Genomic DNA, 72,089 nt, shown 5'->3' with positions numbered 1-72,089 from the left:
TCAACATACACCAGGAGGCCAAGGAATACTTAGAGAAGGCCAGATCGCAGACCAAGAGATATGCGGATTCCAAATGAAGACCAGGCCCCTCTTATGCAGTCGGTGACCAAGTATGGTTGTCATGAAAATTACTACCCCGACATCTAAGACCAAACAAATTGGCCCCCCGGTACTATGGTCCATTTCCCATCAAGGAAATTATTAACCCCGTCTCATACCGGATCAAACTACCAGACTCCTGGAAGAAAATTCATCCAGTTTTTCATACCTCTTTATTGAAACCCTACATTCCATCCTCCCGGAAATCCTGTAGACCTCCTCCTCTGCTGGTCGACAACCAACTGGAATATGAGGTATCCCGGATTTGCGATTCCAGGTATAAACGGGGCCAGCTTCAATACCTGGTTGAATGGAAAGGAGACCCTCCTAGTGAAAGAACCTGGGAACCTATTTCTAATATCAAGGCCCCTCGGTTGCTCAGAAGATTTCACCTCATACACTCTGGCAAACCTGGAGGAAAGGGTATTCGGAGGAGACATGCTGTCATGAACTACAGAACACGTCCCTTTTGGACTTCCTGGTCCTTGTCACAACGGGGCTTGCACTCCATAATACTCCCAACATGGTCATCCAGCGTGAAACCCCTTTCTCGCTCCACGCGCTGGACGTAACGTTTTCTATTAATATACCACGCCTTCTGCGGCTCCGCGCGTCTCGATGCTATTGCAAAGTAGCGATCCGACGTGTGTCCCGTAGTTCGCGGTATTGTTTCCTTGTACCTGTCTATCTACCCATTCCTTGCCCCTTCCTTTCCTCCTATTTCCTGGACTTGTGTGCTAGTTGCACCTTTCCTAGTTTCCCGGATTCCTGGACTCGCGTCCCGGAAACTGAACGCACTCTGGAGTCGGAAGAGACTCGGGCAGCCTTGTCCAAAACCAGGTCCGTCCGCAAGAAGGCAGCGAACAAGGACTCCAGCAAAGAATGGACCCAGGTGAGAAGGGGGGAACTCCTTGACAAATGTAGTCTTTAAAGATATAAAAATGTATACAAAATGTAATAAAGTGATAAATATTGAAGATATATGAAAAGATATTATGGAGGGAAAATAACATAAAAAGCTATATAAATTAACTTTGTGGATAATAATAAGAAAAATAGAAGAAACAGGAGTTCAATTACATTTGTTTTAAAAAAATCTACATGGAGATTCTGTAATAAAGACAAAGGGCCTCATTAAGAGTCTGGTGGTAGCCTGATGGTAAATCTAGCAGGATACCACCAGACGGTAATACCATTAGCGGCACCTGATCTTCCGGAATTACCAGCTGACTACAGGTGCCAGTAAGAGTATCTTAATCCCCATTTCACGGAGTGCGATAGGACTCCATGGGGGATTGCGGTATTACCAACACCAGTAATTCCAGTGCCGGTAATACCGGCTGTTTTGCTAGTGGGGTGCCTGACTTACTTCCAGCTGTTAGCTGGAGGTAATCTAGGCCACCCCACTGGCAAACTTGTAGTTTCCGGAAATGTGCCGGTAAATGAAATTACCGGCACGTTAGTTCAAGACCGGGAAACTTATAATGAGGCCCAAAGAGCTATGCAATAATAATATCCATAGTAGAAGACAGAGATATTTTCTGTCTAAGGATTCAAATTCAATTATATAAACTTAGATATTTGAGTGTGTATGTAAAGTGAGCACAGGGAAGGACAAATCATACATTCTGTTGGTAACTTTTTTTCAGGGGTGTCATATACTGTCAGCACTTCTCCTAACATGGTTATGTGTAACCTTTGCAGTGGGTGCCGGTTTGATGACATAAAATTATGCACAAGAACGCTGGCCCACCCACGACTATTGTGAGAGCAGAGCCAAAGTGAGAACTGTCTATGATAAGGGAGGGAACCATGATAAAGTGAGAGGAAAAGGTGCACGCCACAGTGAACAGTGGATTGGGTATTTATATGGTGCATTTAGCGAATGTAACCACATCTGGGCGCAGTTGTTCATTACGCATAAATCACTTAATGATTTCGGACAGGAACCTGCAGATTAATTGATATCTCTACCGTACTTAATTGAAAAGATAGGTCTCAAGAGCCTTCTGAAATTGTGCAAGGGATTATTTTTTCTTGATTTCCCCAAGGTAGGCTGTTCCATAGCTTAGGCCGATACAAAGCAAATCTTCTATGTCCTCTGGAAATGCAAGACGATGGTGGGGTGTACCAGAAGAAGTTTATCTCCTGAGTGCAGTTCCTGGAAAGGAGTGTACCTAATCACTTTCGGTGCTAGAAAGGAAAGTGCCAAGTTATTTAAGCACTTATAGATAAGTCACAGAATTTTAAAATTAATTATTTCTCCTATGGCAGTGCTGAAATTGGGTGAGATTTCCTAACTCAGAAAATCAGCCTTGCTGCTGAGTTTTGAACTCTCTGGAGACACTGTAGGTATTTCTGTGTGATACCTGCTAATAGACTATTACAATAGTCCATTTGGGAATTAACCATGGCACCCACCACTACACCATGGTCTTCAGCAGGGACAAAATGAAGAGCATGTCTCAATAAGTGTATTGAGTACAAGACACACTGCACTTTTTTCCCTACCTGTTTTTCACAGATCAGATTATCCTGCCAGATGTGACTGAGAATTGCTTTCTCCGAGGCAAATTTCAGATTGGAGCCCAAAAAACTAGGGGGATAAAGGCCTCGATCCGGACCTAGAAGATCTTTTGTTTTGAAGAGGGTGACTTCTGTTTTAGTTGGGTTTAGTTGTAACCAGTTTGAGGACATGCATTTGCTGACCTCATCGAGGCACTGCCTTATCCTGTGATAAGACTCCTTCAAGTCACTAGGTTTAATAAACACCTCTGTGTCATCCACATATGATTGGAAGCTGACCTTGTGTCTGCTAAAAATATCCATTAGAGGTCTCAAATATATATAAAAAAACAAAGGCGAAAAGGAAGATCCTTGAGGTACTCCGCAGTCTTGCGGTAAAAGATTGAGGGTGAACTCTCCCAGTCTCACCTTTTTGCGGGCGAATTGATGAAAAAGACTTGAACCATTTGGTGACATGTTCTGAAACATTGCTCTCCTCCATAAACCACTGCAGCAAGACACAGTGATCTACCGTGTCAAATGCAGTGAAGAGATCCGGCATTACAGGAAGTGACAGCTCCTCTGAACGGGAACCCAGAGTAGCTCATCACAAACTGCTAATAAATCTGCCTCAGTACCGAAACCCTGCCGGAATCCAGATTGACATGAGTCCAATAATACCTCCTTCTCCACATATTCCTGTAACTGGACAGGGTTATAGGTCAAATTCTCGAATGCATTTGATCGAATGACAATATGCTCGAGTCAATTTGACCCAAAAAAAGGGTTGAAATCTTTTTTTATTGTTTTTTGGGGGGTCACCCCCTCCCTCTCCCCCCCCAAACTCCCGTTTTTGGTGTTAAAACACCTTTTTTTTACCTATACTAGAGAAAAAAAAATATACACTTTAAAAAAAAAAATGCGACCTTTTTGTTTTCGGTCAAATTGACTCGAGCATTTTGTCATTCGATCAAATGCATTCGAACATTTGACCGGACACCACTGGACAGTAACTACTTTCTCTAGGATTTAACCCAGCCATGGTAGACCGACCACCAGATGGTAATTTTGTAGATCAGTTTCCAAATAGGTGTTATTATTGATTTTATAAGCTCAAAGTGACCACACCGTGTACAAGAGAGCTGTTTACAAATTGTGTCATAAAAGGTGAGAGTTCCACAGCAGGTCATTGAGCTGCGCAAGCCCGTATAGAAAAAGCAACTTGTTGATAGTAACATACATATGTTGATTGCAGGGAGTGGGTCTTCAAAGGGGAGTTTGGAGACATTGGTTCTGGGGCTGCCATGTGACCAAGGGACTCTAGATGCAAGGCCCTTTTGCGTTGTAGATTATGTTCGCCAATTGGTACATTCCCAACCACCCACCCTCATTGTGAGAACAGGGCCAAAGTGAGAACTGCCTTTGACAAGGGAGGGAGATCAGGATGAAGTGAGTGGAAAAGGTCCATGCAAGTTCAAACAGTGACATACATATTTTGATTTCCTGGACATGGTCTTCAAAGGAGAGTATGGAGACACCAGGTCTGGGTTGGCCATGTGGCCGAAGGGCACAAGATGCAAGACCCCTATTAGTTGTGCAATGGGTTCCGAACATCTTATATGCAGGACAGTGGGTCCACGCACCCCCATTGTGAAAGCTGGACCAACATGAGAACCTTCTATGATAAGACAATGGGGGATCAGGATGAAGTGAGTGGAAAAGGTCAACTCCTGCATGAACAGTGACATACATATCTTTATTGCCTGGACAGGGTCTTCAATGGAAAGTATTGATACACCGGATCTGGGGTGGCCATGTAGCCAAGGAGCACTAGATGCAAGATCTCTTTGAGTGGTACATTGTGTTGAGCACCTGGGATGTGCAGGACAGTGGGACCACTCTCCCACCCACATTGTGAGCGCAGGTCCATTGGATGAAGTAATAGGAAAATGGGGAATGTTGCCAATGCAGTACCAGTGTCATGTCTTGATTTGGCATATAGTGCATTGAATTTTTTATTTTTACGCTCTTATTTATTGATGGCTATGATCTTGGTGACTTTGACAAGAACTATTGCTCGTGTTTCATTTAATTAGATAATTACTTTAATTTGAAACAATATAAAAAGTGACACAATTGGTCACATTTACTTACCCTACCAAACCTTTACGTATTCATAAATGTAACACCCAAAAATATACAGTACTTGAAGCAAAGAAAAAACATGATAGGCAAGTATATGAATAAGAAATGGGAGCTCTTACTGAAATAATTTGGTTTATGTTTGTCGTGTCACATGTAGGTTTGTGCTTTGGTAAAAAACAAGGAGGGTCCTGGGAGTCCCTCTGCCGGACATTAGTCCCGGTTATGTGAGACTTATCCAGTGTCTTTAGCTCATTATCTTTCACAGAGGAGGAGAAATATCTAAAACATATCAGTCTTTGTCCTGCCCTATGGCAGTCCAGCCCCGCAATTCTCCTCTGAACAACAGTACCAACAGCAACCCAAGACACTTGTTTCAGTCTGGTTGGACCTCATCAGTAGGGTAGAACAGTGCCACTCTATGAATAGTGAGCAAGGGGTCCACGTCTGGATTCCCCTAGTAACTTAGGGTCAGAACCAAAGTTACTTAAAAATGCAAAAAACAAGTGGGGTCCTGGGAGTCCCTCTGATGGACATTAGTCCTGATTAGGAGAGACTTATCCAGAGTCTTTAGCTCACTATCTTTTACAGAGGAGAAATATCTAAAACATATTAGTCTTTGTCGTGCCCTAGGGCAGTCCAGCACCAAAATGCTAAGCAATTAACCTCTGAACAAGAGTACCAACAGCAACCCCAGACACATGTTTCGGTCTGGTTGGACCTCATCAGTAGGGTGGAGCTGTGCCTCTCTAAGAATAGTGAGCAAGGGGTTCACATCTGGATTCCCCTAGTAACTTAGGGTAAGACCAAAAGTTACTTAAATATGCAAAAAACAAGGGGGGTCCTGGGAGTCCATCTGCTGGACATTAGTCCCAGTTACTGAGAGACTTACCCAGAGTCTTTAGCTCACTATTTTTCACAGAGGAGAAATATCTAACACATGTCAGTCTTAGTCCTGCCCTAGGGCAGTCCAGCACCGAAATGCTAAGCAATTCTCCTCTGAACAAGAGTACCAACAGCAACCCCAGACACCTTGTTTCGATCTGGTTGGACCCCATCAGTAGCTGTGCCTTCTTAAGACTAGTGAGCAAGGGGTCCGCGTCTGGATTCCCCTAGTAACTTAGGGTCAGACCCAAAGTTACTTAAATATGCAAAAAACAAGGGGACTCTTGGGAGTCCCTCTGCCGGACATTTGGCGTAAATGTATTTATGTGGGTTCATAGTAAATAGCAATAATTTTGCAATAATTCAGAAATAAAAGCACAAATGTCAATGATTGAGAAACACCACAATTTAAAGTTATTGTAAGTAAAAACAATTTATAAAACCTTTAATGTTTTTTAGAAGCTTAATTTTAAGGAAATAATAGAATGATAATATATTTCCAGGAAATTAAATAGCTTTATAGGAAGTCTTTTTGTGGTAAGCTATACTTGGGACAAAGAAAGTTGAAGACTAAGAAAAAACAAGACTGATTTGTTGAGCATAAGTAGAATACATTTGTCAATATAAATATATTGAAATCATGAGATCCCATTAGCATTGTAAAATTATTTATAATTCAATAGTGCAAGGTTTGTTCAGATACAAGGGATAGATACAGTAGTTACTCATTGCTGGTAACACAAGGGTGAATGGTTCCACAAAGCTTGTGCAAAAGCACCATCCTAATTCTCTTCACAGATTGTGTAAGGCAGGCTGCCCTGAAATCTCGTTGTTCCATCACGCGGAGGTTCATTTTTGGATACACAGGCTCAGCAGGCAGGGTTTCCATGGCAATATGTGTTTTCTAGCAACGTTGGCATCAATTGACATCATGGGCATCTACACCAAGTGGAAATGTCTTCCATTCTACTCAGTTCTGGATCTTGTGAATCATAGACACCTGTTTCAGTCATTTCAGCAACAAATAATCCAGGCTTTCCCTCTCAAGCATTTCTTCATCCATGTGTTCCGGTTCGTACATTAAACCCTGCATACCAGCCATAATGTTCGAGGATTGTAATACGTTAACAAAAACTGTGGGGAAAAAATATGACTTCAAATTAAAATAATATATAGATAGGTCATTTCTAAATAGTATTTATAAAAAAGGGCGAAAAGACAACCGACTCTATTGAGAAAATCAATGTGCAGTCAATTGTGCATTAAAAACAAATACATTACTTAGAGTAAATAATATTCGCCATAGTGCTAACACAACTGCAATAGGCACAAAGATGCGAAGGAATCACTTTAACATGAAACAACTTTATGAAACGTTTATGAAAAGTTTTTATATCTGGTTTAGCAAACACATTGGTCAATTACGGAATTATGGAAATGCAAAGAACATGTACTGAAAAGGCATTTGATGTAGTGGAAGTACTTTTTCATGTTGTATGTATTGTAGTTGATAGCTGAACAGAGCAAACAGTCTTGAAGGCCAGAAATAAAAGTGATAAAAACGAAGGCTGGAGAAATTATAATGTTGTCATGGAGAAAGGGTTTGTTGCTATTTATTGAGCGCATGGGTCGGATTTCCATGGAGACACTTCAATACGTTGCATACAGAGGATGTGTGTCTAAATCGTGCACTGATGTTGTGACAGGGGCCACGTGACGGGGGGCATAGCATAGCTGTCTGCTGCCGGGCATTTGGACTCAGGACAATTCATCAAAATGATTACATTCTCATAAAATGGCAGTTTCTGAACCATGAGCTTCACAGATAGAAATGTAAGGTACAATGCATTGAAAGAAAACGTGTCATCAATCGATATATGCTGAAGAAAAATAGATGTCTTGTCAATTGGTCGAATAAAACTCCTGAGAGAGCCTCTCCTTTAAGAGGGGATTACTGGCTGGGTTAATGCCTAAGGTGCTCATAGCAAGTTTGGCCAGGGATTCACTTAGTTAGCGTAGGATGGGCTTGAGCAGGGCTCTACCGCAGGTCCTTGCCACAGAGCAGGGAAGGTACTTAGCGGGCGCCCTGTGATCGGGAGACACTTTCTTTCTCTTCTGGTCTTTGGACAATGCAATAGGCAAGGTTCAGCGAAACGCAGAAGTAGTGGCAGTTTTATGGGATCTTCTCCCTCCCTCCTCTCTCGTACTTTTTATTTTGAAGATGGAACAGCTCTCGCACAATCTGAGGAGGGTGGCGACTCAGCATGGCACCCAGCTACCTCAGCTGAATTACCACAACAGCAATCAAGTCTACATGCAGGATAGGGCAAACCACCCAGCAACAAGTTCTCAGGGTGATGTCTAACTCAAAGCTCAACTGGATCCAGGAACAGGCTCCCTTACAGACAGCCTGGAAAGCACAGAGTGATGCAGCAACAGCCTTTAATGGAAGGGGTAAGATAGACATGCCAAACCAGGGCATAGCTCACCTTCGTCAGGGTTTGGCAACATGCCAAGGAGAGGTGCAGGGCGGTGGGTAGCAGTTAGGAATGATGTACCAAGTACCAAACCCTCAGTGAGGCGGCAATAACTGTATATTTTCATCACAAAGAAAGAATATGACATGAAAGCTGGGGAAAAAATACTGAAACTGGAATTAAAATCATGTAAATCTGAACATGTTTGATTAGAAAATATGTTGATTGAGGTTTTGCAAGGCGGAAAAACCATTTGAGAACATGCGTATTCGCTCCCAACAGACTTTTGTTCAGTGTATTTTCATATGGTCTGTGAGAAGGCTGGGCGACACGTATACATTGTGTGCTACAGTTACATGGTGAAATACATATAATACATGCCTGAGCAGGCCACATGAGCCATATAGTTATAGTTATAAAATAGAACTCTATTGCATTTTTCTTAGTAGAGGTTTTGGATTGCTGATTTTAAACATTACCAATCTCTGCAAAGACGCTGTATGTTTTTCAAGTTGGATTTGAAGTGAGGACCTGCTAGTCACCCCTATGTAGGCCTTATTCAGGTCTGGTTTGGGACTTGTTTGTTGTTAAGTTTAGGAGAGAAGAGGAAAGAGAAAGAAGTTATGAGGAAGAGGGGGAGAGAGTGGTGGAGAGTGTGAGAAACCTGAACGTGTCTCACCCGCTAGTCCCCGGAGATCTATCATTCAGATGGCCAGGATACGGCCATCGGTATTGGAACCAGTTCTTGGGGGTGGAGCAGTGGGGGAGGATCACCTGGATGGGGGTCTTTGGGGAGTATAAGTGGGACACCGAAGGGTGAGATGTGGTACCCCCTCCCTTATTGCACCTTTTCCCCATCCTACCCCATAGGATATTTAGAAGCTCTACCCCTCCCCTTTTCCGACACAAACACTTACTTGCACCGTGAAAGACAACGGACTAACACCAGAACCATTTTCCTGACATGTCTGAACACAAGGGTCAGGCAGAGTCAGGCAATTGACAATAACTACACACACCTGACGGCCCTTTCCCTTCCCCACAGGGACAAAAGGCAGAGAACGAGAGCACACTTTGACCAAGGCCATAAGTACGAGGAGGCAGCTAGTCCAGGACAGCAGTTCAAATAGGTGAACAAAAGCGGCGAGACCTGAAAGGACGACAAGAAGGGAAGTACCCTTGCCCTTTTCAACGCAGACTCGCGAAGCCTGAGTGAAAGGAATCATACGACCGGGAACTACAGCTGGCGTGTGGTGTATCAGATGTCAACAGTGCCCGGAGCCCTCACGCACTTATAGCCAAGGCGAGGAGACCCGCTTGCTACCGTGGTACCGTCCATGACTCCAGAGGCAAGAAACGCCAATAGGTTCAGCACAGCTGGTGAGTCGGAGAGAGCTTATAGTAAACCAGACTGTGTTCAGCCCAAGGTTGCAAACAGCAACATTATATGAACTTGTGAACAAAGAACTTGTGTGCGTTTTTGAGCTTGAAAGAAAGTCCAGTGAAGGAACAGCTGCATTTGATATTTTGAACGAAAAGGCCGTAGTGCACCCGACTGAGGGAGGCCATTGTTGAAAGAAGGATCAGAGCCTGGCTGAGGGAGGATCCCAGGGGCAAAGAGGAATCGCCCAACATAAAAGATTACCAAAGGAACAATTGTTTGTGTGTTGTTTATGGTTGTTTATGGTCCATCAGGCCCTCTAAGGCAAGAGACTTTTTGCATAAAAGAGACTTGGCCCCAGAAGATCCTGATATCATTTACTGGAACTGTGACCTCATGCTGAAGAGGCCCAGGAGTGTACCGTGCTCAGGAGTCCTACCTTGCCCCGTGCTGAAAATGTGGGGAAGGGAGACCCCCAGCTATGCCATCCTGACTTATCATTCTGAGAACACTTCTTTCTTTTCTTGTGAACATTATCCCACACTATTTTGTAGCATAGTGGTAAGGATTGTCAATAGGTTTTTAGTATAGGCCCTTTTTATTTGGCTAGACTCCACTTGGACTGTATTATTATTATTATTTGATGGTCGTAGCTTGCTCCCATCTTAGATTTAGATTAGGCATTTATATCACCTATTATACAGTTTAATAAATGCCCTTGAACTGTGATCACTGTCTTCACTTCGATACCATGCCTTCCTTACAAGAGCAACTGAGGTTTCAAGGACTGGAGCTTTGGAGCGTGTCCTGTAAGTAATTTTGTAAGTATAGGTTTGGTATTTCTGGTCCATCTAGTTTTATCTTGTGAACTGAATCCTTGGCTGAACTCGCCTTATGTTTTGAGGGTTTGTGTACTCATTCTAGGTAACACATCTTCTTATTGTTAGCTGTGGTTAGGCTGGTGAATATGGAGTTACAAGAGTCCAAATGGTTGAGTATCTTCTGTAAGAAGGTTTTCTGTCTTATGTCTATTTTGACAGTGAGGGTGGGGGGGGGCAATCATGAGTGTGGAGGATGTCATTTTACAGGGTCTTCAGGACATCCATATTTTGATATTTGCTTGGCACACTAGGTTGTTTGTGATTTAGGCCGTTTTCTAATGGGCTCCATATTTGTATAAAGTTCGCAAGTGAACATGGGTACTGGCAGAGAGTTTTTTCTAGCCTTTGGGACTGGCCTATGGAGTTCCACCATAGTCTATGGGATGGGGCTTCTTGATTTGTCCAGTGGAGGTGATGCATTGCATGGGAGACGCTAATGATGTGTCTGGAAGCTGTGTGTTCTTACAGTTTAGCGGATTGTCTATATTCAGGGGACTGATACACAATTATTTTTATGTGTTTCCAGGGTTCAGCTGTAGAATGCATCAGACTGTGCTACTTCCTTCCAAAAACTGGATTATCATGGGCAAAGAAACAGCATGTGCTTAAGTGTGCCCACTTGTTGGGGCACTTTACACATCCAGCATGTTGTCCTGTCCATGATTTTGGCCTTGTGCATTCTGTCTGGTGACCATAAAGTGCTGTGTAGCACAAAGAGTAGGGTTTGGTATTTGCTGGCAGCTCGCAATTATATACTAATTATTGTATAAATCTGTTCCCCTTGGGTGATACCGAGATCAATGCCTGCACTTTGTTCCCATTTCTTAAAGGAGGTAGAGATGATTATTGTTGCTGCATTAATGGAGATTCTATTTTTATTATAATAATAATAATAATAATAATAATAATAATAATAATAATAATAATAATAATTTAGCATTTATATAGCGCTACGAACCCTGAGGGATCTGAACGCTGCTTATTATTACCCACAGTGTGTGGTGCTCATTTATCGACTTGGGAAGGATGAAAGACTGTGTTTGGCCCTGCCGGGATGTGAACCTCCCTCCACGCTCTGCAAGGATGTCAAAGCGAGCGCTCTACTCACTGTGCTATCTGACCGGCTTATAGAATATGCGTGCCTTGTATACTTTGCTCATGCGTCGAAAGCCCTCCGCTGCATTGTCATTTAGTGGTTCTTTGTTTGCGCTACTTTGATTAGTTTTAGATAATTCCCGAATTCTTGGTTTGGAAGACTGTATTTGCATTGAAGTTCTGCAAATGTGGATGTTTTATTTTCATCTGAAAGTTGGTACATTTAGAATATTTTCCTTAATTGTTAGCTTGGGGTTATGCCATAATGAGAGTTTATTCCGTTTGTTTTTGATTGTGCCAGGCGTTTTAGAGAACTGTTTAAAAATGTTGGAAGAGGTGGCTTGTATTGCATGGTCTTTGGGCTCATTATGAGACTGCAGTCCGGTGGGAATGGATGAGATAAGGCTTCTTGCAGTTCAGCCCATCTTGGGCTTGCTCCCCTATCCATTAGGGGGTGATATGTGATCTGGTTGATTTGGCTGGGACAAAGTATTTATGGTAGTAGAGGAAGTTGGGGAAAATGTAACCCCTCCCTGGTTTTTTCTCGCGTGTAGGTTTTTCAAATGGAGATTCTCAGGAGTTTACCTTTCCAAAGGAATTTTATGAGGAGGGACTTCCCTAAAGAATTCATTGTTGAAGGGCATGGGGATCATTGCAATAGGGTAAAGTATTATCTGAGTGATCATCATTTTAATTGTGTCCCATCTACCAACATGAAAGAAACAATGGGGGCCATTTCTCAAGTTTGTCCTTAATGTTTGGAATTGTGGTGGTTTGCACTCTGGAAATGGGTGTTTCCAGGTTTGGTGTGAAATAATTTCCAAGGTATTTAATGTTGTATTTTTCCCAACAGAGTTCCAAGTTATCTAGGTCATCCTTTGTGCATGTAATTGATAACGGTATTAGTTCTGTTTTTTCTTTGATTAGCTTGTAACCCGGGACTCTCACGCAGTCCTTTGTGTGTAGCATAGCACATTGCATGGAAGAGTCAGAATAATAGAGAGAGAAAAAAATAACCTCATCTGCATATGCAGCTAATTTGAATTGATGGTTTTGGATTTGGATTCCAGTAATACTCTAACCATTTCTAATCGATTCCAGCAGAGAGTTGAGTGCCAGGAGAAGTGGTGAAAGCAGGCAGCCTTGTCTGGTGCCTCTTCCTCGGGGGAACATGGAGGAGAGTGGACCGCTGCCACCTCAGTGCCTGGAATAGAAAATTAACATGTTTAATAGAGTCACGCAGTGATTTATGATACAATGAAGTGAATGAATTAAAAGAGACACACATGCCAGGTGCACCTCACAGGCAGTATCAGGTCAGAGGAGGGGATACCCTCTTCCTCCTCCTCCAGGTGACCAAACATTGTCTCCCTCCTCCTCCAGGTGACCTAAAAGACAGAAAAACAACTCAATGTAAAGTAGAGGATGACAGCAGGGAGCAGGACCAATGGTTTGGAGAATGTGAGTTCCATTAGAGCTGACCCTCAAGAAAACACAGGGCAATGCCAGCTCAAAGGAGAGGACAGAGGAGACTTGGTGGCTCCAAGGGAAATGAATTCTGAGCTGAGGAAAGGTCTACCTCTTCTGAGTAATTGTCCATTGAAACACATTGCTGTCCATTCAAAGAAATGGCTGCCCATATAGTTCTGAATAGGTCCAAGGACAATATGATCAAAAAACACTCCTACTTCTTGATACCCTCTGCATGTATAAAGAAAGGAAACACTTTTCCATACTCTGTTTGTGAGACAAATCTCATTATTTATATATCAAAGGTTGTGTAAATCAACATAAAATGGACATTTGAAGGAATATGACATCAAACGGTGTTAAATCGAAAATACAGACAAAAACAATATTTACAAACACACAGGACTAAACATTTTTTGGGCACAACAGCCAATTTGTGTGTGTAGGACAAACTCAAACTCTGATGTGGTTTGCCACAGAATTCACATAGTATAGTATACTCATAGAAATCAACTTTGTAACATCACATATACATGTTAAAGACAAAAAATTATATTCTTTGTGTTTAGCAGCGTCAATGTACTGCAGTTGGGCATAGTGAGTCTACACCAAGGTGTTTCAGCCGTTTCTAGGTGGGCTTGATGTGCCTCATCTTGTACACGGCCTTCATCAGGACGGGAATCTGTACAGTATGATGTCTGTGCTGCAGGGGAAGGGAGACTAATGTAAAGGAGGTATTTGAGCATATGTTATTTTAAAATGACTGAATCACATGCTGTGTTGTTTTAAGTAAAGTTCAAGAAAAACACAGAGCTTACCTATGGGTAAATTAATTCCACAGGCACTGTTTTTAGGAACACCTGCTGCCTCAAGGGCTGATCTCTGTATAGTCATGTTATGAAAAACAGAAAGGTATAAGGGGTTGCTACTAAATATTGGTGTCCCCCTAAAAGTGCTTGCAATAACCCAAACATACGTGAGTGATGCATGAGTGAAAAAAGATCTTACCTCTCACTGAAGGTGAAAATCTCTATAGATTCAGCCAGCACAAAAAGTTTCTTATTTTCTTTTTGGCCCCGCAGGAGAAACCTAAAATGAACGTGGGCATCTAATTAATGCTGACATGGTTCGCAAAAACCCCAAATCAATTCAGAGTCTGAGCGGGCTGTGAAGCCTTACCTGTGCAGCTGCAGGATTCGCAGACCGTCTGCCGCTAGAGCGTGCAGAATCTGACTGCTGAGTCATGGTGTGGTCGGCGGGGGCCTGGCTGGAAAGTGCTGATATGTGCTCAATCCTGAAATTGAAATAGAAATAAATCTATTTAAGTTATAGTCCATGGCTATATGGATCCAAAATATTTTGTCTTGTTTCCTTTTTAAAAAACAATCCGATCGTGAACTAGGCTTCAACATGACTGGTTGCCATAGCAACTATAGAGGGTTTACAAAAACAAGGTTGGACCAATGGATAGAGATGACACGGAAGTTGTTTTAAAAACATAGTATCACAAATTTTAATCAATAAAGACATTGTTAAATGTTACATGCAATGTTTTAAAATCATAAATCACAATTCATCATCATATATTTCATCTATACTTCTCTCATTCCAAGCTCACTCATTCGTACAAAATTCTCCCTAAAAAAACAAATTTGGCTCTTTCCACATAATGTATTGTTCACTTAATACATATAATTCTGAAGACATAAATCAAGGTATTATCTGCCCAGTTTTTGCTTTCAGGTGTCGTATTTGTCTGGTCAACCAGTCAACCAGCATATCTTGTATAGTCGTCGACACGTGTTTCGGTCCACATTTAACAGAAATTTCTGTTTTTCATTCTTAAGACCTTCTTCAGGACGTAAGGCGCAGGCAATTGTGTCTGCCCTTGTGTTTTGGAACAATTTACGCCAATTGTCAAATCTAAAAAACAATATACATACAATGCCATCAGTGTCCGTTGTCATCCCATATTTCTTTAATTAGAGTGACTATTATTGTCAAGTGTATAGCATCTCAACACCACTACCTTCTCACCCCTATGTGTCAATTCACAGGTAGGCGACTAAGTATGCGGAATCAATCCTTCACGGTATCAATGATATAATCAAGACCCTGCGAAACAAACAGAGAAACACCTTAGTTCTCTCCTTAGTTCTCTGTATCAGTAAAACAATTTTTTCATAGTACATGATGATATAGTCAAAAGATATCTGACTTACAGTTCTTCGCTGATAAGCATCCCGTCGGATAACTCAAATTTCTCAAAAATCAAGAATTTTAAGATTTTGGCTCCACAGACCTGTAAAAGCCAGAGCATTCTATTATATAATGTATCTTGTATATCATATAGTGTTCTCTCATCATGGTCTGGGAGAAAGGTAGCAAGAAATTATGCAAAAAACTCTGTGCACTCACCATTAAGGGTCTACGGGCTGTGTAATAGTTGTAAAACTTTCCGCCTATTCTCCAGCAACCGTCTTCGTAATTTGGATGCACGAAGCTGCTGGAAATAGTACATAATTAAAATGGATGTACATTAGTTGCATCACCGCCATGTGGCAGTGAGTCAAAATAGGTTAAAAAATGTGTAACGACTAACTCAACACCCAGTGCTCCACCGTAATTAGTGCAGGTTGCAGGCTGCAGGAACAACCATGCATAGACAACCAACTGCCAATATCTATAGAAGTCTAATGATGTATTTCAACTACTACTGGCATTTTTACGACAGATTGTGTTGTGTCCTCATAAGCGTGGACAACCTTCTTATGTAGAAGTACTTGTATATATTACCAGCCAGAAAAAGGTTGGTAAAGGTGGGGGGGATGCAATGAAGGTGGCAGAGCCAGAAGTACTCTAAAGCTTCTCGCATACCAAACGAACAAACACATTTATTTAAAAGTGTTTATTTAAAAGTGCAGGCGTGGCCACCGCAACCCACGTGGATGGCACGCCGCACACACAGACAAGCAGCCCGCGAGTACTAGCACAGAGTTTCTTCTGTGTCAATAATTCATACATTTTGCTAAACAAAGCAGGCGCAGTCGCTGTGACCGACGCGGATTACACGCCACACAAACGACGGCCCACATATGTTAATGCAGGGTGAACAGAGCGAATGTCCAACGCCCATATACCGTCAGCCCACGTGCGAATGGAATAATGCAAGTAAACTGACATACGTACTCGGATTAATTTAACCCAGAGTGCGTAAATGACACAATTGGTGTACCCATATATTAAGACAGCTCGGCTTACCTCAAAGTGTGTTCATCACTTCCACAATGAGAACGAATGAAACCGTAGCCCAGCGAAAATCAGCAACAGTAACAAAGGACTATTGCCCATTTATTCGGAATAGTGGTTATGATTTTGGGACTCCATCCCAAAATCATAACAGTCACAGAAAAAGGACTCATACTCAATCGGAATCAGTGTTAGTTAAGATACTGTCAAAGTAGTGTATGCAAATAGAGCAAAAGAAAATGGGACAAATGCAATCAATATAAGATCCTCTATATTAACGGGCTACTTGAAGAAGTTATATAAAGTCACAGATAGTCACAGGAAATCAGAGGCTATCTATATTAGATGGTGGACAAAAGTACCTAATTTTTTGTTATAAGGGCGTTCCACTCAACTGATAGATTTAGATCGTTACGTACAGTGTCAAGGGTATAAATACATGGCTGTTCAATACGGTGTAGTATTGTGCCCATATCGCCGCCTCTCATATTTGGTTTAACATGTTGGAGTACAAACCATCTCATATCTGTGTCCTTATGTTTCAGTTTAGAGAAGTGTTCTACAAGGGGTTTATCTGCCACTTTATTTCAAATGCAGCTCCTGTGTTCTGATATACGCTGTCTCACTTCACGTGTAGTTTTGCCAATATAAAGAAGTTGACCGGGGCAAGTTATCACATAAATCACGTTTTTGGTAAGGCAGTTGGTATGGCAATTTATTTTCCATATCCGACCATTATAGTGAAATTCTCGTTTGGTCTCGGTCAAAGGGCAGGCAACACATTTGCCGCATTTGTATTGTCCCAGAATCTGCGGGAGTCCCCATTGCGTAGCAATAGATTGTTCTTTAGGGGGGTCCAGGTAAGTATGTACCAGTCTTTGTCTCAGATTCTGGTTTTTCCTAAACGCAAACATGGGTTTCTGAGAAAGGGTCCCAGGTTGTTTGATTAAATCCCAGTGCCTATTAATGATCCTCTTCACATTGCTGCTAATAGGATTAAATGTGGTTACACATACTAGGCGCTTGGTCTGTTGTTTTTCACGGGTGGTTAAGCATATCTCTCGATCAGTATGTTCTGCTCTTTTAAAATGTTCTTTCACCAACCGCCTCGGATAACCTCTCATTTTGAGTCTATTTTTTAAGGATTCCACATAGATTCTGAAATCGTCCTTTTCTGTGCAATTCCTTCTTATTCGTAAGAATTGGCCATACGGAAGATTTTGGCGTAGGCTTGAAGGATGAAAACTATTGAAATGGAGGAGTGAATTCTTATCAGTTGGCTTTTAAAAAGGGAGGTGGTGAGACAATTGCCTGTTTTTTTGATGATAAGATCGAGAAAACTCACTTGACAGTGATTATATTCCAAAGTGAATTTAATGTTCGTGTCACATTGGTTCAACCACTCGTGAAATTCAGTAAGAGAAGAAACTGACCCTTTCCACACAAGAAAGACATTGTCAATATAGCGATGCCATGTGCCCAGGCATAAACTCAATGTTGGGTGAACGCTAAGGGCATTCCCCATACCGAGAATGAATTTATTTTCATAATCTGCCATATACAGGTTAGCAACATCGGGGGCAAAAGTGCCCCCATGCTAACACCTTTTCCTTGTTTATAGAGCTGTCTTTTAAAAAGAAAAAGGTTTTCTGTCATTGCCAGCCTCGCACATTCCTGAATAAATTCAGCAGGGGTTTGGTGCGGTAGAGGTCTCGTATTTAAAAACTGGCCCAATACACTTAGACATTTTGTCTGTGGAATTGCTGTATAAAGGGGCTCAACATCCATCGTCACGAGTATGTCGTTGTCCCCTATTTGAACATCTCGGACAATCTTGATCATATGTGTTGAGTCTTTTATGTAGGAGGGCATTTTTAATACAAAAGGTTTAAGAAAAAATTCCGAATATATAGACAAGGGTTCTAGCAAAGAGTCAATGGCGGAGACAATTGGTCTCCCTGGTGGTTTTGTGGTACTTTTATGAATCTTAGGCAAAATATAGAATGCTGCCTTTTTAGGAGCATTCTTATTCAGAAAAATGCCTTCCTCTGTACTTATCCATTCCTCACATACATGGTTGGTGAGACTTTTAATTTCTTCCTGTAGTCTCATTGTGGGGTCTCTGTCTAACTTTTTGTATGATGTAGAATCTTGTAAGAGACGCATGCATTCATTTTCGTATTTAATGGTGTCCAGAATCACAATGCCACCACCCTTGTCCGCGGGTTTTATAGTGATAAACTCAATCCCACATAGTTGAGTCAGACTTTTTCTCTCCTCTTTGGTCAAGTTATCTGGTTTATAATTTTTCTTTTTAATGGTGTCTAAGACTTCTCGTGTGACAATATTCTCAAAAGCCAGGATTTCTGGTGTGCACTCATGGGAAGGAGGAACAAAAGTGGACTTAACCTTAAGACCACTCACATTGGGTATCACATCAGAACTAGTGCTCTGTTCTCTTTGTTGCGCTGGAAGGTAGACCTCAAATAAATGTTTGAGTCGTATATTCCTAAAGAATTTTTGTAATTCAAGCTCTGTCTTAAAGGCATCAGCTTTAGTAGTAGGAACATAAGAGAGACCTTTTGAAAGAAGTGTCAAGTCAAATTGATCAAGAGGGTAGAGGGATAGATTGAAAATTGGCAGTTGGTTGTCTTCACTCACTGGTTTGAGTACCACTGTCTGGTTCTCATCCCGTGGTTCTTACCATATTGTGGCTGTCGCTGTCTGCCTCTTGGACCCCCTCTGAAAAAAACCCGTTGTGGGGTTTGTCCTCTCCCTGTTGCTCTCACGTTCAGACCGGCTTGATTGAGGGATGGGTCTGAACCACTAGACGAACCTGAGGTATTCGAAAAGGTAGCAAACCTGTTGTTTCGCTGGTAATTATTACCCCCGATCGGTGGATCGTTAAAAAAACCTTTTTGCAGATAGGGATAGGTTCTCTCTTCATTATAGCTGGCGATGTCTTTTTGTAGTTTATTAATTTTATGGTCTAGGTTAAGTTGTTTAAACTTCTTAATTTCTTCTTCCAGTCCTTCTAGTTGTTTTTTGGCATCCTTCACTGTTGTACTTTCTACAAAGGCTTTCTCTAGAGCTTCCAAATCCTCACCCTGCTTCTTTGTTTCCTCCTGTGCTGTGTCAATAATCAGGACAATCCCGCAAACATTTGTTGCCAACCCTTTTGGAATTTGGGGTTGTCAACAAATATCCTCGGGATGTTTTTTACCTGTAGGCCCTCCGGGATAATTCCCGATTTTAAATACTGTAACATAAACTGGCCATGTAGGTCAGTCCGAGTCAATTTTTTCATTTTTTGTAGAATTGTTTCGACATCATTTGTTGCAGCCACCTTTTCACCAATCACGGTTTCTCCGAATGGTGTTGTTGGGGCTTCTAAGAGTTTCTTATAATAATCATCAGAAAAGGATAAGATATTTACATTTTCCATCCTTCCTTTCTGAAGAATATGGCTAAATTGCCGCACAATTTCTGTGTGCCCCTGCAGCCACGGGCTGTACTTAAACAGATTCAAAAATAAAGGGAGTATACTTGCTTTAAATCCCTGGTCCCACAGGCAAAACATAGAGGGTTTACAAAAACAAGGTTGGACCAATGGATAGAGATGACACGGACGTTTTTTTAAAAACATAGTATCACACATGTTATCACATATTTTAATCAATAAACACATAGTTAATGCATAAACAACAGGTCCTAAATTATATTTTTGGGTCCATATAGCCATGGACTATAACTTAAATAGATTTATTTCTATTTCAATTTCAGCGCTCACACGATGACTCGAGATCTCCTCCCAAGATGGGCGCCATATAAATAGCTGCGGGGACCTGGCAACAGCGTTACTAACGCTTTCCAGCCAGGCCCCCGCCGACCACACCGTGACTCACGAGTCAGATTCTGCACGCTCTAGCGGCAGACGGTCTGCGAATCCTGCAGCTGCACAGGTAAGGCTGCACAACCCGCTCAGACTCCGAATTGATTCTGGGTTTTTGCGAACCTCGTCAGCATTAATAAGATGCCCACGTTCATTTTAGGTTTCTCCTGCGGGGCCAAAAAGAAAATAAGAAACTTTTTGTACTGGCTGAATCTATAGAGATTTTCACCTCCAGTAAGAGGTAAGATCTTTTTTCACTCATGCATCACTCATGTATGTTTGGGTTATTGCAACCACTTTTAGGGGGACACCAATATTTAGTAGCAACTCCTTATACCTTTCTGTTTTTCATAACAGGACTATACGGAGATCAGCCCTTGAGGCAGCAGGATTTCCTAAAAACAGTGCCTGTGGAATTAATTTACCCATAGGTAAGCTGTGTATTTTTCTTGATCTTTACTTAAAACAACACAACATGTGATTCAGTCATTTTAAAATAACATGTGCTCGAATACCTCCTTGACATTAGTCTCCCTTCCCCTGCTTCCCGTCTTGATGAAGGCTGTGTACAAGATGAGGCACATCAAGCCCACCTAGAAACGGCGGAAACACCTTGGTGTGGACGCACTATGCCCAACTGCAGTACATTGACGCTGCTAAACACAAAGAAAATTATTTTTTGTCTTTAACATGTTTATGTGATGTTACAAAGTTGATTTTTATGAGTATACTATACTATGTGAATTATGTGGCTGTCATGCTTTCAGACTCACCCAATCACGACCGGGTGATATGCAGGCGGCGGAGAGAAACATGGACCCCTCCCGCGATCACCTCTGCTCGATCGTTAGTGGGACGCTACACTCTGAGGCATCCCTGGCGTCGATTTCCACGCCTGCAGTGGGGATTGCCTTGGAGACTGCAAGCGCGGAGGAGATCACCACTCCATACTGCGGTCCTCCGCTTGACGCGGATCGCCACGAAGAAGGGGTCATGTGACATGGCTTTCAGGAAACAGGCACCAAATGAACCACTGGATCATGTGACCAAGTGAAAGATCATGTGAAAAGGAAATCGTCCCCGATTGGCCAACTAATCAGGAAGACTGCAATAAAAGGGGCTTGGCCTTTGCACACATTGCTTCTCAGCTGATCTTTCGGCGTTTAGCAATTTCCTGTGTTTTGAACTTCATGCTTATCGAATTTCTTGGATTATGGACTTAATTTTTCTTTTGGATTGCCCTTAAATTTTGGCGCTTGGATTTCTTCTGACCTGTATAACTGGATTATCTGAACTTTGAACTGTTTTCTTGGATTGTTTATGGATTGACCTTTGGATTTGGCACTTGATAAACCTTCAGCTACCTTTTGAACTCTTGGAACTTTGTCAAGAACTGTGCACCTACAATCAATTCCTCTCCTCTCCCCTTCAGATCCCGTGGTCCCGTTATCCCTTCTGCACTACTCATCTGACCCTTGGGGGGAAAATTCACCTAGGTTCAACTCACTTATCATTCTCCTCCAGGGTAGGTCTTTCTTATTATTTGTTTGTGATTGTTGTGAATACCATGTAGCCATTAGCTAACCTGGTATTTTCTTTGCAGCCACCCGGAACCTGGAGTTTCCTGTTTCCCCCATCTGTGACTCCAATAACCGGTCAGCGTGTACTGGTGCTCGGGGACGGAGGTATACTAATCCACGTGGCCCTCAGGATTTGACAGACTGAGAAGCCTTTTACCACTGGATTATAGATACCTCCGCCGGGGATCCGGTGGCTGTGCTTGTACAAGCAATCACTGTCTTAAGGGCTGACATGACAGCCGCTAACACGGCTATTCATCAGCGGTTAGATGCCATACAAAGTGAAAGACACGCCTTACCACAAGATGAGGAGTTTGGAGATGCACCCGAACAGGCTGCACCACCTGTAGGGGCAGTGGCACCAGCCCCAGTCTACGTCCCCACCGCATTTCCTTTGGCAGCCCCCGAGAAATTCCAGGGTGACCCACATAAATTTCGCACTGTCCTAAATCAGTGTAAGCTACATTTTTTATGTCGACCACAGGCCTTCCCTGATTCAACTACTAAGGCAGCTTTCACTTTGTCTCATTTGAGCGGCATTGCCGCTACGTGGGCGAATCCCCTGTTGGAGAATAATAGTCCCGTTTTGTATGATTTTGATAGACTGGTGGCAGAAATGACTAAGGTTTTTGACACACGACATAAAGCGCAAACATGGGACCTCGAACTCCTAGATTTGACCCAAGGAAAAACCACATTAATAGAATACATAACACGATTCAACCAACTGTCTGTCGAAACTGCCTGGCCAGAAGAAAAAAAGGCGGTTGTGTTCTACAAAGGTCTCAGCGAACGTTTGAAGGACGCCCTGTCCGTCATACCTACCTTACCTACTCAATACCCTGAATTGGTTGACTTGGTCTTACAAGTTGATGCCCGGTTCAATGAAAGAAACACTGAAACAAAGAGAACGAATCCTGTATTTTCCCTAAGCTCGAACTCTACAGAACAAACTAGCGAACCCATGCAAATAGGGGGAATATGTAGTCCCATATCACCCTTAGAGAGAGAACGACGCAGACAGGCTAATGCTTGTTTTTACTGCAGAGTGTCAGGTCATTTTGTCAAGGAATGTCCCCGAAGACCCAAACAAAAGCCAACGGGTTTTCTGAAGGCTCGTCCTTAGATAACGGGGCGCGGATGAGCCTACCAGTACAATCGTACATACCCCCTTCATTGTCGGATTCAACCAGCCCTTTGTTTCTTCCGGCAATTTTGTTTTCCTCTGACAATGTTAAACATCAGGTACACTTGGTCATCGATTCCGGGGCAACAGGTAATTACGTGGACAGTGCTTTGGCCACGTCCCTAAATCTCCCTTTACAAAATAAAAAGCATCCAGAACCTGTACAAGCGGTTGATGGTTCTCCGTTGATTTCGGGCCCTATCAGGCAACAGACGGCACCCATAACTCTCATACTGCAGGACACACACCAGGAAACCCTTAATTTTGACTTAATAACTACCCCTCAATACGGTATTATCCTTGGTATTCCCTGGTTATGCACACATAATCCGCTCATTAACTGGTCTTTGGGCTCCATTTCTTTCGAATCCTTGTACTGTCAGGAACATTGTTTGTTATCCCCAGAGCAGGCAACGACGCCAGCACAAGCGCTCGGGGCATTAGCTCATTTGTCTTTACAAGAATCACAGATGGAGGTTGACCCTCCTAGGCATGTGGTAGGTCTGGTTTCGGCCCAGATACCCTCACAATATCATGACTTCTTGGAAGTGTTTGATAAAAAATCATCTGAACACTTACCCCCGCATCGTCCCTTTGATTGTCCGATAGATTTGGAACCAGGGGTCCCTGTGCCCCACGGACGCATATACTCCCTTTCAGCATCTGAAGACCTGATTCTTAAAGAGTACATACACCATTCTTTACGTTTAGGCCACATCAGACCCTCGCAGTCTCCTGCAGCTGGTCCTATATTCTTTGTACCCAAGAGGGAAGGCGATCTTCGCCCCTGCATTTATTATCGCCATTTGAACAACATTATGATCAAGAATAGATACCCTATACCCCTTATCACTCCACTGCTAGATCGTCTCACACATGCCACTATTTTTACCAAGCTCGATCTGCGAGGAGCGTATAATCTCATACGCATCCGAAAAGGGGATGAATGGAAAACAGCTTTTTGTACCAAATATGGTCTCTTCGAATATACCGTCATGCCCTTTGGGCTATGTAACGCACCCGGAACCTTCCAGAGGTTTATGAATGAAATATTCCATGACATCATAGATAACTACGTGGTGGTATATCTGGATGATATTTTGGTGTTTTCTCAATCACACCAAGATCATGTCATTCATGTACGAGAAGTCCTGAACCGGCTGCGCACACACTCCCTTTACGCTAAACCAGAAAAATGCCTATTTCACGCCAAGGAAGTAGACTTCCTAGGTTTTCACATCACGTCTGGCGGTTTGGCTATGAATTCAACCAAGATCCGTGCAGTCGCAGATTGGCCCATTCCACAAACTGTTAAAGAAGTGCAGTCATTCCTTGGCTTCGCCAACTTCTACAGGCGATTCATTGCAGGGTTTTCAGCCTTGGTTTCCCCATTAACTCAACTCACTAGCCCCCGTATGCCGTTTGTTTGGTCCTCTTCTCAACAAGATGCTTTTTCAGCTCTCAAAACGGCTTTCACCACAGCTCCTATTTTACAGCATCCCAATCCCGATCTACCCTTTATTCTTGAAGCCGATGCCTCTTCCTATGCTCTGGGAGCTGTCTTGTCTCAATCATGCCCCTCCACAGGTCTCCTACATCCGGTTGCCTTTCATTCTCGAAAATTCACTCAGGCTGAAATCCATTACACAGTCACAGAGAAAGAACTTCTATCCATTAAAGATGCATTCCAAGTCTGGCGTCACCATTTACTTGGGGCAAAACATCAGGTCACGGTTTATACTGACCATCGCAATCTTCAGGATTTGGCCACATTCAAGTGCACTAATAGCTGCCAAGTCCGCTGGCATTTATTCTTTGCAGCATATGACTTTGTCATGAAGCACCGACCGGGCATAGCCCGCGGCAAAGCGGACGCTCTTTCCCGCATTCCTGGGGGCGTTTCTTTGCCTGTCTTTCCAGAGACACTTCTGGACAGCAAACACATCATCTGTCTCTGTACGCCAACTAAAGACCTACTAACCTTAGTTCGACAATGGGTCAAGTTATATCCAGAACAACTACGGCAGTGGGAGATAGAATTGTATGAAGGCCTACCATATATACAGGGCAGATTATACTTACCAACACCAGATACTCGCTCCATCGCATTAGAACGGTCTCATGATGCTCCCATAAATGGTCATCCCGGCCAGAAGCGCACACTGGCCTTGCTCCAACGTTGGTGTTGGTGGCCTTCCATGAACAGAGATACAATGGCTTATGTGTCTTCCTGTTCGGTTTGTGCCCAATGCAAAAACAGAAAAGGTCGTCCTCTAGGCCTATTACAACCATTGCCTCTCCCAGTTAAACCCTGGCATACAATTACGATGGATTTTGTCACTGACTTACCTAAAGTTAGTGGGTTTGATACTATTTGGGTAGTGATTGATTCCTTCACGAAGATGGCCCGATTCATTCCCTGCACCGGTATACCTACAGCACCTGCCCTGGCTGACCTCTTCTTCCGCCATGTCTTTTGTTTTTTTGGGTTACCTGCTATTGTCATTTCTGATAGGGGCTCCCAGTTCACTTCCCGATTTTGGCAGTCCCTTACGAGACAACTAGGTATCGACACACGTTTCTCGTCCTCTTACCACCCCGAAACTGACGGGCAGACCGAACGTGTCAACCAAACCATGGAGCAATATCTTCGTTGTCTCTCCTTACAACATCAACAATCCTGGCACAAATTACTACATGTAGCTGCATTTGCTTACAATAATGCACCCCACTCATCCACAGGCTATTCACCTTTTTATTCCTTGTACGGGCAGCATCCTCGCATACTTCCTATTCCAGATGTACCTCCCCTACTCTCTCCTTCTGTTTCCTCATGTGTACAGCATCTTAAAGACAACCATGGCCAGGTCACGTTACATCTTCAGGAAGCACAGGCTTCTATGTGTCGGGCTGCTGATAAGAAACGAACTACAGCCCCCACTTATGCAGTTGGGGATCGGGTATGGCTTTCCACCAGACACCTACCTGTACCCGGTTGTCGTAAACTGCTTCCTCGCTTCGTGGGACCGTATTGTATTACCAAAGTCATCAATCCAGTAGCCTACAAGGTTTCCCTGCCAACCACTTGGCGAATACACCCTGTGTTCCACACTTCCCTTCTCAAACCATGTCCTCTTCCCACTCGTATCATCCTACCCCCTTCTCCTGTAATGAAAGGTACTTCTGAAGAGTATGAGGTCAATGATATTCTTGGATCCCGTCTCACGAAGGGCCGTCTTTATTATCTAGTGGACTGGTTGGGTTACGGCCCGGAAGAAAGATCTTGGGAACCCGCTGATCAATTACATGCCCGACTCCTAGTTGCCCGCTTTCATAAGAACAACCCCCATAGCCCACGAGGACATGTGCCTTTGAGGGGGGGCTCTGTCATGCTTTCAGACTCACCCAATCACGACCGGGTGATATGCAGGCGGCGGAGAGAAACATGGACCCCTCCCGCGATCACCTCTGCTCGATCGTTAGTGGGACGCTACACTCTGAGGCATCCCTGGCGTCGATTTCCACGCCTGCAGTGGGGATTGCCTTGGAGACTGCAAGCGCGGAGGAGATCACCACTCCATACTGTGGTCCTCCGCTCGACGCGGATCGCCACGAAGAAGGGGTCATGTGACATGGCTTTCAGGAAACAGGCACCAAATGAACCACTGGATCATGTGACCAAGTGAAAGATCACGTGACCAGGAAAATGGATCATGTGACCAAGTGAAAGATCATGTGACCAGGAAATCGTCCCCGATTGGCCAACTAATCAGGAAGACTGCAATAAAAGGGGCTTGGCCTTTGCACACATTGCTTCTCAGCTGATCTTTCGGCGTTTAGCGATTTCCTGTGTTTTGAACTTCATGCTTATCGAATTTCTTGGATTTTGGACTTCGTTTTTCTTCTGGATTGCCCTTAAATTTTGGCGCTTGGATTTCTTCTGACCTGTATAACTGGATTATCTGAACTTTGAACTGTTTTCTTGGATTGTTTATGGATTGACCTTTGGATTTGGCGCTTGATAAACTTTCAGCTACCTTTTGAACTCTTGGAACTTTGTCAAGAACTGTGCACCTACAATCAATTCCTCTACTCTCCCCTTCAGATCCCGTGGTCCCGTTATCCCTTCTGCACTACTCATCTGACCCTTGGGGGGACAATTCACCTAGGTTCAACTCACTCATCATTCTCCTCCAGGGTAGGTCTTTCTTATTATTTGTTTGTGCTTGTTGTGAATACCGTGTAGCCATTAGCTAACCTGGTATTTTCTTTGCAGCCACCCGGAACCTGGAGTTTCCTGTTTCCCCCATCTGTGACTCCAATAACCGGTCAGCGAGTACTGGTGCTCGGGGACGGAGGTATACTAATCCACGTGGCCCTCAGGATTTGACAGAGGCAAACCACAACAGAGTTTGAGTTTGACCTACACACTCATATTGCCTGTTCTGGCCAAACAATGTTTGGTCCTGTGTGTTTGTAAATATTGTTTTTTGTCTGTATTTTCGGTTTAACACCGTTTGATGTCATATTCCTTCAAATGTCCATTTTGTGTTGACTTACACAACCTTTGATATATAAATAATGAGATTTGTCTCACAAACAGAGTATGGCAGAGTGTTTCCTTTCTTTATACATGCAGAGACTATCAAGAAGTAGGAGTATTTTTTGAGCATATTGTCCTTGGACCTATTCAATTGTATTTCTGTTTCCTAAGCAACCCTCCTGGGTAGAATAGGCTCCAAACCAGGAGCCCAATTGTTGAATCTAGAGTGTCCATATAGTTCAACATATATTTTAACCATACTATTTCTCCTAATTCTTCTAATATGAAAGCATAGCTATTACTGTCCACATAAATGGGGTTCCATGTGTTAATATCCCTGCAAAAATATCGCAATACAAAAATATTGACATATTTCTGCGGCGATATTGACCCATGGAACCTGCAACCCATCATTATTTAAAAATGTGCAGGGGACACCCCCGCAACCCCCGCTCCCACAAATTATCCCCCCAAAAAATATTGCCTATGGCGAGACAAACGGCCATATGTACGGCTATATTTTTGGTGGGGATATTGTGTAAGGATACCATAAATGGTTCCTTTGCCACCTGCTCTTAGGACAGCCCTTGCCTGACTAGTTTCAGACTGTACACACTGACACATCACCAGTATGAATAACCTATCAGGCTCTGGGGGCCCACAGACCACCTGTCCCTGTATCTCAGAAGTACGTACCACCTGTACTTTGTAGTTGCTACAGTTATATTAAAACATGTTCTATGAAACAGCAACAACTGTCTATCAAGCTTTATATAAACAGTATTGTCGATATTTAAAAAAAAACACATTTTCTAGGGAGTTTAGGTTACTGAAAGTAGGACATAGAACACAGGCTGTAGAGGAAAAGTGTACAAAGGCCCTTTGCTTGCCGGCGCTCAGAATAATTTTATATTCACTGTAATCCAATAACATGTTCATAATCTCAGATAACATTAAGAAAATACAAGCCATTTTGTACTGGTTCTCTTTGCTTGCTCTCTGAAACGCCCGTGACAATGATGTACCTTCCTTGTTTAACACTTTTAGCCACCTCTTGGACCAGCTTTACCTCCTTTCAAATGACAATACAAACATCATGTCTCCTAGAGGGCTGAGATGAGACACAGCTCTGGGCCGCCCACTCCCTTTCCTGTATTAAGTGCTCTTTGATAAACAAGTAGTCCTCTTGTTGGAAGACTACTGTGCTGCCAAATCGCTTTAAGTCATTAGAACACAATTATAACACTTTTTTCTGTTTAATGGGAAAGTGCAGCCTGTCTACACTGAGGATGAAAACACTACTTGATTATTCTTTATTTGCTCATGTACTGTATCCCTCATACTATGTTTCTGCACGATAAAGTCTGGGAACATTCAACAGGTTCATCCAGAGGACACAGCACCATGTTACCAATTCTTGTGTTTCCTGTTCAATGATATTTTTGCAGGGTATTTTCGACCTGTGTTCACAGTTCATTTAAGATGTAAGAAATAGTACGTAGCCACACAATCAAAATGTTGCTTCCGCTTATCCAAACATGTTTGGAAAGAAGTGCTCACACAAGTCAAAATAATATACGGAGTTGAACTCCCACTGGATCCACTGGTGGTTCTGCTGGGTAATGAGGATCCAGGCGGTCAATACAGGCTAAATGTGAAATCTTCCCAAGTGCTTACGCATTTTCTGGTGGTGGCCGGCTCACGTTTGCTCGAAACTGGGAAATGAATGCTGTTCCTGTTATCCAAGAATGGCGCGCTAAGATTTGGTTTGGAGCTGCCAAGAGTAAAACTGGGGCTTCCTGAGGGGTCAGATGCCTAAATATTTGGAAGTTTGGAACCCCTTTATTCAGTTTGTTCCTCTATGGGATTTTCCTAGAGTGCATCATAAACCTCATGATTACGTGCCTTTACATTATTATGATAATATAGCATTGTAAGGATTATCGATATATACTAAGTAGAATTACATTTTTATTGAATGCTATTGCAGCTCTACGGATTGCACTGCCTTGGAATCTTTGAGATATTATTTAGCGATTCCTGTTGTCTTTTGCTTTTCCACATCAGCTGATGCATTATTGTCATTTTTCCCTTTGACACGTTTATACAGTACATTCAGCTGTACATGCTGTGAAACTAATAAACAGTAAATGGCAACAACAGCACAAAATCACTTCAGTCCCTTCCACAAAGCAACTGATGTTTGTATCTATGGGATGTATGCATGTAAGACCCATGGACTAAGGAGCTAGGCGGACAACCTATTCCACACATGGGGTTTGCAGGCATCATCGCATCACTTGGAAGTGATGGAGCAAGCAACCTACTAGCTCTACCAAAAACAACATTCGTATTATTGTCCTGAACTCTCGAATGGAGGATGCACCCAAGTAGCTCTATCTTCAGGAAAGTGCCATCGCCGCTGCAGACATGTGGCAGTGTATGCAAAAGAAGAATGAATGACAGTGACATGAATGGTTTCTCTTGGGCATGGAACCAGAGTATCATGTGTAAGTGGTGCCATTTATAAATCACCATAATGGATATTAAAAAAACATAGATGTTTTGGGAAACGCTGGCGTGAAGGCCGAACGTTCATGAGTAAATACTGGGACAAGGAAGAGAAGGAATAGGAGTAGTAAAGATTACCTAAGATTATTTAGGGTTTAGGCATAAGCGCTTTATGAATAAATAACTATAAACATATATGTGTAAGAAATCAGTACATTTTGATGTTTATAAGAATCGTGAATACAAAATGGAGATATTTTACAGTATTGGCATTTATTTCCTCTGTGTCTGGGAGTGGAAGTCTTGGCCCTGAAGGTGATTCCGCCATAGACTTACAATGGACGGCATTTCCTGCATAGGGTCTATGATTGAAATGTCCACTGGGTGATGCAACAATAAGAAATCTTCATGAGTTGAAGGGAAATATTTTGCAACTAGCCACCAAGAGATGAAAGACTTTAACCTTGCTGTGTAACAGTAGGGTGCACCATAAACACCTTGCCTTTAGTCCAGCCCTATTTCTTTGAAAGAAGACTAACAGGCAGCATTGGGTGTTGGGAACAGGGATGATAAGTCTCCCCCACAAGTTTAAGCCGGGTGGAAACAATATGGTTTATACCCCCCCCCTGCACTATCTGGGGGGAGAGAAAAGAAAGGCTGTTTATTTTTCCCATTGGGAAGCATAGCTGTCTTTTAAGAAACTTTCATTTCTTTTTGCAACTGCTCGAAATGTAATCAGACCATGCTTTCCTTCCTTGGAATTGCCCACTTACGTTATTGTCCTGGTAGAAGAGTGGGCGAGTGGGTGGTGGATGCCAACACGCCCCTCCCCACTTTGTTGTCTGAGGCTGGAGGGCAAATCCAAGAAATCAAAGACAATCTGTACAGCATCTTTTCACAGATACTGAAAGGATTTGAGCATTAAACCCACAAACTCACTAGGTAATATTTTCTTTGTATGATTCATTGTTAAAACGTATTACTATAGAAATACATTGGCTGTAATATTGTAATGTATTAAAAGCAAATAAAATAAATTTAGCCCTTCCAAACCCCACATGAACTTATCTGTGACAAAGGCACAGGCAGGGTATCATTGGAGCACCAAATGATTTCAGATTGACCTGCCCACCATTTACCTCTAAATGGCTTTATTTAGACTTATCAAGGTGAGAATAGCTCACCTGTTAAACACATAGAGGCTCATTTTCAAGTTTCACATAAAAAAGCGGTGGGGACATTTTGTGTTTACACTTTCACGTACGCAGGTCCCTGTCGCCTTATTTTCCTCATTTGCACAGCAGAGTGCAAAAGGGGGCGGTAAAAAGGCGGCATACACTTTTGTATTGAGTAAACGCTACCTGCCATATAACTATGAAAGGCGGTGCTTACAATGGATTCCTATGGAGTGCGCCTGCTTTTTGCTGGTGTAGAAAGCCGGTGGACTCCATAGGAATCCACAGCATTTGCTATGGTGAGAAAATCCATGCAGCCCAAATGCAGTAGTATTTTTATGGCGGAGAGGAAGGCTCAGACGGAACCATAAGTTACGCCCCTCCTCTCTGCCATACAAATGCAGCGGAGAATCATTGTTTTCCTGCTCCAGATTAGTGACATTGCTTTTTAATGGGGTAGCCAGAGATATAGACTCAGTGGCGTATCCAGAGCATTTTCTTGGGTTCTACATTTATTGCCTTTGGAGGCCAACTATTCATGAGCCTCATCTGTAGTAAAGCAATCACACGCAAATTAATAATGTGTGCAATAACCCGTTTGGGTAGGTCAGCTCTCCTTTTGTATACAAGCAAACAAATCCAGCGTGACATGAATGAAAGGCTTAAAAGCCTTATGCATGGCTTTTATGTCTTTCCTTTACATTAGGACCCATTGGAAAATGATCTCAATACTGGTTATTTTTTGTATGTGATGGGTTGGAGTGGAGACATGTGCTTTTGTACCATGGGGATTCAAAAACATCACAGTTTAACAAAGAGGGTGATTTATTAGCAGTGCACACTGAAGGCCTGGCAAGCAGTCTGTTCCAAACTGATATTTCACAGTTTGCCACAGAGACCGGATGTGACAACTGTCATTGGACGACACAGTGTTAAGAGAGGGGTGACTTTGCCTGACCCCCTGAACACTGCAAAGCCCCAAGCAGCTTCCCCCATTGCAGTTTTATGACTCAGAAACAAGCTCTTTGTATTTGGGACATTCAACGTGTGCAGCACCTGTGTTGCAGACCATCACCTCCTTCTGGAAGTCTCTGGCAACATTCTTAGCACCTCAATGCCAGTGTATTCAGGTTTCCCTGACATTAGCATGCTGCTGGGCAATTAATACCTTTTATGGGACAGCAGCTATTAACCACCTTGCTGCATTCTTTTGACTTCAGTATGATTCAAACATCCCACTCGTGCATCTGACTGTTTTTCCCAGTTGTAAGGCAAGGGGTAGCTCCCAAACATCATGCTGAAAATCCCCACCAGCCCTGACACATCTTTAGCCAGCCCTGATTCAAAGCCTGCCAGACTGGCCCAAATTATACAGAACCAAGCTTTGCTGCTGTGACCAACAAATAAATGCAAATACATCCAATAAACGTGTGTCTGATTGTTCCATTTTGATAGAAATGTATTACATTGAAACAATGTAGGTGGTAAAATAGCTCAGGCAGCTAATCCACCTGCTGCATCCCATCAGAGCCAACTCCGAGTTTCATCCTACTGAAAGTAATCAAATGAGTGCCATTGACTGGGTCTTAGAAACATTTGCTGAAAGTGCTTAGAAGCTGCAGGATTGTACTACGAAGTGCTAAAAACAATGGGCCTCATTCCGAGTATGGCGGTAAGGGATAGCGGCCACCGGTAACGAGACCGGTGGCGGTAAACCCTTACCGCCATACTCCGAGTTCCCTCTGCGCCCTCGCCCTTAACGCCTGCTTTGAGCAGGTGTTAAAGTCGAGGGCGCAAAGGGGCCTCCAAGCCAATAACGGCGACCGTAATGAACGGTCACCGTTATTTGCATCTTCCCCATTCCCATTGAGCCCTATGGGGGCTCATTTGGGAATGGGGAAGAGCCTTGGTGAATGGGGAATTACCGCCCCGCCAACCTTGGAATGGGGCGGTGATTCCGCCATCCACCAAGGCGCTGCCGGTCCGGGTACGGCGTCAACCAAGGCGTTAATAGCGCCATTGGTTAGCGCCGTACTCGGAATGAGGCCCAATGTATTTATTTTTAACATGCATACTTAGATTTTTCAGATTGCCTGAAAGTTTGCAAAGCAGACCTTTGAGCACCCTGGGGCCAGATTAGAAAAACATTGCATTGCTGCAAGTGCAAAGTTTCCACGGTATCAGCACTAGGGCAAAATGTGCCCTATTTTTAAAAACACTGGGACATATTAAAAAACAATTGCACCTTGACAAGTGCAGTTTGGCATATTAGAACCAGCATGGCTAACATTGCCCTAGTGCTTCAAAATGGCCTCAGCAATAACCTGCATGCACACACACCACCCCAACACTGCATTTGCACACAGACACACACACCCTTCCACATTACTGTACCGACACCATACACTGTACTGCACACTCGCCACCCAGAGGCACTGTACAGCACATATATCTCAGGACTTCACTTCACACATATCACCACGCTGTGCACAAGGTGCCACTACACTGCACACACACTGCACCCAACACCACACATATACATCCCACTACACTACCCACAAACACATGCAGCCCCTGAAAGAATATGGCTGTTTGGTACTAACTGGACATACTGAAGTGTGGGTTTACTCTGTTGGTGGTCACATTGGTATCTTGATTTACTGTGACAACTCAGCATATTTTAATCTGCCATTACTAAAGATAACTTGGCATATGGGTTTCAGGCCTTTCTGTGCTAAGTGGGCATAATGGAACCTCCCATTAATGTCCAAATTGGGTGAAATGGAATCTTGCACTGCTGTGCTAGCTAGACATCATTGAATCTGGCACTGCCTCCTAATTGTGGAGGCTGGCACTGCTATATTAATTGTGAATAGCCTTGACAATGAAGTGAGTACCTAGGTATTGAATTGTAATGGTGCAAGAACCCGGTGCATTAATGGCAGTTGCTGACAATGGTATGATGTCATTATCTGGTATAGAGTAGCAAGATATGGTACATGGTGTGAGTTCCAGACCAGGTTATGCCAATACCTGACAAACTGTGGTACGCTCTGTACTTATGATGGGAATAGCTGGTAATTAGCATTAGTACCTAGAGTTATGATGGCAAGGCCTATAAAATGCTTATAGATGAGCCAAAACTGTTGACTTCATCAGTATTTGTTCTATGTGGAGTCTAAAGTGTTACAGCAGGCCTGGTAATAGGCAAATGGGTAATTGGATAGGGTGACCTTTATTGTGGTCTATATCTACTATCTACATATTATGATGAATCCTGCGGAGTCATCCCAGAATCCCAGCCTATAATCTCCTCCCATGTGGGCAGGGGAAGGCAGACCCTACCTGATCCTAACCCTGGGAGTGGTATCAGGTGGAAGGATCACATGGGAGGAGAAGGCTCTCAAGGGAATTTGGTGACTCCGCCAGGAGAGACGCGATATCCATCCTCTTCTAAGAATGAAGATTTTATTCATGCCTGAATATTTATTGGCATATAGTCACCATAGGACCTGCCCTCCCAGACGTACACAAGGTACCAGGTGTAAAAATCCTCTTTGTAAACATGAATATGACATATATCAGAGTCAAAGAGTTAATGTTACCACCTTGTATGGTATTGATCTTCCCAAATGTTCAAGTAAGAAACCTAAAAGAGAACCTGTAATTCCATTAAAATCTTCCTTTAATATGTGTCACATACAAACCATAAACAAAGTGGATTAAAAAGAGACATTAATACAACTAAGAACATTGTGCACTTTAAGTTCCACAAAGCTCTTAGTAGTGAGATGAGGAGGAGGGGCACAGAGGCACTAGACCATTGTGAGCGGTCTAGTTGTTCTAGTGACCCACCAGAGCAGGACCTTTAAATATTTAAAGGCCTGTCAGATGCAGGTCAGTGGAACACGTTGGCAGCAAGAGCAGCAGCAACCTCAGAAGCAGCAGGAGAATGTAGAAGTTGGCGCCGCTGCCGCTTTGCAGATAGTGGGATGCGGTTCAGAGAGGTTGTCGTAGCTCGTAGTGCCCTGCGGAAGCAAAGGATGTGCAGCGGGAAGCGGTGACAAGACCAGCTGTCCTGAAAGAGAGACTCGCTCTCCGTGTCTGACTGGGCATTCCTGTGTGAAGACTGCACCGGAGCGCGCGTGGAGCCATGTGAGCTCCAGCAGGAGACAGCACGTACAGCTAGAGGCTGACGGTACCTGTTCACCACGAGAGAATAACCAACGAACATCAAAGTATAACAAGCATGTCCGGATGAGATGCAAAGAGAAACCAGTGAGTTATCCTGAACTAGGTAACACCTGGGGCGTTCTAACACAGAACGCTTCAAAAGAAAGCACATTTTGAATACCGAACATTTGAAAGAAAGCAAATTGAAAGTAATTACCCAAAAGGGAGAGGGCAAACAGAAAGATATTGCAACCCACATTTCCCAAACCAAAAGGTGGCAATTGTTACCCAGAGTGAATGTGACTTGTCTGAGGGGAGAGATGCAATAAGAGAATAGTGTAACCTGCATTGCCCAAGCCAAATAAGGGCAAATGTAAAAACAAAAGGGATACAGTTTTCCCAAACAAGGATATTCAAATAAGGGACATTATTCCCTGCTTTGCCAAAGCCAAGAATTATAAAACAGATTAAATGTTGCATTCATAGGAGTTGTGAATCACATTGTCAATAGCCAGTAGGTTCTATGGAAAGAGATGAGACAGCAGGGGAAATGCCCTCCTTGTTGAAAGGTTCAAGGAGGAGAAAATTGTAACCTGCATTGCTAATGACAATTAAATGCATGTAAGAAGCATTGTCCTTCTATGCAGCATGTGCATGAAAGAAGTTATACACTAATGGTATTACAAGTCCAAAGACATATCCCAGAAGCTGTTGTTGGTTTAGCTTCCCCCATTGATGAGTCAAATGTGGAAATTTGGAAACAAACCTCACCACAAAGTACGAATAGTATTAGAGGTAGGAGTTGTATCCTGCCAGGCGAGTATGCCAGGAAAGGGACAAATAGTGGTTAGTTCTGGCAGGCGAGTGGACCAGGAAGAAGAAGAGTTGAAATACTGTAAATTTGGTAGAAGGTTGTAACTAACTGTGGTGGAAAATAATTGGCAGTCTCACTGTTGTGTTTGATGAACTGTTGTGCAACCATCCTGACTGAAGTAGAACTTTTGGATGATCTATTCTGATCAAGCTGGTTTTTTTTAAAGAAACGTAATGTGATGAAAAGTGATTGGTCTCCTGAAAAAAAATAATTTCTTTGTCATTAACTTTTCAAATTGATGTGTGAAGAGACAGACCTTTTTTAGCTGGCAAGTGGAAGCTTTAGCCACTGTTCTAACAGAAAGAAATCTTTTGAACTAAGAAGGAGAAACCTTTTTGAACTGGGAAGTTAATTTGCCAAGCAAAGAATATATTGGAATTAAAATAAACTGTGTATTCCACCTGAAGTGGAATGGGGCAAAAGAAAATCACTTTCCTGAAATTAACTTTGGTTTAAATTATTCTGAATTCATCCAGGGGAAGGGGTTCCAACCGTGAGCATAAGAGTTTCTGTTGTTTTCCTTATATATGAAGATATGCTGAGTTATACAAATTAAACTGCCAAATGGTTGCTGTATGATTTTTTTGTATGTAATAGTGTGAGGGACAGACATCTTGTGGACAGTAGTTCATTTTACTTTAGTCTTGGTTTTGTTAGGTTAGGGAAAGATAGACGTTTGTCTCACCCTTTATTATTTCAATAAATGGCAAATTGTGAGAAAACGTCATCTATCTGTCCATTTCGCATGTCTGACTCATCACAATATATATACCCCTGACTCCCTCTCAAATGTGCCTCAGCCCTACGGATCATCTTCTTTTACCACCCCTGTCACTCTAATTGGTTTACAACTCTCCCCCAGTCCTCTTCCTTCTTTCACTCTCCCCCACTCCCACCTTACGATCTCTTCCATTCCAGTCTTCCACCAAACAGGGAGATGCTCTGAAATGATTGTCAAAACTCAGAAATCAAATATTTCCTCTTTGCTGCACAATTAACCTTATTAAGCGTCCACAAGGTTTCTTCAGCCTCAGAAAAGGTAGACATTTTTAGGAAGGATCATTCCAGTAGAAAGAGCTTTCTTTGCACGGGTGAAGCCACGGTGTATACTCTGATCTGTTCTAGTTCTTCCTGTGAGGGTGAGAGATGCTTCTGTGCTTTGCAATAACTGAAACCCTTGCCATATTCAACCATATTCAGAAAAGACTGAATCATGGTTTCATGTGCAATAAACAGAAAGACAGCATGGATGTATTAGAAATACAAGACATAGAAAAAGAATCTGACATGCATACTGCACACAGAAACCCCAAATTTGAGAAATGTTCATGATCATCACAAACCTTTGTTTTTTTTAATTAAACATATGGTTTATTTCAAACCTTTTGTTACATCTGTTTCCTTCTTAAAAATACCTAAATTCCATTTCAAGTATCATTCAAGTTGTCCATTTGAGGGAAGAGAGATCTAGTTTTCTGTCCTCGTATAGCCCACCCCACGTTGCTTCAGGCTCTTTGATTAGTTTGTGACCTCACCGTCATGGAGAATCTGCTTCACAAACTTTATGAGAGCGAATATCGCAGAAAAGGAATATCCACACTGCAGAATGCGCTACAGATCCTCGGCCGCGTCTATTTTTCTTTATGGCATTAGGGAGCCAAAGAATAATGTCCTCTTCTCTGTTAATCCCGTAGATGAAAGTGTGAGGTGCCTCAACATCTCTGGTGTCCCCTCTTGGTGACAAAATCTGTAATCTTCTGAAGTGCGATGGTGGTTGTCAATAGATAGGATCTGGCGAGTGGGGTGTTTATTCATCCTACTCCGCATGTATTGAGTCCTATACCAACTGTTTGGAAATTTGGATAGGTATTTTGGGAGGGAGCCCCAGGTCTTGTGTTCATCTTTCATGGCGCTTTCCAACCTATAGAGATTTTTCTCATTGATTGTCTTCACCCAGTCGTCCTGCCACACTTTCCATTTAACCCTTGTCGGGTTAGTAGCCAGGTCATCCACTTTGACCTCCTGATGGGCAAGCAAACTTTGGCAGCAGTTTTCCCATTCCATCAAAAAGATGTTTTTCTTAGACTTCAACGCTCTTTCCAGTATCTGATAAGGTTTTGTTATGTCGATCAACCTACATTTTCTATAGCGCGAGAGAGACCTCCAAGTTACTTTGGCATTTAGTGAAATTAGGCCCAGTTCGAACCGTATCGCAGACGTCGGGATCAGGTTAGGAAGTTTTAGTATTTTTCACCAGAAAACCCCTTTCTGGGATTCATGGCAAGCTCGTTTGCCATTAAGTATTCATCCAAGGCATCAATGCTCCTTTGCAGACTGATAGGGGTTAGGTGAAACAGGACAACGTCGTCTGCAAAGAGTAGGTTCGTCACTGGTTCTGTGGCGAGCTTTGGAGGAAACAGGCTTGCTTTTGACCAGACTTCTTTGTCAACGGACAGCCTTGTTTCAGACCCCCGGATGTGCCAATTGATCAGGATAAGAGACCATGCGCACCGAGGCGAATCTTGACATTGCTGTCTGTCTGCTATCCAGGAGTGGTGTGCCGCCAATGACTTCGGCCTTAATGCCAGTAAGACTGAGATCCTCCTCATCGGCACACCCGATCCTCCCTCTGGAACAGCCTCCCTGCCTCTCGGAAAACTGAGGAGAACCATCTCTGGTTCCGGAAGCACCTCAAGACCTTCCTCTTGCTTCTGCTTTCTCTCCTCATCTCCTCTGTTGAACTCCTGGTTGAGACTGTTCCCGGGCCCAGGTCGCCTGCCCGCCGGTTGCACACCTGCACTGCCCTTTGGCAACCCTTGCACTCTGGGCTGTTTCTGTATCCCTACATCCCCCTGTCAGCCCTCGACAGCTGATGTCTGCACTTACCTTGCACCTGCCACCAGCTGGCCGCACCTCCTATTTATTGTTTTATTTATCTACTGTCTATCTTATGTATTGCACTTTTCCCCTTCCCCCGCCCATGCACTTGCGCAATCTCAATGTCACTTGGCCTAGTAAGATTGTTGTCTCTGTTTCCCTCTGTTCCCCTCCATTGCCTGGTCACGCCTTGAAACACTTGTGTATAGGCACGTTTTAAATGCCATATCATATCATTGGTGCACTCATAGGGGGATTGTATGGCTTCCTGTAGGTCAGTCGGATATTGCGGATATTGCCATCCCCTTTTTGATGTCTATGAATGCCACGTAGATTTTTATTTTCTCGCTGAAGGCTTTGGCTTCTAGTACGTTAATCAAGAAGAGGTTTAGTTCTGTGCCAAACCCCTTCACAAAAAATGTCTGCCTCGGATCTTCTCTTTTGGACTCTTTCGTCCTGCGTTGAAGGTTTTTTAGAGGAAACGCCGCAAATAGCTTGCCCAAGGAATCCAGGAGCTCTATGGGCAGTAGTTCCAAGGGTCGGATCTGAGGACTTGCTTGTCAATTGGAACTATTATAGCGGAACCCCATGAATCCGGAATCGTGCCTAGCTTCATAATTTGGATAAACAATTTATGTATAAAAGGGATCCAGTTCTCCATAGCTTCCTTTATCATTGAGTTAGAGATCCCGTCGGGCCCCGGTGCTCGGGACTGATTTGCATTTTTGATTAGAAGTTCCACATCGAGGAGGTCAAGGTGGAATGACCATCCTCAGCCTTGTTTCTCTACTGGAGCATGGGGGCGCTATCTCTCGGTTGAATAAGTGCTTATAGAAATCAGTATAGGCTTCTTCTGAAGCTGTGTGGAGAAGGGGTCGCCATCATCCAACTGTTATCGGTTTAGTAATCTTCAAATTGATCTGGTATCTTTGTTGATGAGAACCACGAGCATTTGCTCGGCGTCCAGTTGCATCATCTCCACTTTGTATAGTGACAACCAGTTCTTAAACCTTTGCTTCCTTTTTCTTATTTCAATTAAGTATTGAGAAAAACCATGAGAACTGAGGAGTAACAAGTTGTGGTGAGTTCAACTTCCTCTAATTAAGTATTGACCCTCGTGCTTCTTGGCAATCATCTTAGTGGCTTTATTTTGGAGTTTTTCCTCAAAAGCAATTCTCTCATTAGAAACATGCTTGTGTGCTGTCTCCAGTGAGAGAACCATTTTTGGAGGCCGTTTGAATTTCTGAAGGAAAGGAACGTAATTTATTTTTCCATCTTGCGTCAGCATGTCAGTAGCTTTCTTGGAGAACCACAGTGTATCGCGCTCAGTCATACGGAGGCGATTGGTTCAGTGGGGAGGATCTAGTTCCACACTGTAGGTTTCCTGCAGATGACTGGACCCACCATTCCATATACATTTTAGTAGCGCATGTGGCTTTCTCAATTACTTCCAGAGATACGATATTTTTAGTTAATTGACTGGAAACAAAGACATAGGGACTCGTCACGAGTTGGGCGGTAACACCAGAGCTATTACCGCCGGCGCTATTAGCCCTACTGCCAAACCCCCCGGTGCTATTAGCGCCGGATCATGGGTTTGGCGGAACGGTTAGTCCCTATTCCCCATTGGGCCCATTCGGGAATGCCTCATTCCCCATTGGGCCCAATGGGGAAAATGCACGCTATTACCGCCGGCGGATTTCCCGCTGGCAGTAATAGTGCTGAAAATCCGCAAATTAGCTGCGGATTTCCCCCCCACTCACAGATGGGGGGAAATCCGCCAAGGCCATGATCTGCCGGACCCTTAAATGTAGCGGTAATAGCGCTACCGCTGCATTTAAGGGTTACCGCCAGACTCGTGATGAGGCCCATAGTCGATTTGGCGGGTTGGTCACTGACTGTTTGGCCGTTGGGGATGTGGAGGGTGCGGCATAACATCCCGTTCCACCATTCGGAAGCTCTCACATCCCTTTGGGATTCTAAAGTTCCACTGGGGTGGGGGGAGACACGTTGTTTTGTCAATTCATCGACACTTTAGGTCACCACCCAATGGTAAAGTTTGGCTCAAAAAGGTAAGTGCAGCCAGCAATGGAGGTTACCACAAGGTCTAGAAAGTAGTTGCTGGATAGAACGGCCGGGTTCCAGTAGATGTTGATAACAAGGCCTTTGGAGGTTCCTTTTTTAAGGGTTTCTTTCAGGCAGACTATTTGCAGGAACAGACATGGGCTTTCAAAGAATGCTGTAGTTAGCCCGGACCCGTTTTTCACAAAGGTGACGAGGCCCGCCAAGGGGTGACCTCTTTCACCCCCGTAAGCGGAAGTAAATAAGGTAGAATATTCATCGAAGGAAGGGGCCTTGCGAAGCCAAGTTACCTGAAAACATAAGATGTCCGTCATCCTTCATGTAAATCACTGTCATTGGAAAGATGGACTGATCCTCTCGTGTTCCAGAATGCCATCTTTCGCAGAGATCTTTGTGGCTAGTCTTTAGACTGATTCACGTTGGCTCGGCCAACATCGTTCCTCTATCAGTGTCTGTTGTTTTGGCGGGTGTGATGTTATTCATGATTGTGCGCTCCTCAGAATCCGAGTTCTTAAATGTGATTTTCAACGTGCCTTCCAAACGTCTGGTTGGCAATGCTGATGGACCTTTAAGGAGATCTTTGACCAAAGGACAGGCAGCTTTTGGGTACTGTTCCAATTTGGAGGACCAACCGGACTCGCCGAGAGCAAGTCCAGAAAAGTTGGTAGGCAAATGTGGCCTGATCGCAAGGGCTCTCTCAGTGGTCTCCGTGGCTCCAATGACTGATGATCACGGCAGTGAAACCCCATTGGGAGTAGCACATGTGCCAACTCTAGAAGCAAAGTTTTCACTCCTTGAGAGCGTAGATGTAGTATGACGCTGTCAGTCGAATATTCATTAGGAAAGTCGACTATCAGGATATCTTCAGTTATGAAGAATCTTAAAAAGGGAACATTGTGCAAGAGACGCATAACTTTAGCACGGTTCAAGATCAGGCCATCACGAGCTGGTAGAAGACGTTCCAAAACAACTTCAATAGATGAGGATACCGGACGTCTCTTGAGGTGGTGACCCCATAGAGTGCCCTTGTTGGAAGGCACTAGGTTACTCCTGGGATCCGACTGGGAAGACTTTTTCGTCTCATGCTCCCAACCGCACTTCGGTATTGACTGGTCTCATGCATGCGGTTAAGTCAACTGGCAAAACGTACTTTGCAATGCCCTTTTTCCGTCTTTCTGCTAAGGTGTGAAACAAAGTCATTGGTCTGGTTCGTCTAGAGTGGGTGGGTATGTCTTTTAGTGGACTCCTCTTAGGCATATCCCATGGCCGCTGGGACTTCTTGGGCATGTCCCAAGTTGGTAGAATGTTTTGGCTAGGCACAATTAGCTGTGGACTAGGTAGAAGACAAGACAACGGTTCTTCATCTATGGAATCCGTCTCATAGTAGGTGTAAGCAGAGCAGTTCAAGCAGACGTCAAGGGTGTCATCTAGTGTTGTAATCGGATTTGGTCTCTCTAGTTGTGGGGGTTCCGAGGGAGTTAGGAAGGGCTTGGACGCTAAGTTATGATGCCAAATTCTGGTTACGTTGGTTTTCGTCTCTTGAGGAAGGGGCAAGGGCTAGAAGAGCAGAGTTTTCACACGGCCACCTTTGGCACATGATGTTTTATTGTGGACTGATGTTTAGGTTTCTTATCGTGGGGTAGATCTCCATCTTTTTTCCTGACAAGTTTCCTTTTTTTTCTCTGGCCAAAGATGGAAAAGGGGTTGGACCCCCCGGGTTCAAAGGGGTTGGTTGAGAGATTATAGGATTTCAACATCACTGTTGAGCTACACGCTTGCATGTTGACAGTCAGGTCAACCACCTTTTTTGCTTCTATTTCAATCATTGAGGCCTTGGGAGGTAAAGGGGCACAGCAGTTTTTTCCTGCTGCCAAGTCAAACGGCATAGGGCAATTAGAGTCAACAGCTTTATAAGGAGGCTTATCAGGAGAGCCCGAGAGAGCTGGTGAGTGATTGATCGTTCCTTTCTCAGGAAAGTTGGCATCAATCATCCTGTTTGAAGTTGACTTCCTGTTTTGGACTACTGTTTTTAAGTGAGGAAGGTCCAAAACTGAGTTTAGCAGATATTTTTCATCGGCTCTTTCAAGCTCTTAGGCGTCCTGAATCTCTCTTTGTATCCTGTTAGAGCATGAGATTTCTTGTTCCACACTTGATTGAAGTGAGGTAATAAAGGTTTGTATATATACAAATTTTGAGTGCATTAAGGCAAGCAGAGTAGTTTGATCTCTACTTGTCGCATTCATTGTTTCGTAAAGCTTGATGAAAAGTGAAAGAGAGGAGGTCATTGCAGCCATCAAATTACAATATCATTTGAAATCAGGCGGATTGTGTCCATTGTTCAGATGGTTCGCCAGGCTAGGAGGAGGTGTCAAATCTGTTTGGGGGTTTGTCCACATAATTTCCTGTGGTACCTGAATCACAAATGAGTTCAACTGACCAGGGTTCTTTTGAAGGATAGGACAAGGTAGCCAAAACAGAGAACATCATGTGGATGCCCAATTTGCTCTTGACCATTCCATACCACTGCTTCCAAAGAACATACCAGAATTAGTCAATGCAGTGGATGGCACTTCCCTGATATCTGGTCTAGTAAATGAACAAACCATTGATCTTGTACTATCATTTGGTACCATGCATTCTGAGATCATCAGTTTTGACGTCATTTCTGCGCCACAGTTCAAACTTATACTGGGTCTCCCATGGTTGACTAAACACAACCCGGTCATTGACTGGGTATCACGCTCTGTGGATTTTGCCTCTGTTTTTTTGTCAAGAGTCTTGTCATACCGCCAATGCTGAACAAGGATCCTAGACGCAGCCTCAATTATAGGGGCTATCACGACAACGGTTCTCCCTAAGGAGTATGATTGTTTTAGGGATGTTTTTGAGAAGAAGGCGGCGGAAAGATTACCTCTGCATCGTCCCTATGATTTCCCGTTCGAGTTAGTGGCATAAGCCAAAATTCCTTCTGGCAGAGTCTACTCGCTTACACAAAAAGAGGATGTCGTTCTCAAGGAGTACTTGGATCAAGCACTAAGTATGGGATTCATTCGTCCTTCGAGTTCTCCAGCAGCGTCTCCCCTTTTTTTTGTTCCTAAAAAAGAGGGAGACTTACGCCCCTGTATTGATTATAGGGAACTGAATGCTATCACAGTTTGGAACCAGTACCCTATTCCTTTGATTTCCGTTCTGTTCGATCAACTCGGTTCATCCAAGTATTTCACCAAGTTGGATTTAAGGGGAGCCTATAATCTGGTGAGGATCAGAAAAGGTGATGAATGGAAGACAGCCTTCAAGACCAAGTATGGTCTTTTTGAATATTTGGTCATGCCATTCCGCCTATGTAACGCCCCAGCTACTTTCCAGTATTTCATTAATGATGTATTCAAGGACTTACTGGATCGCTTCATGGTTGTCTATCTTGACGACATTCTAATTTATTCCTCTACCTACAAAGAACATGTCCAGCACATCTCTACTATCCTACCGAGATTGCGGAAAAGCAACCTCTATGCTAAGTTGGAAAAATTTGTATTTCACACTGATCAAGTGGAACTCTTGGGCTACGATATCACCAGTGAGGGCGTCAAAATGAGCGATACCAAGGTTAGAGCGATTTTGAATTGGTCTGTCCCTACGTCTGTGAAATCTCTTCAATCCTTTTTGGGTTGGTATTGATGGATGTTATTCCACTGCTTATCATCCTGAAACTGATGGACAGACATGCCACTATGGAACAATACTTACGCTGTCTAATTACCCAACATCAGGAAACCTGGTTAGAAGTATTGGGAGCAGCAGAATTTGTGTATAAAATTCCATCCATTCCTCCAATAACGCTACTCCTTTCTTTGCTCTGTATGGTTTACACCCTAGGCCGCTTCCATTGGATGTAATACAAACAGTTGACAATCCGGCAGTTCAGAAATGCATACGTGAGTTTATTACCCTAATGGAGAAAATCACTGGCCATCTGAAGATGGCTCAACAGCAGGCCAAGAACTACGCCGACAAACACCGGGCCCCTGCCCCGGAGTACCGAGCCGGTAGTTTGGTGTGGTTGGCTTCTAAGAATCTCCATATACCAAGTCGCAGGTGCTTGCTGCCTTGTTTTGTGGGACCATTTCCTATTAAAGAAGTGCTCAACCCTTTGGTGGTTCATTTGGAACTGCCTTCCCAGTGGAAATAACATCCTGTCTTTCACATCTCTCTTTTGAAACTATGCCCTGCAGGGACTCGTCTTGTGGCCCATCCAGCTCCTGTTATGGTCCAAGGAGTCGAGGAGTATGAGGTTAAGGCCATTCTTGATACTAAAATGGTATGAGGGGTTCACTATTTTCTCATTGACTGGAAGGGTTACGGTCCTGAAGATCGTACCTGGGAGCCTGAATCAAATGTGCATGCACCTGTTCCCTTGTCCAAGTTCCTTGCTTCCCGATCCGGGGATCTTTCTTTGGGGGAGGATACTGTCAGGGTTCCATTCCGCTCTTCCTCATCACGTCCTGGACTAGGTACACACAAAGAGAAACATCCCCATGCCTCCAGTACATCTGCCTCTATTCCTGAGAATTGGGGACTCAAACTTCCATTCTAAGCCCTCAGAAAACACGTTCATCTAGAAGTTTGCGTTCCTTCAAAGAACGCTATGGGTTGCCATGGAAACGCTGGCTTCCACTGCATAGACGTTTGCTTCCTGGATTACAGCGGCGCGTTGTGCGTGCAGTCAGCTGTTCCTAATGTAAGCTCCACCCACCCTGCACGGCGCTGCTTCTGAATTTGTTCTGAAAGCTTTGTTACATCTTTTACTGCCTTGTTTCCTGGTCTTGAACTCTTGGTCTGCATTTCGGCTACCCTTGTTTCGTCTCCTGATTCTGCTCTGCATTGTTTACCTGGCTGACATGGAACTCTCATTGGACTGCAAACGATTACCTCCATTACGCTTCACCTACCTGTTGCCGACTCGGAACGCTCATTGGACTGCAAACACTTACCCCCGTTACGCTTCACCTACCTGTTGCCAAATCGGAACGTCTACTGGATCGTCACGGTTCTCCCTGTTCCTCTGCCCTTACCTGTTGCCGATTCGGAACGCTTACTGGACTGTGAACTCTTATCCCTGCCACACTCCTCCTACCTGTTGCCAACTCGGAACGCTTATTGGATTGTCAAGGATTAGGAATATTTCATCGTTCCACACATCTAACAGTCTGACTGTTTTCCGCTTTGGACCTTCAAAGAACTCTGGGGACATTGGCGCAACAGCGCAAGGATCAAGTACTTGTGTTTAGGCGTCCTCGTGCCGGCGGGAATAGATCAACATTGTGATTTCCGGAACTAACATTCATCCTCTGCAATATTCCTACAAGAACACCCCAAGAAGCATAACATTCTTCCATTGGTAAGCTGACTTCTGCATCAGTGTTAGTTCTTTCTTACTTTGTTTTCCTTTAGTAATTGCTGCTTCCATTTTCTCAGGATTACTTATCATACTAGCCTGGAATACATTAGTCAAACCATTCATTCCTTGATTGTGAGTAACAATTTCGATTAGTATTTAGTTTTTCTTGGTGCTCTGAATAATACATTAATCCTTGTTTTTTTCTTTGCAGCCAGCTGTTTGGGTACCAGGGTGTCCCAAATATTTTCAGGCAATACTCAGCTCAATCTGTCCTTTTGTACTCTTGAGGGGTATATTGTCAGAAAGATTCAATTGCTTCACGACGTGTCAAGCCACCACTTCTGAGTTTTAGCCCTTAGGCCTAACAGTGGTCCATGGGGGAGTGCCCTGCAGAACTTCGTAAAGCGAGAGTATAAGACCCTGGTCCGTCGAAAAGAAAATAAGCCTTTGTTGGTCGTTCGAATGAAAGGTGCCATAGTCATAAGAAGATCTTGAGTCCCTCTGGATGTTGTCTTTCGGGGAGGGAGCTATTGTGTTCGTAGGTTTTGTTCATGCTGTGCTAACCCAGATGAAAGCGGGGAATCGCGGGCCTCTCCATCAGACAGGGCAATGGCCATCTCAGCAGGGCCAGTGGAAAAGATGCCTGGGTGGTGTTTTTGCGTTATCGAGCTTAATGCAGAGTTTTCATTGTCCCTCCTATCAAGGAGGGTATCAGCCTCTTCTTTAAGTGGCTGCCACAAAGTGGCCACAGACTGAGGACTGGTCTTTTCTTCCATAATCGTCTCAAACAAGCATTTTGGAGACGCCATGGATACAGGGACAGGGGTGAGAGGTAGATGTCTAGTATATTCTCTTACCGTTGAGGTTTGGGCACCAAGGGGACAAGTGTATCGTGATTCGTGCGCTGGAGAAATAGCATCCCGCAGGGTCACGGGATGGTTTCTTCACTTTGTAGAAGCTCTGCGTCGGTCAAGTCCAGAACTGCTAGCTCATTAGGGCTCTTCTTGTCCGTGTTTTGGCCGGAGTTAAAGGGACAAAGAAGGCTCGTGGGTAAAAGAATGTCAGTTGATTTAGGTGTACACTTCCCCTTCATGGCGTCCGATAACCCTAAGCATTTCGGTTCTGTCAGAAGTGTCCTGGAACCAAGTCTGAGCATCTTTCAGATGGCGCCCCACTCCCACGCCCTTGGTCCCACGGTTCTCATTTCCCGGTATCAAGGCTTGCTGTGATTTGGGGGGATTGCAGGACTTGGGTGACGCTTGAAGCGCAATACTCACAGTGCTCACCTGTGATTTAGACTGGAGTCTAGTCCTTGGTATCAGGAAAAACCTTTGACTCAAGAAACCTGATGGAGCCTGCCCTGTTAGCCGCTCCCCACCTCACAAGCAACACAGACAACACTCCAGCTCACTATGCATCGCTCTGCGACTTGGCTGGATTTTTAAAGGTGAGCACTGGTGAAAAGCTGGTGAAAGCAGGTACAGCAAGAAGGAATGGGGGGTGAAAACAGACCTCCCAACACAAACAACACTCTAGCTCACAGCCCTTTAATAAAGTTTCTGGGTTTGGAAAAACTCCTACGTTGCCCTATAACTAGGATGGGAGTAGTCTCTACCACCAAAATAATAGGTAAAACAGTCCTAGTTGAGTCTGTCAAATCAAAAATGGACTATACTAACAAAACCTAATGCCTGGCCTACATCTTGTACAGAAAGTGTGTTAAGGATAACATGTATGCAATGGAAATTAAGTGTTCAAATATAAAGAATGAATGTGGTTGAGTCAGCTTTCCTTCCCACGTTAGACAGCACGGAGTAAGGTGTTCCTGGTAGACAGGATGACACAATCTGGCTCAGGTTCTTAAAACAAAGGTAGTTCAAAACGTGGATCGAGGCCCCCTGGCCTTCCACCCTAAAGTCTCTCTTACCAGCTTTACAAACACAGTTCAACAAAAAGTTCACGCCGGTCCCCCTCTGTCGGGCTCATACCTCTAAAAGCATAGGTTCAAATTGGCCTCCCTCAGTCGGGCTCAGACCTTTCACAGCAAAGATTCACAACACTTGAAGGGGTTCCTTCCCCAAGCTTAATTCGTATCCTTTAGGGGTTCCCTTACCCTAACATATTACCCTTCCGGTCTCCCTCAGTCGGCTCGGACCGTTTACTGATGTTGAAGGCTTTCGAATGTGCATGGCTTTTACAACAGACCACCGCAGCACCACTCAACTTTCCCTTCAGATCACACTCTTGTGTTATTTGACCCACTGCTTCTTGGTCTGGGTAGTTCACTATCATAATCACCAAAGTTCAATGTTCACCTTTTTACTCTCCCTTTTTCTCAGGGTGAATTTTGATCACTTTGCTTTTACAGTTCATTCACTTTAACGCTACAAACATGTCACCTTTTACAGAGACTTTTGAGTGGTTCTATCGCCGGACCACTCCGTTACTCAGTATTGCTGGTTTTACATCTAGCATTACTTCAAAGTTCATTCACGGGTCTGCCTTTCCTCCCGTCTCATCCACACACGTTCAGCCTTCAATTGTGCGATATATAATGTTGCAACTTCAACCTTTCCTTAACACACACCGGTCTATCATGTCGCTTGCCAACTCACCGGCTGTGTGCGTTTCTTTCTGGTCTTTATAGTTTTTAAGTTCACGAGTCAAGGTTAGTACAACAGGCTTGGCCTCGCCTCCCAACTCAGCGTTTCATGCGGGAGGGTCACTGGCGTCCTTGAAACACAATGCAGCCTTCTTGTTTGGGATTTGGGTGTATTGTTTGCCTGTTGGGAGACGGGAAACAGTGCATTATTAACCTTGTTGGAATGTTGTTGGGTGTGCTCTCATAAAGTGTTCTATGTACTATTGGTCCCCAGGGTGATACGGCCCCATGGGGGCCTTCTTCATGTGGAAGACAATATGATGGATTACTGGCTTGATGGTTGGGTGTGCATATGAACAGCCGAGAATGTGTGCCTTACCTGGACTGTGGTGGCATGTGGTTCACGGTTGTGTCAGGTAATGGGTGACCATGTAGGGCTGACCCAATGTTGTATGTGTATCCTGTTCTACTGTCAGCTGTGGGGTGTCCTGCTAGCTATAGTGGTGTCAGTGTGACATTAGGTGGGACACACTCTTCATAGAGGACTTGCTGCTACTGATCTGTTGCACTTGTCTGTTTAAGCTGGACATCTACAGGTGTTGAATTTTCCCCATACGTTACATATGTGGCAGCTATTTGGCTGATGTGCCTGCATATGGGTGCTTGGCATGCTGGCAAGAGGTGGTGACGATGTACCATGTGATTAGGTAACTGTCCATGATATTTGATATTTCATTGAATATGTTCTACATGAGGGCCTCGTCCTTCTCCATGGTGAGTCTTTTAGGAGGTTCACACCTTCCTTGCCTCCTGATGTACAGTCTTGAGGTGTTACTCTGATTGCTTGTGCATTGGCTGTATAAGTATCTGCTGTGTGACTGCAAGTGACTGCAAGTATCTGTATGTTGACATTCTATTGGTGTTGTTGGGCAACGGGCCCATGATTCACTCATGTACTCACCAGGATCTTCCAGACTGCTGGCTCTGAGCTCTGCCGTTCTCACGCCCTCCAGGCCCGCCATATGGAGGATGCTGCTCACTGCCTCTTCCCAGTGTGTGAGCTTCAGCAGTTCAACGGTTCCTTCACCAGTGGCTGCTATCTCACTGTGGTTCGAGACAAGGGTGCAGACCCTGGCTTTGAGGTTGTACACATTTTACGCATTTCCTCGCAATCCTGTGGAATGTTTCCTACAGCCAAAACCTTGTCCTGGATTTCTGCCCAAATGGTGTTCTTCCACTGCAAGGACGTCACCCTGTTGTGTGACCCGCACAGCTCCTCTGCATGGGCAACCACCTTCTCTGCAATCCCACTGAGCTCCTGCTTAGTGAATTGGGCCTTTCTTAGCCACATTTCAGGTACTTTCTCTTTGGCTTTCTCTCCAGATATGTTTTTCACATGTTGTAGGGTTGGATGGCCCTTCCTTTTCTGGTGATTTTGATTTATAACGTTGTCACATCGTCAGTCTTTTTTCAATGTTTTTTTCCAAAACTTGTTTAATGAAAAAACTCATCGAAAAATATTGTGGGGTGGGTAAGGGCATATAAGGGGCGGTGGAGTCGGGAATAGGTAAAAAAAAAACAATTGAGGGATTTTACCATTGGTGTACTGTTTTCAAACGGTAATTCCGCTGGTGGAATTACTGTGACTGCCGAAGGATGGTGTGCGCATCCTTCTACTCATGATTCAGTGGTAATTCTGCCAGGGTGCTCCGCTGTAACGATAATTCCGCAATTTATTTAGCTCTACTCGGTATGAAGATCTACGTCTTTTAAGGTAAAGAGTGGGGTGTTAAATGTCATTAATGCCCATGGAAAAAAGGTAGGGGGACAGAATCATTATCGATACCATAATATCTTCTTTCTGGGGTCGACAGCATCAAGCCAGACTTCTGGGCACTTCACGATGTGTCAGATCAGGTTTGAGGTGATTGATCCGGTATGATGGGATAGAGCAACGTGGAACAATTTAACAAGCGGCAACAGCACTTGGCTCAAGGAAACTTGGGACAGGCAGGAGATATTCAGGTCTTCGTAGCTTGCAAGCACTTAAAGCAGTTCAATAATGCAGAGAGAGGCACAGGATGATTTTGTGAGGGGTCAGAAATTTGAGGCAGACCCATTTTAGAGGGTTTTTCAAACAATGCCATTGTATTAAACCAAAATGGAAAATGCAACACCATTCTTGCCCTACTCTAACAGGGATTTCCCTAACTAAATAAACTAAGGAAAAACACTCTAACATAAAATTTCTGGCCCTCACATTTATATAATAATAAAAAGTAAAGTATATGGCAATTTGTAAGTTAAACACTTGTATGTGTAAAACCTTTGAGTTTGATGCTCATAACCTGAGTGAATTCCCCTTCCCCAGGTTTTAAGTCAAAGTCAGGTTCAACACAAAACAACAAGGAACCCCAAGGTTCCAACACAGTTCTTGGTAAAGTCTATTGGCATTAAATGAAAGTCCAACACTCCACAGTTCAACCCACAGAAGATCCTTCTCCTCCAGGAGATATAGTTCAAGAGGTTCTTTAGATACAAATATGTACTGCTTCTCTTGCAGTGCCACGTAACAAGATCACTTCTTGACTTAGAAGGTATCACAGTGCTTCCTCCCTAGCACCATGACGCACTTCAGCTTCCTCAGAAAAGGTCACAGTGCTCCCTCCTCGGCACCATGAAACACCTCAGCTTCCTCTGAAAACGTCACAGTGCTTCCTTCTTAGCACCAGGAAACACAAGGTTTGCCTTGCAGTGTTTTTCTCCTGGCACCAGGAAACATAAGGTTTTCTTCACAATCCTTTCCCCTTGACACCATGAAACAGAAGACACTTCTCACAGTGGCTCTTGGCCCCACGAAACCATAAAGGTTTTCTCACAGTGCTTTTCTCGTGGCACCATGAAACATAATACTCTTCTCACAGTGCTTTTCTCTTAGCACCATTAAAGACAATGGCCCTCATTACGACCCTGGCGGAAATCAACCGACCGGACCGCCATAGCGTAAATAGCGTTTCCGCCATTGCACGATGGAGCAAAGTGCGGCTCATTCCGACCCATCGGGCACGAGCACCACGCCATGGCGGAAGTGCAAAGTCCGCGATGGCGGAAATGACCCCAAAACGGCCCACACCGCCGCCGTACGGCGCCCTAGGTGCAATACCGCCACCCATCTCAGCGGACACCGCAGTGAGCGCCAACCGGAAAGTACGGTGACCGTAAATATACGGAAAAGGAAGTAAAAGCATGGTCCCGGAACGGGAAACATCACGCCGTACACCTATAAAACCACAAATTCCACACAACCATTAAAAATACTACCCTGAGACACATCCCAACCCGTCATCCACCCTAGTGAAACCAAGAAAAATGGGAAAAGTAGCGAAGAAAGCGTGCGACCGCAAGCGGCAGGTCCACTTCTCCCGTGAGGAACTCACCGTGCTCACAGAGACCCTCCAGGAGAATGCTGCCGCCGTCTTCTCCACGCAAATGACCAGGACGGCACTTGCGAACAAGAAGGCCATATGGGCCCTGGTGGCACAGCGGGTAAGTGCGGTGGGGACCGCACCCCGCAACCCACAGCAATGCAGAAAGCGATGGGACGACCTGCGGATACGCGTCCGTAGCATACTTTCTGCCAACCGCAACATTGCCACAGCTACCGGGGGAGGATCGGAATCACCCATCAAGTTGACCCCCTGGGAAGAAATCTGTGCCTCCACCATTGGAATGGAGAGCATAGAGGGAGTCGGAGGGATGGAGAAAGGAGTGCAGACATCCGAAGAATCAGGTAGGTGTCCCAAATAAAACAATGCCAAAACCACAATGTCCAATCATGTGAAGTACCACGTGCCCACATAGTGCAACAGTAACACATGTCCAGGAGAACGTCCACATACATAGGCCTGATAGCACACTTTAAAACTCACATCAAATACATAAATAATTAAAAATCCTAAAAACACCCTCTACACGTGCAGCAGGCACACCCTAACTGCAGGCTGCAAAACAACTGCACCCTCACTCCACACACAAATGAAACCACCTCCAAGGCCCCGACCCAAATCACCCTCAGGTACCACCCCAATGCATGTGATACATTGCCATTCCAATTCCCACAGACCCATTAATAACGCTCGCCCTCCTTTACTCCACCACAGGGTCCGATCCAAACGACGAGCTCCAGGACACCCCTACCAGCACACCTGCAAAGAGGGCCAAGACCAACGGCCAAAGACCCTCCACCTCGGCTGCATGCATCAAGACACGGAAGCAGCACAAATCAAGTGGCAGCACAGAGGAGGGAACTCCAACAGGCACCCCAGCAGCCAGCATGCCCACAACACCACCACCACAGGTCCCCCCAATGGATGCCACAGTAGGCACTGCTTCTGGTGGCAGCAGCACCATAGGTGACACTGCATTAATGGCAGCATGCTCCGACACAGAAAACGGGGATGTCGAAGTCAGATCCATCCATGACCTGTCCCAATCCCCCTGTCTGTTCCATCCCGTACACCATGAGGATACCACGCAGGGGCACCCACAAGACGACGACTGGCCATCCCCCACAAGCCCTGTGGCAAGGCAACATGAGGTGAACAGCCACTCTGTGACACCCCCGCAAATGGCCATGGCCCAGCAGAGGCAACAGTCCCTCGACCAGTTAATCGTGCAACAGCAGCAACTGGCCACGCTCCTCAAGGACCATGCCGATGAATGTGGGGGCACTAAGGCAGACATAGAAACATCAACTGAGACACTTAGGGCAGAAATGGAGAGAAGTACAGAGACACTAAGGGCACAAATGGAGAGTAGCACCGAGAGCCTGAGAGTACAAATGGAGAGAAGCACCGAGAGCCTGAGGGGGGAACTGCATGCGACGTCCAAAGACGTATGTGCCGAACTTGCCGCAGTGCGCCGTGTGCTCACTGAGCTCTCACAAACCCTTAGGGACATGCATGGACGTGAGCAGGCAGAGACATCATCCGTTGCAAGTTCCGTCCAGGGCAGCCCCCAACGTAGATCTGGGAGGAACCTGCGCTCCACAGGCAGGGGTGCCCCTGATACCCGCAGAGGGGGCTTGCAATAGCGACTGCCCACTGACAATGAGCATCTTTGGACACTGGTGTTCGGGGGGGAGGTAGGAGGGTGGAGGGGGTGTGTTGGGCTCACTTGGGTGGCGGGTCGATAGGGTGTTTAACATGATATCACATATGCCATAAACAATGCACGATCATCCAATGAGATGTGTGGACATTGATCTTTGTGTACGAGGCCATTATAGGCGTACAGTCCATATTGTGCATGTTCCAGACACACACAGTGCCACGAGTCCCGTGTCCATGTATCAGCCACCAGGCGTGAGTGCTAGAAGCATGCATCTATGAGATGCTGACGAATGTCACGGCCCTCCTGTGCCTCGCAGACTCCTTGAGGTGCTGCCACATCCCCACCCTCATCATGACCATCTTCTGGTGCTTGCAGTTCTGCGTCAGGGGGCATGGGCACATTTCTACGTACGCACATGTTGTGTAGCATGACACATGCCATCACCATCTTTGCAACCTTCACATGGCGGTACAGGAGTGCCCCGCCAGACCTGCTGAGGCATCGGAAACGAGTCTTCAGTAGGCCGAATGCCTGTTCTATGACTACACGGGTACGTGAGTGGGCATGGTTGTAGTCCTCCTCATGCTGGTCCCGTGGGTTCCGGACTGGTGTGAGGAGCCATCTCTTCAGTGGATACCCGGCATCACCTGTATGTGGACAATAAACGAATTATGTGGAATGCCATTGCTACGTACGCACCCCCCCCCCTTCCTGCCAGGTCATTGCCGCATCACATACCCCACATCATCATGCATGAAATGAGACTCACCGAGTAGCCAGGATCTGTTCCCTGCGTGTCGCTCCATGTAGCGTGGTATTGTAGAGTTCCTCAAGACCATAGAATCATGGGTTGATCCAGGGAATCGGGCACAACAATGTGTAATGATCCTGTTGGAGTCACACACCATTTGTACATTCAGAGAATGAAATTGTTTTCGGTTGCGGTACTGGGCCTCCATGGCATGTGGGACGACCAATTCCACATGGGTGCAGTCGATGGCACCAATGCAACCCGGTATGCCGGCAACTGCATGGAATCCCACTTTTGTGTTGGTAATTTCCTGCTCCGAGCGTGGTAGAGAGATGTAGTCGTCTGCGTGCTGCAGGAGGGCATCGAGCACTTGCAATAGTGTCCGTGAGAACAGTGGCTGTGATATGCCATGCAACTGTCCGACTGTGTGCTGGTAGGTGCCTGTGGCCAGGAAGTGGAGTACAGACACCACCTTCAGTAGGGGTGGGATGGCGGTTGGGCTATCTATCATGCTGACAAGGTCAGCCTGTGTCATGTCCACAATGGCGGTTATGGTGTCCCGGTCCAAACGGTAGAGGGTGTGGATCTGCTCATCAGTGAGGTTGAACGGATGTGCTCGGAGGCGTGGGATTGCGGGCTGCCTGCGTGGTGGTAGTGGCTGTGCTGGCGGCCCTTGCTGGCCCTGCCTTGCCCTCCTCCTCCTCCTGCGTCTCCTCCGTGCGGCCGGTTGTAGTTGGTGTTCGTCTTCTTCTTGAAGTTGGAGTACTTGCAGTGCTATCAGGTCCCCCAGGGCCAACATAGCTTGTCCTGCCGGTAGCATTTCGGAGTGGGTGTGGTTGTGGGAGGAGACTGGGTGTGCAATTTATGTGTTTTCAGGCTGTATGGCCTCCACCTGTGGTGATTCATTCCACCTGTGCAAGCTGCTCTCCCCTTTGAGCGAGCACGTCCCGCACACAACGCTGCAATTCGACGAATGGCATCTTGCTATTACAATCATGTATTTGTACCCGATGGCAGTGTAACATTGGTTGATATGTTCATTCGGCTATGGTCCCATTGTTTCACATACTATCTTTGCAGTCGCGAACAGACTTGTGAAGGGTCAGTGGAACGTAGTACTCGAGTAACGGTGGACCCTCATGCAACACTGTACCGAGGTTCACCGACGGGCGGGGCCTCCCATTTGTGAGTGAAGGCAGTTGCCATTTTCACACACAGCCGCACTAGATGGATTAATTTGTGATTTCAAGCGGCCACAGATGCCTTTTCGACGTGATGTTGCAAATGAGGAATTCGAAGGGCGGCGCTTTCGGTTTTCAGCTAGCGGCGAGGAGATGCCCACAGGTCTGACTGCAAATATAACGTTCTATTGTTCAATGTCCTTGGGACAGGGGCCATGGCGAGGATGCAATGATTGATATGAATAGTTTGGGATGCGCAATAACGAAGTGGGCGATGAGGCCGGACGTTCCCAAATACATGTTACTTCACAACACTGGAATTACGGGCTGGGGCACAGTGGATTTTGCAGGCTGCATAACGCACAGACTCAATGGAAATTTCACATGTTATGTGAGTATGGAAACAGGCGTTTTCATTACGGGATGAGGGAATGATGTATGGATGCATGGACAGATGATTTGATACAGAGTTTGCCATGTACAGGGCTTCTTGGAATCTATCCGCCTCCCCTGCGCTATGTGATGCAGGGCTGCCATAGTGAGACCATCGTCTATCTGGCCTTGTTGAGCCCTCCCTGTCTCGACGCGCCTTCAGACACTTGTGTCCATGCACGTTACCAATCCCATCTGATGGATTCTGTTTTCACAGACGCATGCACAGGTACACTCGTTTGTGATGGTGTTTTCACCTCGATATAGATAGTTATGATTCGCAAGTGGTTTTTGGGTGGTGATGATCCTTTGGAGTGGGCTAGCATGCATATGGCTGTGGATTTGGTGTGATCATTGAAGTGAGTAATTCAAATGTAGTTCTGATGGCCATACTATTCTTTTTCATTTCATTTGGGTGACAGGTATCTCCTCCCCTTTTGCCACTGCCATCTGTATGCCACTCCTGCAGATGGATTTTACTCCCGACACCTGCTGCTTCGTGTTAATCAGTGGAGCAGCATTACGATCTTATGGGACGATCGCCAATGGGCCACATGCCCTTACGCAGTACTAGTGGCTAGGAGCAACATATCAACCTTTCAGCTGGACTAGTGCCTACCTAATGGGACGGCCCTGCGGTTCTAGGCGCTTCCATGTTGCCTTTTCGTACGAGAATGTAGCCCCTGTGTACCATGAAGGAACAGGGCGTCACACAAGAAGTAGCTGGTCATTTATTGCGGATGCAGCCCACAATGGTGAAATGTGTTTTGGAGTTCATGGCCTAATGGCTGTATGGGCTTGGTGAATTTGTTGTGCATTCAATTTCTATTCTGATATGAACCGTGTAGCGTTCTTCTTTGCAAGTGATGTGGCATATTCCTATTTGGGGAGCGATGTATTGTGAGGAGATCTGCATTGGGTTCCAGCTTCGGAGTATAGTTGCGTGGTACTGTGCTGGGCGCGTTTGCCTACGAAGCCCAGTGAGGTCAGGGATAAGGGATGCCAATATGACTGTTTTGATGATGTCATGCTCAGGGGCGGGGGATTAGCTTTTGTGTAACAGATGCCGGTCAGCCAGTTGGATTGGTGGAATGATGTGATTATCGGAATATTGCTGGTCACAGGTGCCTGTGTTTGCGTGCGTTTCTTGGTGGGAGACTGAGGTCATGTCCATTTGTATGGCTTCTGTATTCGTGCCATCTGTGCCCTGCAGCTCCCATTGGCCCCTCTTGAGATTCATTTGTTCGTTGGCAGGCATGGATGACTAGTACATTTCACTGGGTGCATTGTGTGACTTCATTGCACCTACGGGGAGTTGTACAATGTGGCCAGGGAGCGGTGTACAGGCACTCAGTGGGGCCGTTTACGGTTGGTTCGCGATGCCGTACTTCTCACCATGGCGGAATGGTACTTTCCGCCGTGCTTGATGGCGTTAGGTGCATGTCCGCTAGGGTCAGAATTCGCGTACCGTTGCGCCATGGTGGTAATTACGGTTTGGCATGGCGCGCGTACTTGGTGCAGTTAGCTTTGGCGTTCACTACGGTGTCGCTAATGGCATCGTACTTTGCGGTGACGGGTCATAATCGCACCGAGCGCTATTCGATGGCGGTATTGCATTTCCGCCATCGTTTTTCAATTTCCGCCAGGGTTGTAATGAGGCCCAATAGCTTCAACTTCCACTGGGGTGATCCACTCCCAGTCTTCTACTTCCACTTCTGTCGGGTCCACTCTCCTGCCAGACCTAACTACTTCAAGTGTGTACCACACACTCTAATGCATTTAAACTCCACAACTTCTTCCACTTTGAACTGCTGTTAACATTTCCATACACCGTTATAATAAAGACAAGAATTTCACCAATGCCCTTTTAGCTCTGTTAGGACAGCAGAGTTTTTGCCTCCTCTTTAACACCATCTTCCCTCTATGGTTACTTTTTAAACAGTCTTATCTCTGTTCAACCACCAACCAAGTATCATCCAATTCAAGCTCTATTGCCTTTGACAATATACGTTTCTGACCAACAGCTGGGTCTTCCATGCCATAGTCATTCATGCGCATACTCTAGCCTTAAATATGTTATATCAGCACTTTTTCCTCTGGTAGTAATGGTTATTTCCAAAGGCACCATTATTTCAGTCCCTCTTGGCTGAGGGCAATACTTGGTCAACTCTTCAGTTAAGGTAATACTTGTAAGTTCTTTTCTGCTCATTTTATAGAGGTTTAATACTTGTTTAACAATATACAATGTTGTCAGGTCTTTACCGAGACTTGGTATTTGTTTTAAAGTCACTTTTAAGTGCACACAACCATTCTTAAGGTTGTTAAAGCTTTTTTGAAATCGTATAAGGTTTAAACTTCCTTTCACAGCTGATTCGCTTATAAGCGAGTACTACATTTGTTGCACTCTACTGTCTGACACTCTCCGGTCAGCTTTATTCAATTTCACTCCTTCGCGAGTTAAAAGCAACTGGTTACAGTTGCCCGACGGCACTGCCTGAAGGCTTGAGAATGCGTGGCAACACTCACCAGTTCTTTGGCCTCTGTCACAGGCTGTAGTACTTCTACCACAGGTGTTTTCTTGACTGAGTACACCACTCTCTTCAAGCTGCCTTCGCCCCTCCCCCACATGAACAGAGTTCGACTCAGCACAATCCCCTGGAGCACACCAGCCACCAGGCACGGTCTGCTGCACGCTTCTCACTGCAAAAACTCTGCAATTAGGTTCACATGGGGGAAAGCTTTCAGACTTCCCGCTTCCCGCTGTGCAACCGCTGAAATCCAGACTTTGGGGAATAGTACCAACTCAGAATTGGAAAACAGAATAATTGGATGGTAAATCCCGGCGTTCCTTCTTTCCTCCCACATCTGCGAATTTCGCCAGCAATGTGTTTGCTTCTGCCTCCTCCTCCTGCCCCCACAAGCTGCTACCACTGCCACTACTTCTCCAACCTCGACTGCTTCTACTGGCCTGCACCTAAGGGAGCTTTTTAAGCGTCCCAGCGTCTCTCAAGTGTGGGCCGTTAAGCCTAATTGCCTGACCTTCAGGTCTGAACTGCTCTTCAGCCCTCTTGTTAATCCCAGTACCCCTGGGATTATGGGACTTAGAGTCCCAAGTAATAATTCACTATTCTTAACTTTTGAACTATTTTGTTTACAGATTTTAAAAAGTACTTCATCATGTTTAATCGCAGTGGGGAAAGGCAGTTCACTCATGCCACATTTACAGATTTCCTTTTTCCACACCTTTGTGAGTAAGGGGGATGTTCAATCACATTAGGTGTAGTGGGTTCCTCCTTAAGTGAGATATTTAAAGATGTTGCATCCCATTCTCAACTTAATATGGGGATCATACATATTATAATGACAATAAGCCATTGTATGTTTTGGTATATATGAAAGATTATTCTCTTTCAAAGAAGGATATCGTAGTTCATCCCATGGGCTCCCTTGACCTCCCAGGGGATCCTCCCGCGGCACACCACCTCCAAGGTCAGGATCAGGAAGTGTCTCTGCCTTTCCTTGGCCACCTGGGAGGAGACCTTAGGCAGGGGTACAGTGAGGGATCCATAGTATTCATCACAGTTGCCAGAGAGCAGTATCACTTGCAGTAGGAAGAGTCCTGGGTATCAGTGCCCAAGCAGCGTGTATATCTTTTCAAACAGCATCTCACTTCAAATATTCCTCTGAAGTGGTTGAAGGAAGCATTCCTCCTTGGAAAGCTTTATCTTGACCTCAGTAGGTAGGACTTTGGACAGACTGTACCCCACTAAGGTTCCAGTGAAATACTTCTTCTTATGCACCAACGATGTTTCAACTAAAAGGGGGGGGTTGCACCATCTTATATTGTTATTTTTCTACAGAGGTTTACTCCATTACAATCCTCCTGTAAGACCAAAATCCTTATTGCTGTAACAAGAGTCTTCCCAGTGTGCATTATCTGCATGAAGTAGGGAGGGAGCATGGGAAGGCCTTACAGCGACTACCCAGGAAGGCAGTCCTGAGATGTATCCTACATTACGCAGCACGAATATCAAAGGACTAAACAAATTCGTCCATATCCCCCCTGACTCCCATCAACTGCACTGACTCCCGCAGCCCATATAATCTTCAAATCTTACTGTATCATCTAAAAGGCTGTTGGTATGATGTCCCGAAGCTACCTAGCTGAGAAATTCAGCATCTCTGGAGGCCTAGGGTGCACCAGAAGTAAGGACATGTGCAGGTTCAACTACGCTGATGCAGGAAGGAAATAACCAGAAGGCAAGCCTTCTCTTTCAATGCCCCCATACTCTGGAACATCCTCAACATCAACACCCGACTCACCCCAACTCTTCTACATTTCTGGATGGAGCACAAGACCCTTCACTTCAAGGAATGGCTCCTCCCCAACACCTAGGTCTACCCACTTGTTTCCTCACCTGGTTGCTTGTTGATCCTTGCTGCCGAATTGCCTGCCTTCCCCCACCCCCATTGTAAGCGCCCTGCTCCCTAGTATCTCTGCTTCTGTCACTGTGTCCTACCCCCTGTGACTTGCAAAGCGTTCCGTTGCTTCCCAAAGCTACGTCCACGCTCAATAAATATGCCAAAATTCATAATATTAATGTGTGGCCTATGAATTTCCATGTTGCAGAACCAGTCTCCTGGTTGCAACTATTCTCTTAGGCTACTGTTTCCCTGCCTGCCTTACATCAAAGAGAGTCCGGTATATATATCCCCCTGTTGTGACTGTCCCATCGTGATTAATGAACTTCCTTTTAAACAATGGGGCTCATTCTGAGCCTACCTGTCTGGAAACAACGGTGCCGGTAAGTTTACCGGCGCCGTTGTTTCCAGACCGGTATGTTACAGGTCTGCGTGCCGGAGCCGCTGTGCCCAGCGGGCCGGACCCTGCCGGACACAGCGGCCACGGTAAGCAGAACATCACGGAAGCACCGGCACTGTCATTAACGGTGCCGGTGCTTCCGTGAACCCCATTCCCATAGAGTCTTATGGGAATGAGGATTTACAATTTACCGGTGCCTGACTTTCCGGACCGCCAGGGTTGTAATCCCCCGGTGTTACTGGCAAGTAAGGTGCCAGTAAATCAATATGGGTCTGACGGCAACCTACGGGTAATACCAGCACGGTTATCGCCGGACTCGTAATGAGCCCCAGTGTCTATAACCCAGCATCTGGGTGCATGTTCTGTTAACCTGGGAAGGCATCAAGTCTTCCCAGCAGAGAATAGAGGCAGCCTCTAAGGCTGGGCTCAAGAACCTGGTGTGGCTGAACCCAAGCCCCAGACACTAGTGCACAAAAAGCTCTGACAGTTGCATGGGTCACTGGAAAACCAGTTCAATACAAGTCAGTAAATGGGCTTTGGCAATTTAGAATTGACTATCCCATAGGTCTCTATATCAAACCAGATGTAGTTTTATATTTATATTTTATCAATGTATGCAACCAGGCCTTTGTGACGCACATTCACATAATAGAAATCTGCTTTTTTTCTGTGAAAAGGGATTCCGTTTTTTATTCCAAAAAAGGCCAGTTTGAATTTCGTAAACCTTTGGTTCCATAGATGCCAGTAACACATCCTTTGGAACGCATCTTCCAAAAAAATACATGTTATCAAGACAACACCAAAAGAGCATTTACTGAAAAGACGCAGAAGACAAAACAAGCTATGAAACGCTCTCAGGTTTCCACTATTCTCTCTGATGGCAATCATAGAAAAAAGCAAGGACTGTCAGCCCTATCCTCTAGTCCAAAGCCACTTGGAAGAATGACCTAAGCGTTAGCCAAGACCCGGCTGACTGAAAACAGTAGTAAGGAAAGCTGCCATACATTTTTTAATTGGTGGTTTATAGCTTGCTTTATGCTGGACTCCTCTGGCTTCTAAGCACTGGACTGTTGTTCAGCATGTTGCATGGTGGCCTCTTGTTCCCTAGTCAAGCGCATTCCCCTGAGCTATCTTGATACAATAAGATATTCAGAAAACACCCTGGACAACACAGAGAGTGGGAGCAACACAATTCAGGAAGAATGCTCCTCTGAAGCTAAAGACTACCATGAAGATCATTTTAAGAACTACTAATGCTCAGGCAGAGGATGCTGTTGCTGCAATCTAAAGTCCTTAATCTATGGGTCCGATGCCACTTTTGTGACTGAGGGCCCAATTCTCGTGTTTGGTTCTTAGTTTTTGCTAAATGGGGTCTCCTACCTCAGTGGGGTCGTTCAACACCAAGGAAGAAAGTGGGTGTATTCTAGAAGTATTCACATCCACACCTTAATCATTATTCACTACTTTTCATAAGGTACGAATGTGCTACCAAGGTTAATGTTGTTTGATGTTGTTGTTCCCCACTGTGCTGCAGTCCATATTGCGTGCGCCTGATGCAACAGGTGGCCAATGGATTTGCACTCAGTGGCGTCTAGCACGCTGACATACAGAAAAGGAGGCTTCTCCCAATATTTTGCAGTATGGCCGATGACAGCGATATGAGGAAAATAAATTGAGGGGGCTTCTCTTTTTGGTGCCTTTCCCCGCAGTACACTGCTGTCCATGTGTAAGAAGATGTGTATGCAAAGGAACTCGGTGTCCACCACACAACATTCAGTTGACTAACTGAAAGGCAAATAGCATGGCATTCAACATTGTGTACACGAAAGATGCTTGCAAGCCAAGGAATGTGCTGCTGGAGCAGGAAGTGGAACCCATATACAAGCAAAACTACACGCCCATAAAACTTAACGTGGTGGCCACAACGGATTCCACCATTCTTAGGAGGGTTTAATACAGCACAGAAAAAGCACAAAGCAACGTGTGGTCATGTGTACTGTTTATGCTTCACATTATATTGTGATTGGCCAGCGTGCATGTGAGGTCTACATATCCCATACCTCTTCTTCCCATTTTGAGAACAGAACGAGGCAGATAAAGTTATTGCCATCGAACCTTTGGATTATAGCAATGATGGTGACACTGCAATGGTCAATAAGCACATCACTGATCACTAAGAGGAAGTGATTAGCCTGCAAGTTGTGGATTATCCATCATTGACTGCAAATCCCAGAGGATACTAGAATGGATTCCGCGCAAGTGATGCGGTTCGGGGGACCCCCACCTCCTGCCTATGAAATGCCTACAATGGAAGATCTTGAGGACTGTTTGTACAAAATGGATGAGGTGAAAGTCACGTAATTGCTACCATTGAGTGCCAAAGTACAGCTCTGCAGAAGATCATGAGAAACCTGGCACAACAAGCCAAGGATGAGACAATGTGGAAGTTGCTGATTCCAATTGCTTCTCAGTTGAAGATGAATTCAGCTATTTCCAAGCACTCTAGACAAGGTTTGTGACTGTAGAGATGGAGCCATGTACCCCCATCCAAAGCTCCTCCCCCATGCTGCCTATATGTTGGGAGCCAGAATGTGAAACACGTGCATTGCCAGTAAGAATACCTATACCAAAGAGAATCCTGGAAGTAAGATTCCAATTGAGAAAACCGTACATGCATACACGACAATATGATGGCCATTTCAATGAAATCGCAGCAGAAGTGGGAAAACTGAGCAAAAGGGAAGACTGGTGACGTCATGAAGAGCAGAATTGACGCACCCAGAAGAGATGCAGAGATGAGAGAACATAAAAATTATGTAAGCTCTAAAGAGGAGGTGTTAAAGATGAGCAACATTACGGGCTCGAAATGAAGATGTTCATGCTACAGAAATAATAAAGAGGTTATCCAGTCATTCTATAAGTGTACAGTCACAGCAACGCAAGTAGACAAAGTATTCTTTATGGCTGGCTATGTAGTGAATAGATTGCGGCGATGCGCCAACGTATATATGTTGGAAATGAAAGGATTATGGATGATTCCACAACGCACTTTAGCAGAGCCGGATTCCGAAAGCTGAAAGATGTTTTCAGTGTGGCGCAATTAGAAATCGAAAACTCAACCATGGAGGTGGATCAAAGAAAGGCTTGGTTGGATCAACACCATGAAGTCAAGGCCACCTTGGGCCTGGTTGTGTGTATGAACAATTACAGAACATGTGAAAAGAAGAAACCTTCTGTCTTAAATGAGAGGCGAAAACATTGAAGACGTCAGAGGTTCATCAAATAGTAGTATTTTAAATGCAGTAAAACTCGAAAAAATGATCTAAAGTCACGTGGTCAGATGAAAACAGACACTATGATGAACTGTATCAAAACCAAGAAGACAAAGTATGCTATACTCCCTCATATTCTCTAGCACAAAGAACATTTCCAAGGCTGTGTTCAAAGCCTTAATTGACTAGTAGGCTGCAAGTGTGAGGATGGATGCCAGGACTAATTCCTGGGAAGCTATGGTTATGGCCAGCCCACCAGCACCTGTGTGCTAGCCTGCGTGCTGCTTGCGTAGGTGGAATATTACAGTGGGGTACAAGGGTCCCAACCAATTATAGAGGGACACGTGTCATGATGCCTACCCCCGGGGACCCAGACCAAGTCCAGCAACCCGGAAGCAGGCATCAAGTTATCCTAAGCAAGCCCAACAACCCCTGCTAGGCGCTATTTGGGTCCTGTCCTGGCGCCAATGGCGCCAGGCTCATATGGAGAGTCAGTCCTGGTGCCATAGGCACCAGGCTCATAGATTAAAACTTACCTGATGCAGACCATGCTGCAAACTTACCTGATGCAGACCATGCTGCAATAGCTCCAAGCCAAAAGAGGCTTGGAAGGGACTACTTTACTTAGGGACTATTTTGGCGCATGGGAGGAATACTTACCTGGGACTACTTTGGAGGCTATTTAAACCATGCCCGAAGAGCAGCACATGCTTCGCGTTATTCTGCATCCAGCAGCGTAACACTCACTGTGCCTGCAAGTCTGCATCCAGCCTTCTGCCACGCCCGCCTCGAGTTTGGAACTCCTAGAAAAAGGGAGAAAGAAGGAGAAAAGGTTAGAACAAGAGCAATACCTTTGATCCTTACCTGAATTCCCAATCCATCGCGCCTTTGAGCTGGAAGAAAGAAGTTATTTTATGTGCGTCGCCTCGCCTGCTGCAGCGCTGCGCTGAACTCACCGGCCTTCGCAGCATCTTCACATTCCACCGCATCCTCCTGCATGTTCCCACCGCACTCCGGCACCTAAGGAGAAGACAAGAACAGCAAGGTGAGCCAAGGGAATACACAGAGGAATATTAGTTACCCCCCCATAGACTTACTTGATTTGACCACCGGGGGTACTATTCCTCTTCACAGGTCGGCGCAGCTTCCACTGCATCTTCGCCGAACTCCGGCCCCTAAGGGGAAACAACAGGACAGCAAGGTGAAACAAAGGGACTAACAAGGGGAACCCTCCTCACCACAATAGACTTACCTGATTTTACCGCCGGAGGTATTATTCCTCGAGACTTCATACTTTCTCTCAGCGCCTGAATAAGGGAGAAAGCAACAGGTTACATATTGACATCATTTTATCGAACTGTGTTGGAAAATACAAATCCTTACCAGAATACTACCGGGTGCCATGAGGTACTCTTCATTAGGGTCCAGCTGCAACCTGCAAGGAATTGGACAAGAGTGAAAGTTAGGCATTTGAACTCTTACGAACTTTATACTTACGGCGTCTTGCCGGGAATCTCTGAGTCAATATTGTTCTGGAACTCACCAATTCATTCGAGCCAGTGAAACAACTGGTTATCAACGCGCCCCTGCGCTCAATGTAGGATGGAGAGCTCATCTTTTCAAACCATCAGAAGAATATTCCTACGGGCCAAGCAAACGAAGCTAGGTGGGCGAGTCCAGTCCGTCATCTCGGCCCTACGTGTCACATTGGTGGAGACCGCAGCTGTCCAGTTCCGATCAACGCCTCTGTGGGAGCCAGGTGAGCGTAACAACATGTTATAGAGAGCCCCATAGTTTGTGTAACCAATGGGACGTTGTGTATTTGATGACGTTCGTAGTGACCTGCACTAGAGGAGGGCTTAGTTGCCCCACCTGATGTTAGAGACCCAATCACCTTCCCTGACCAGTATGCAACGTATGCCTAGAGGTTCTTTGGAAGCCTATCACCATTCCTAATAGGTTTTTGTAGTTTGCAACGTAGATTGACTTCAATGATGACAGGTTTTTAATATTTTTTTTTTATTTAAAATGTTTTGTTTGATTTGACAAACTTTTCATTTATACTTATGTTACATTTAAAAAGTATTATTGCATCATTACATTTCTGTCATTCATTTAAGACTCTTTACTGATCTCAGTCCAGAATTTGATTATTGTAATGATAAGCCGTTGATATTCTCCTTGTAGCAGTTTTGCCCATCTTTCTTCAGTCGTCATTGGTTTGTCAGAAATCTCGAAGAAGTCTCTGTATAGATTTATTTTTTCTTTAAGAGCTGGGCAGACCACGATCAGATGGAATAGAGTTTCTTGTATGTTTGGCTCTTTGCAGAACCGGCAGACCGAGGATAAGCTATCTGTTTTGTCTGTCAGGGATAAATAGTCTCGAGTCGGTAGAATATTAAGTCGAAAATGCAAAAAAAGATCACAGATGTTGCAATCCGGAAATTGATTCAAATAGTGTGGTAATTCATTGAGAGCCCTTACTTCAATTTCACATTTGAGATGGCGTTTGTATCTTGTTTGTTCGTCTATAGTTCTTATCCAATCATTAGTTTGAATTTTTCGTTTCGCATACTGAGGTCTATTTATCAGCATTTCTTCTGTGATTTCTTCTATTTGCATTATTCGTTTCATCTCGGAAGTCCACTTTGAAAAGACCTGTAATCTGAAAGGCTTGTTTTTTTTTCTTTGAGGATTTCCAAAAATGGTATTTTATCTTCCGAGATTATTTTTCTATTGAGATCCATTTGTTTCCAGAGAACTATGGATTGTATGGACTGAAGGGCTAGTTCAAATCGGATTCTTGGCATCGGGAATGGTTTTGGGAGAGTTAGGGTTTTCCTCCAGAATATCGCCTCATAACAGGACCATTTCATTGATTTTTAATATATAACATGCTTTTTTTTATGTGTTCAATTGAGTGTGAAGATCGAACGAACATGTTAATATTCGTTGTAACTCCCTGTTTTAGATAATTGACATTAAAACAGTCGCACTTTGCAAACTTTCTGAGTCAGTTTTGATTATTTATATTTGAGTAATATTCTGCATCTCCATGTGTCTCTAAGTATTGCTACTTAGTCTTTAAGGGCTATGCCCCAGTTCATGACCATGTAGCTGTTATTTAAATTGTTCTGTGCAAATTCAGAAGATCAAGCACATTTTCAAAAAACGGACAGTCGCCATGAATCGTGGACTAGTAGCGCCAATGCAGACAAACAAGGCTGGTCAGGTGAAGGTGAAGGTTAAGTCAGCAAACACTCCAACAAGCAACAACACCATTCAGGATGCAATTTTACAACAGCTGTGGGTTCCCATTTAGTACAACCACGTTGTCTGTAGTTGCAGCCACAACCCAGAGTCAGGGAGCTTTCTAAATGGTGTTGTCGTTAAAAGTTAGAAGTTAGCAGCTATAAATCCCTGTAAGGTGACGCATTTACACAATAGGCTTCCTTTGAAGACCATTGAGACTCACTTCCTTTTAGTTCGTTTGAGTTACGATTCTTTAGAAGTCTAATCAAGGTGTAGAGACGCTTTTAGATTGTGTGAATTTTGTTTTTGGTTGTTACAGCAGACCCTACAGGTACGTTCTAAGCCTCTTCTTTATCAGATGTTGAGATAAACATTAATGTACGGACATGAGATGAGTTTTGTAATCAACATTATATTCGTTATGTGATTGCCGGCTATATGTCATATTGACTTCCTTCAGATATACATTTCCATTCTGTTGAATTGTTATCTCTATTATATGCGAAAAAGTGCTTATATTATGATTTTGCCGATCCAGAAAAAATGATGGAAAAAATGCTGGCTATTCCGGCACTGGCATTTTTTCCTAGACCAGCAAAACACAAGTTTGCTGATAGGGCCCATGGATCACCCGGCAGGCCTGACCAGATGGTAAACCAGGCCCCTACTGGCAAAGAAATGCCTGAAATACTGGCACCGTTAATTACGGTGCCAGTGATTCAGGCGAACGCATCCCATGAAGTCTTGTTGGACTCCATGAAATGGGAATTTACCGTCGTCTCCGCTGTCTGTAATATCCCGGTAATACCGGGATATCGGGCGCCAAAGATGGTAGGGCCAGTTTGATACTACCCCGTCTGAATTACCAGCAGGGTACTGACAAACTCGCAATGAAGGAAATGTGTTTCAAATGATAATTAATACATATATAAGGTATATTTCCAACAAGTACTGTAATACATTTTATTCGAGCACCCGCTTGCGAAGTGTATCATCTGCAAACTCCATTATTTCATCTCATCATGGCAAAGGTACGGTCGCTGATCGAAGGTCTCCCGGATTCTCAGACTTTGATCCTTATCTCTTAGAGTCCCTAAAAGGGGTGGAGTGTGTTGGTACTGCTCAGTGACAAGTGCATGCCCTGCCTCCAGGCATTGACAAGGGTATCCTCCCAACACCATCCCCGGGTCCTGCGTAACTTAGCGGGTGCCGCTACCCAGCCCCATGGTCATCCCATCCCGTAGCAGGCAGGAAACGTCATCAGAGGAGACAAGAGTGATATTGCCAAGGATGCAGAGAGGGCGATGGCAGCAGACAAAACTGTATCCTGTGATCTTGCATGAAATATTATGGTCTAGCACAAGGTTGTCCAACCTGCACTTGAAGATAATGTTATGGTTCAACTGATGCCTAGGTTGGCTAAGTATTGTAACTTACATGGTACGCCTTACATACAGTAATGTCAGAGACACATTTATGGTGAAATCACTCCATTTGGATCACATGTTATTGTTACTGTGCTTTCATATTATAGATAACACGTATGTCATAAAATAAAGCAACTAGAACAAGTAAAGTAATTTATTGTGAAGTGAGCCACCTCTTACAAAGTACATTAAGTTTCAAACGTCCAGTGGCACAAGTACATCACAGATACTTGTCTGCAAGTACATTTTTCCAATGGTGAGCCAAGTAGGACTCTAGGCCCATTACAGGCATAGTTAGCATTGTAATGCATTGATGGCAGCGGCAAGGAAGGCACTGTAAGACACTGCAGACTTAACAGGCACTGTACGTAACTGCAAGCCTTTTAAGCGCATTGCAAAAACATCACACAATGTAACTCCTTACATTACAAATATTTTAACAAGTGTTAAATGGAAGGGTTGCTCAAACATGTTTTTGCACCTACTCAATAATCAACTCTACTCGTGAGGTAGGGAGATCATTACTTCGAATAGGTTATTACTTAGGCAATAAACCCTGAGACTACAGGCCATTAGCGCACAAGGTAATGCCCTCGGGGCTCCGGGGACATGAAAGTATGCAGTAATGGCCTGCAGTCGAGGGGCTTATTGCCATTACTACACCAACCCGTTAGACCGGGGTACTAAAGGCATTTCTTTTTCTGTTCTGAAACGCTCCTGCGTTTCGGAACAGAAACAAAAAAATGGCCACCGGGGAAGGGAAAACGAAGTCTGTTTTCCCTTTCCATGGCAGCCATTGAAAAAAAAAAGGGGGTAAACAAACAAAATGGCTGCCATGCTAAGGGAGAAGGGACTACACGTAGTCGCTTCTTCCTTTCCATGACAGGCTGTAACAGATCGGGAACGGACGTGCTGGGGACTGAAGTGTTCCCAGCGGGTCCGCTCTCAAAATTGACAAAAAAAGAAGGTAAGTGGGGATGGGAGGGCGGGAAGGGAATGCTGTGGATGGGGGCAGGAGGTTGGGGGTGTCTGAAGACTTACCTGATTCCCCGGGAAGGGGAGATGCGGGCCGCCGGGCAAGAGGAGGCTCAAGGCAGCAGGATTAACATGTGGTAATGCCTGCATTCTGAGCCTCCCCATTGGCGGGGAGGCCACCACACCCCCATAGCCAGGTACTAATTAATAATATGAATGCTCCGTGAGCATATGCAGGGACATTTTCAAAGCAATATGTAATTTTAAGATCAACGTTACATGTCATTTGTACATTTCGTAAATGGTGTATTTTCCGGTGACGGAACATTTGCTCTCTGGCTCTCAGTGGAATCACGTGAACCACATTGGGAAACCAGTAACCCCACAGAAACCTGCTTTAACCATAGACAATTCATCAGCAACACGTGGAAAAACAATGAAATTCTGTGTGTGATTCAAGAATGCAGCCAAAACTACATACAGTATTTTGGAAAAGGCAGGTTGAGGCACAATTGCAGAAATGACAACTGTTCTTTGGCATGACCCAGATGCGCAGAAAGGCAAGATGATAATGACTTCACCAGAGGAGTAATGGCTGTGGTCATCTTACTGTTGAGTTCTAAGTCGCCCTTGATGACATTGAGTAGGAAAAGTATTGCATCAACATCAAGTCTGTAGCACTGGATGATCTGCTCCACAGACATTTCAAATAGGTTCACTCTGTTACAGTTACACTTTTCAAGAGCTATTAGAGCTGCTTCATGCAATGCCATTCTGTGGTGCCTTTTTGCTGCTGTTGACAAACAAGTAACCGCCAACCTACATTAAATGAAAAATGTCATATCATGTCACATCACCGAAGTTCATATGATCCCATTTAAAAAGAGCTTAGCAAACACAAGCACAATGATATTTGGATTAACTCTACAAAGGAATTACATAGTTCCTAATCTCTTAAAATGTGGAGTGCATCGAGTAAAAAATAAATAAATAACGATGTACATAGTCAAGTATCCACCTAGGGACAAACTATGAAACACAGGTCGTCATTTATCATCATTTCATTTCCACAACCAGTGGACATTATTGTCGCCGACATCTGGGAAAATTAAATTTGGACATCCCAGTCAAAGGGAGTCTTCCCTGGAATTGAAATGACACCTACATAACGTTACCAAAAGGTGCAATATGAACCAAAACTCCCATCAATAAAACAAACACACAACAAAGCACAGAATAATGCTGCGCAACACTGTCTATATTGAAAAAACGGACTGAACCCCATCAGTACGAAAACAAACACGTAGTGTTAGGAAGGAGGGTGTAAACCGAATTCAAAACTCACAAAACACATCATATAAAAACATCCTTCATTAAACTCACACTTTCACCTAGCATAAGAAAAGTACGCTTCCACCACTCTTTCGAAACATAGAAGACAAGGTGAAAAGGGAAGAACATAACAGTCTTGTGTAGCGAGATCTACTTTATCTGGGGTCAAACTTTTCAGAATAATTTGTACTTCTACACTGAGTAAATGCCAAAGAGCATGGAAATCAGCATGAAACATCAGCAGTAAATCAACTTACAGTAGTCAATTCACAAACGTGTAAGAACTTCTATGTATATGCAGATGCATGTAAAAGAAAATATATCGTCACCTTAATAAAGCCAGGAAATATCTAGCGGAAAAAAAATAAGGTTATAAAAAGTGAAGTTTGACATACAACTGAACGCTAAACATAAAATAAGACTAACATTGTTGGAACCTTAACTCATCCTCACAAA

The sequence above is a fragment of the Ambystoma mexicanum genome, chromosome 4p (assembly GCF_040938575.1).
Source record: "Ambystoma mexicanum isolate Mex_15411 chromosome 4p, UKY_AmexF1_1, whole genome shotgun sequence".
In the NCBI taxonomy this organism is placed as follows: Eukaryota; Metazoa; Chordata; class Amphibia; order Caudata; family Ambystomatidae; genus Ambystoma; species Ambystoma mexicanum.
This window is presented reverse-complemented; position numbering follows the sequence as displayed.